Below are 72,089 nucleotides of genomic sequence, written 5' to 3' on the forward strand. Positions count from 1 at the left end.
ACTTACGAAGATCATTTTCCTCTGAATTCTTCAAGGTTTGTGATCCAGAAACCCTTGAGCAATTCCCTCCTTCCCATGTTGTTCCTGAACCCTTACCTCTAAGCCCAGGTTATGTTAAGAAGAAACTCTATAATGGAAGGCATCCAGTGGTATGCTAGTAACTGCTGACAGCTCTCTAAAGAAATGTGTGTATGTGTATGTGTGTGTGTGTGTGTGTGTTTATTAAGAGTTTATTGGATCAAAAGATGCGTAGTGTAGAATTTACAGGTGACAGAATATATAATACTCTGAGAGTCCGTTTTCACTCTCAGTACGTTTTCACTGATTTTTGCTGAGCTCTTGTATCCATGGCTGTTAGGAGAGGCAGTCCATTCTGGGCTCCAGACATTCCTAGGTGTCCGTGTTGAGTAAGCCAAATCATACGACCTAACCATCTTCTGACACGGAGCCATTCTTGTAGTCAGTTACAGGCAATTAAGTAGGTGAAGAGGGTCCATAGTATGAATTTGGGGAGGGAGGGACTGGCTTGCATAGCCTCCAGGTGGCCTTCCTGTTGCCTTATGGCTCCGAGTAGCCAGTTTCAAGCTACCGACACGATGTCACTGAATACAGTTAGGAAAAGGTGAGTGTTACGCCATTATATAGTATTTCTATAATGCAGACACAATAGACACACAGCTAATAGGCAAACACAGTAAAATCATTAAGTGACAAGGAATAGTACTTCCTGTTTTTGTTTTTAATATAATTCAATATGATTTAATTCATATAATCAGTTGCAAGTTTACATAATTGGTAAGAATGTCCACATCTGACAATCAACAAGCAAAATACTGAGGCGCTTGGGTGGCTCGGTAGGTTAAGCGTCCGACTTCAGCTCAGGTCATGATCTCGCAGTTCGCAAGTTCGAGCTCCGCGTCAGGCTCTGTGCTCACAGCTCAGAGCCTGGAACCGCTTCAGATTCTATGTCTCCCTGCTCTGTCTCTCTCTCTCTCTCTCTCAAAAATAAATAAACACTAAAAATTTTTTTAATTTGAAAACAAAACAAGCCAAACCCTTGAAAATGTTAACTGTCATCTCTTAGGAGCCAGCCCAGCACATCACTGAATACATCTCAGCTTTGTTGCCGAGTGCCCATCCACTTCTTAGTAACATTACACACCGGAAGGGCTCTGAAAATCAGATAGTGAGGGAGTGTCCCAGAAACTGAAGGGACTAGCCTGCCCCTTTCCCATACAGAACATTTACCCTCTGCCAATACTTGCTATCACTCAAATCGTTGTGTAGATCTTGTGCAGGTGTGGGCTCCCAACCTCAACGTTTCATACGCCGTTGAGTCACCAAATCAGACTCTAACTAAACAGAATCCAGATCAAAGCAGAGAAGTAATAAGCGAAGTTTCCAAACTTGGAATGGGGGAAGGAAGACGCCATCGGTCCCTTAGCCTAAACTGTTCTCTAGGTTTGAGCAAACTTAGGTCCTAACCCACGGTTTCCAGGGTTTCTAGGACAAGACCAAGGACTTCCTGGCTCACTTACCTAAGTTCCTCAGTTAACCTGCCCCTTATGAAACCTAATTCAAGTTCGTCTATTCACAGTCCCATGTCTATTTTGGGTTGTTTGGCTTTGAGAAACAACAAGTAAACTAGATATTCCGCAGGAAAGGGAAAGGGAACCTGGAATCCTAATTAGTGATGATCAGATAACATCCACCCATATCCCTTTTATCAAAGCTCCATAAATACTGTTTTTGTATCAGATCCCTCTGGTGTCAAATACCAGGACTGCACCGGGAAACCTTCTCCTGCTGTTGATGTCTTATGAAAAAAGAAAAGAAACAGAATACAAACAAAAACACTTAAATGTCTGGTTTCCAAAATAAAAATGTAGTCTCTTCATAGGAAGAGGACATAGGAATCCATAATCAAATGTCAAATAAATATATATATATATGTATGTGTATATGTGTGTAGCAATGTAACATAGGAAGTATATATGTGAAATTTTTATTCACTCACTTTTATAGATCATGTATGGTATATTTTTAAGCCAAGCTGTCTTTTCTCTTATGTGACTAAGCCAGGTCAAAGTGCATTTTTGATTATGGAAGTCTTTTTTTTAAAATTTTTTTAATGTTTATTTATTTTTGAAAGAGAGAGAGAGACAGAGCATGAGCGGGGGAGGGGCAGAGAGAGAGGGAGACACAGAATTGGAAGCAGGCTCCAGGCTCTGAGCTGTCAGCACAGAGCCTGATGCAGGTTTCGAACTCAGACTGCGAGATCATGACCTGAGCCGAAGTCCGACACTCAACCGACAGCCACCCAGGCGCCCCAATTATGGAAGTCTTGACTGAGTGCTGAATATATGTACTCATATGTGTAGAAACATATTTTTTTCAATATATGAAATTTATTGTCAAATTGGTTTCCCTACAACACCCAGTGCCCATCCCAAAAGATGCCCTCTTCAATACCCATCACCCCCCCTCCCCCCCCTTCCCACCCCCCATCAGCCCTCAGTTTGTTCTCATTTTTTAAGAGTCTCTTATGCTTTGGCTTTCTCCCACTCTAACCTCTCTCTCTTTTTTTTTTCCTTCCCCTCCCCCATGGGTTCCTGTTAAGTTTCTCAGGATCCACATAAGAGTGAAACCATATGGTATCTGTCTTTCTCTGTATGGCTTATTTCACTTAACATCACAGTCTCCAGTTCCATCCACGTTGCTACAAAAGGCCATATTTCATTCTTTCTCATTGCCACGTAGTAATCCATTGTGTATATAAACCACAATTTCTTTATCCATTCATCAGTTGATGGACATTTAGGCTTTTTCCACAATTTGGCTATTGTTGAGAGTGCTGCTATAAACATTGGGGTACAAGTGCCCCTATGCATCAGTACTCCTGTATCCCTTGGGTAAATTCCTAGCAGTGCTACTGCTGGGTCATAGGGTAGATCTATTTTTAATTTTTTGAGGAGCCTCCACACTGTTTTCCAGAGTGGCTGCACCAGTTTGCATTCCCACCAACAGTGCAAGAGGGTTCCTGTAGAAACATATTTTAAATCACTCCAGCCAAGCTGATCCTCTAGACCAATGGTTCTCAACATATTAGGTTCACATAAAGAAGTTTTAAAAATTTTGACGCCCACCTGAAACTAACATAACACTGTATGTTCATTATACTTGAATTCTAAAAAACAGTGAATTAAAAAAAATTCTGATGCCCATACCAGACCTTAGTCTAATTAAATCTCTGTAGTTTTTAAAGTTTCACTATGAAGTCACATTTAAAAATGACTGCACTGGATAATCAATGAATTTGTGTTAACAGTTTGGTGTTTGACCTCTCCCACCCTTTCTTCTATGCTCATACGATCATATACAAACACATTCTAATATATAGTTTGGGTCAATCAACAAATAGCATATTACTATGCACAGTATATCCAGTATTTGCCATTTGGATCTAACAATTTACCGTGGACATCCCTCTAGGTCAATGCACATAGTTCTAACTCACAGAAAAATTTTGTTAGAGGTGTGGCATACTAAAAATTGTATTTTGGGGCGCCTGGGTGGCTCAGTCAGTTAAGCGTCCGACTTCAGCTCAGGTCACGATCTCGCGGTCCGCGAGTTCGAGCCCCGCATCGGGCTCTGGGCTGATGGCTCAGAGCCTGGAGCTTGCTTCCGATTCTGTGTCTCCCTCTCTCTCTGCCCCTCCCCCGTTCATGCTGTGTCTCTCTCTGTCTCAAAAATAAATAAACGTTAAAAAAAATTTTTAAAAAAATTGTATTTTGAGACTAATAACATGGTGGTGTTATGTAGGAGAAATTGAAGAACAAAAAGGTCAAAGATCTCTTAATAGAAGTCTAACAAAATAATTCAGAAACGAGAATCAAGGTCTCCAACTAGAGAGGTGGCAATATGGATAAGAAGAAACGGACCAACGTAAGTAAGAATTATCAGGAAGAGGGGCACCTGAGTGGCTCAGATGGTTAAGCGTCTGACTTCAGCTCAGGTCATGGTCTCCTGGTCCATGAGTTCGAGCCCCAGGTCGAGCTCTGTGCTGATAGCTCAGAGCCTGGAGCCTGCTTCAGATTCTGTCTCCCTCTCCCTCTGCCCCTCCCTGCTCGCACTCTGTCTCTCTTTCTCTCTCTCTCAAAAATAAAATAAAACGTTAAAAAAAAAAAAAAAAAACAAGAAAGGGAGGTGTCCAGGTAGCTCAGTTGGGTTAAGTGTCCAAATTCAGCTCAGGTCATGATCTCACTGTCTGTGGGTTCAACCCCCACGTCAGGCTCTGTGCTGATAGGTCAGAGCCTGGAGCCTGCTTCGGATTCTGGGTCTCCCTCTCTCTCTACCCCTCCTCCACTCTCATTCTCTCTCTTTCTCTTAAAAATAAACATAAAAAAAATAAAAAAACAAAACAGAATTACCAGCAAGAAAGAATCGCTGTCTTTAATAAATGGTACAGGATATAGGGAAGTGGGGAAAAATCAAGAGCAGTTCCAGGGCTTAAGCTTGGAAGCCTAAAAGAATAATTCAGAAGAAAAATGATTAGGAGGGCAAAGTAAATGAGGAAAAGCTGACTAAATTCAATTGTATACGATCCTCACAGCCTGCCCTATGGATTTCAGACTTGCCTGGCTAGCCCCCACAATCAAGTACACCAATTCCTTGCAATAAACTTCTTTTTCTTGAAGTTTATTTATCTATTTTTTGGAGAGAGAGGTGGGGGGAGAGAGAACCAGTTGGGGAGGGGCAGAGAGGGAAAGAGAGAGAGGATCCCTAGCAGGCTCTGCGCTGTCAGCGCAGAGCCGAACGTGGGGCTCAAACTCACGAACTGTGAGATCATGACCTGAGCCAAAATCAAGAGTCGGACACTTAATCAACTGCGTCACCCAGGCACCCCTGCAATAAATGTCTTACCATATACCTCCTACCAATCTGTTTCTCTGCTCAGCCCTGACGAATGCAGTGGTCTTCATTTATGCCGTAAAACAGGCAGGAAAGGAGAGGGAGAAAGGAGAGAGGGAAAGAGAAAGAATGGGGAAGAGGTACTGAGAACCTGGGAAGGATGGGATTCTTTGGGGACAGCCGCTGAGAGAGTCCCCAATAAATAAAACATAAGCTGTGTGTTCATCCTGTCTCCCCGTTTATACAATTACATCACTAGGGGCCAAGCCTGAATATTCCGGATTTCTTTTGAAATCTTCCATGACACCTGGCGCATTGCCCCTAAATTGGAATATATTGGTTACTTCACTGATTCCTTCCTTGGAAACCTATCAATACATTTCCTTACTTCCGTTCTTTTGACCCATCTTTTAAGAAATGTAGTAGATGAGGGGCGCCTGGGTGGCGCAGTCAGTTAAGCGTCCGACTTCAGCCAGGTCACGATCTCGCGGTCCGTGAGTTCGAGCCCCGCGTCAGGCTCTGGGCTGATGGCTCGGAGCCTGGAGCCTGTTTCCGATTCTGTGTCTCCCTCTCTCTCTGACCCTCCCCCGTTCATGCTATGTCTCTCTCTGTCCCAAAAATAAATAAAAAACGTTGAAAAAAAAAATTTAAAAAGAAATGTAGTAGATGAAAGGCTTACTGAGACCAGTTACATGTCTTTATGGTCACAGATCAAGGGGATCCTATGACTTTCTCCAATTGTTTCAGAACTCGGACTTAAAAAAAATAAGAGGGGGCTGTTATTTATTGAGTGTCCCATTATCCAACAATATGGTTCCTAGCAACCCTGTAAGAATCCCATCTAGACTCTTGACTACCTAGTGTAAGTAGATATAACGATATAACCAAGGTGCTGCCCACATCTATCAGGGCACAATCTCCATCTGTCATTGTTTTATACAATTGTCTGTCATTGTATAAAACATCTTCTTCATCTGGATGATGATGTATAAAACATCATCTTCATCTGGATGATGAAGAACTTCTTGTCTATAATTAAATAAAAATTACCATGGACACCTGCTGATCTTGCTTTCCCAACACTCTCCTGCATTTCTTCCAGTCACACTAATTCACAGGGGTGGGCATAAGACTTCAGCTAAGCAACCAACTTAATACCTCCTCCCCTGGTCCAAGAGGAGGACCTAAGACCAAAGCCAGCCAATCAGAACTCCTGGAATTGTTCACCCTTGAGGCGGGAGAGTGAAAACTCTTTTCTTTCTATACAGTGATGAGTCTTGAGCCCAGAGCTAAGGCGACCATGTACCATCCATTGAGAAAGTCTGCCTCCAAGGGGAGAGAACCGGCCAACATGTCGAGAAAATCAGACCAGGGATGGAGGAGGCCCACCCGCAGTGCTGTGTCCTTGTCTGAATTGTCCCCAAGCGGCACCTAGTCCTTCCTGGTGATGTCATCCAATCTAGGCGCCAAACAAAAGTATTTAAGCTAGGTCAAGTTGCCCTTCCGCGTCTTGTACCCAAAAGACTCTTAACTAATACAAATCCTAATCAAGGAGAGAATCCCAATGATTGGAGCTGCATAAATGGGATGAAATATCAAGTTCTACATGGAGGCAAGCTTGTAAACAGGAAGCGAATCTGGGAGCCAGGAGCCAAGGAGATCAGGAAAAGGCCAGGGATCAGCGAACAAAGCAAGTTGCGCTGGGTTTTTTGGCTATTGTTTCTTAGCTCCGAACCCACCCCTCTGGACTCTGCTTCCTGACGCCGGGCAGAGACTCGGAAACCGTCGCTGCTCCTTTGCCAGCCAGATCCCTGTTGGGCTCGGTCAATACACTGCAAGGCTAGAGGAGGGACAGAGGGCTTTTTCTTCCCGTTTACTTGCCGTTTCTGTAAGCGGTGCCCAGTAAGCGTTTCATCTCAGCGGTGGCACTCAGTTCCAGGACCAACTGGTTCGGTGTCTGGGTTTTTCACCCTCCCTTATCACAGGATCCCCCCAGAGATACCAGCACCAGTGTGCGGTACGCCTTCTTCAGATGCCTGACTCCCAGCTCCCCAGGATCCCTAAACGGAGCTCCCGGGGCACCAGCAAGGTTAGAATGCCCTCCTCCTAGTCCAGTATCATGAGCGATGCCTCGAAGCCTGGGGACCTAACACCCCTCACTTGCTTCTTTGCAGCCCCAGGGGAACAGTGCCAGGAAGGGGGTTCTTCCCGCACGTCCTATCTCCGTGTCACCTCGGTGCTCCTTCTTTGCCTTTTCGTTCTTCCAAAAGCTGTTTAACAGATTCCTAACATTAACCCCTCTGCGTTTAATAACGTGGATGGTCTCTGTTTTCCAGATTAAACCCCGTTTAGGGTTGTGTCCGTGAACAAAAGTGGTTCTCAGAGCGACATTAGCACAGGCTCCGGGCTCCTGGCTGTCCAGGAATCTGGGAGGAGATCAAGTGGAATGAACATCTGACAGGAAAAGTTAGATTTCTGTGGCTAGACCCTTATTATTTGGGGGAAAATGTTCTTATTTTTCTCAACTCTTGCTATGTCTATGTTTGAGGTGTGTGACACATATTATCTTATTTAATCTCAGCGAGTACCCGTTTTCAGCACTTCGCAGACCAGGAGCCGAAAGAGGTCAAGTGGCATGCCCGCTGTGACCCAGCTAGGAAATCGCAGAGCTGAGCTGAGCATCCAACTCAAACTTTTACCAAGATTCACATTCTGCGCATCTGTGCAGGAGTTCCCTGCACTACAGTGATACGTCACACAGGTCGCTGGGGGGGCGGTAGACAGCTGCAACAGGTAGAGTTGGTCTAACTGAAGCACCCCAGGAACGTGGGGGGAGGAAGGAAACGGGAAGTAGGAACAATTAGAACCATACTGGTTGAATCAGCAAGTAGAAGACTACAGCGTAATCCGATGCTCAGAAAGGAAGAAACGTCCTTGCGCTAAATGTTAGCGTCCGTGTCCCCACTGGGCAGAGCGTGCCCCGAGCACGTGGCAAACCCATGTCTCAGGCTGAGCTTCCATTCAGACCCGATCCCAGTTCGGAACCTTTCATTTCGCACATGACAGTCTGCACAAAGATGGCCCTTTCTTGGACTTTTTGACTCTTTGGTCTCTGTGGTTCATCCATCTCTTTGGGAGTTAGACATGGTCAGCGCGGACAGAAAACAGGGGCTTTGGAGCCCTAGTTCCTGGGAGGGAGAGCCATTCAACTGCTAATTACAGGATATTTCACAAGTGACTTCGTGTCTCTGCCCCTCTCCCCCCAAAAAGTAAGATGGCGAATAATAACCACATCATGTGTTTATTCTCCGTTAGTATCTTCTAGGCACTTTGTTAATTCTTGATACGCACTGCCTCCATCTAACCCTCACAAATGTCCTATTATTATCCCTGTTCTACAAATAGGAATCAGATGCTTACAGATGGGAAGTACAGGGTCAGAACTAGAGAGTAAGTCTGCCCCAGTCAAATGCCCATGCTCTTGGCTTCTACCCCTGAAAAAGTAACTAGCACAAGACTTGCTCTCCCTCTGTAAACTAGAAGCTAAACGAATTACCCAGAGCAACTCTTTTCAGAGATTGGACTACAGGCAGCACGGGAGTTCAATCCATGAACGAAGGGCAATGGCCAAGCGAGTTCGATGATGCCCCATCTTTCTCTCTGGATGCAACGTGTAGGCTACTGTGCCGGGTGGCAACCCACGCGTAGCCCCAGGGTTTAACTGAGCTGAAGACTCGGAAATAACAGTTCAGGTACAATAAGGAAGATGGGACTTGTAGGGAAGAGTGCGGGAAAGGAAAAACCTACGCAAAGAAAGAGATCCAGAAATCTACGTAACAGTTCCTTCAAGTCTTTGGCCAAATGCTAATCTATGAAAGTCCAGGAAGGAACTCTATAAGGACAAAAACTGACTCACTTCCAGGGAGCTAGAAGATGAGTGACGCCCTGAGCTCACACATGCCCAGGTGTTTTCTAGTAACCATCAACCAGAATGAAGAGACCTTGTTGAATAGGCAGAGCATTAAGAAAAGACACCAGGGGACACCTGGGTCTCTCAGTTGGTTAAGCATCCAGCTTGACCTCAGGTCATGATCTCACAGCTCATGGGTTTGAGCCCCACGTGAGGCTCTGTGCTGACAACTCGGAGCCTGGATCCTGCTTCAGATTCCGGGCCTCCCTCTCTCTCTTCCCTTCCACAACTGCTGTCTCACTGTCTGTCTCTCTCCCTCCCTTCCTCAAAAATAAACAAACATAGGAAGGAAGGAAGGAAGGAAGGAAGGAAGGAAGGAAGGAAGGAAGGAAGGAAGGGAGGGAGGTAGGTTGGAAAGACACCAGTAAAGTCTCACCTTGGTAGTATGGCTACACTAGTCCCAAAATAAAGCCTCAAAGGTATCAAGTTGATCTACAAGGAATTTGACGGCCTGCCAAACTAACCTCAACATTTTTCTTTATTTATTTTTAACCACAACATTTTGAAAGACACCAAAATTCAAACAGTCAACACATAACTTTCACAATGCCCAACTTCCAATAAAAATTACTAGACTTGTCAAGAAGCCGCACCCGAGGAGAAACATATGAGTCAATAGAAACGGACCCAGAAATGACAGAGGTAACAAAATTAGCACATGGACTTTAATACAGCTGCTCTATGATTTAAATCAGGGACTTAAAGATGGAGCGGTAAGCTTTTTCTGTAAAGGGCCACATAACAAATACGTTAAGCTTTGTGGACCGCATATGCTCTCTACGGAAAATTTTTATTTTTTTAAATAATCCTTTATAATGTAAAACCCATTCTCAGCTCATAGGTCATCAGTTGGATTTGGCCCCCAGGCCACAGCTGACTAACCCTTAATTTAGAAGAAAATATCAACAAAATGTGGAAGGAAATGGAAGATATAATACACACATTAAAAATATGGATTTTCTAGAAATTAAAACTACAATATCCAAACTGGAAAGTTTACGGGAGTACGGCATATTAAAAGAAATATCAGTAAACTTGAAAGCATAGTAATAAAAACTATCTAGACTAGAGCGTAACAGGGAAAAAGGAACCGGGAATTAAATGGACAGTCCTGGTGACCTATAGAACAACCTCAAATATCTACTACATGTGTAGTTAGAGAGAGAAAAAGCAGAGAAGTCATGGCTAAATTTTCCAAATTTGATTTTTTAAATACAACAACTCACATCGCTATCAAATTGCCAAAAAAAAAAAAAAAAAAAAAAAAAAAAAAAAAAAAAAACAGTAATAAAGAAAAAAGCTCAGAAGCATACAGAGAAAAAAAATGCACATTACATTACCAGAGCCACATAATCCCATAGACTTCTTGCCAGGAATAATGCAAGCCAGAAGACAATGGAACTATACCTTCAAAGTGCTGGGAAAAAAAAGATTTTCTTCACCTCTTCACAAATCTGCCCCTCAACGAATATAGGAATAGCCCCTGTGATGCACAGTTTCTGTAAAAACTTAATGAAATAACAGCTCTTATTTAAAAAAAAAAAACCTCTCTGAATAGAAATTTACATGCTATAACTTTAATTTTAATAATATAATATTGTTGTCAGTGTTACTATTCCTATGAGAAGTATTGCTGTGTAAGCATGAGGCGATTGCATTTTTTTATCTGTACTACAAAAGCCCAAACTTCTAGCATGGGATTCATCCCTAAAGGATGTATTAGTTTCACCTTTCACCTCCTATCTTCCCTATAATATGTTTGCCTACTGGATGATCCCTGTTCTCTAAGCCACTGTTTTCTCACTTCCAAGGCTTTGCGCGTGCTTCCAGGTATCCATTTTTCAAGACCCATCTCAGTCTTCCACTATCATCCTTCCAGAAGTCATGTCTTCATCTTCTATGTTCTCACGATATAGATATTTTTTTAATGTTGATTTATTTCTGAGACAGAGAGAGACAGAGCATGAGTGGAGGAGGGGCGGAGAGAGAGGGAGACCCAGAATCTGAAACGGGCTTCAGGCTCCGAGCTGTCAACACAGAGCCCGACGCGGGGCTCGAACTCACGGACCGCGAGATCATGACCTGAGTCGAAGTCGGACGCTCAACCGACGGAGCCACCCAGGCGCCCCCGGCACGATATACTACTTACACCAGTGTTTCTCAGGTTGACTGTGTGCGTGAGCCCCCCGGAGTGGAATCTGATCTCTGCACTTCGACAAGCCCCCAGGGGCTGTCGGTGCTGCTGGTCTGAGAGGAATCCACTTTGGAGTAGCAAGGGCTTGTGTGTCTACCTTCTCAACAGCTAGAAAAATAACTGCGTAAAGAAGAAAAGTGAGGGACTTTCCCTTTTGTCAGTACACAGCACCGAAATACAACAGAGCTATGCAACAAGTCGATACCAGCTACAGAGAGAGGCTGAAACGAACATACACAGGTATTACCTTAGTCAATCTTCTGCTTCCTACGCAAGCCCTGACTTCTCCCTGCCGCTTATGGATACGTATTTAATCTTCAAGTGTTGGGGGGTAGGGGGGGCGGGGTAAAACCTAAAGTGTACTTTAAGTCCTCATCCCAGTGGGTCACCCACTATTCTGTAAGAGCTACAAGAGTTACGTAAGATCATGAAAATTTCAGCAAGAACGATACCGCTGAGCGGTGCCAGGGTGGCTCGACGGGTTAAGCATCTGACTTCATCTGAGGTCATGATCTCTCAGCTCACGAGTTCAAGCCCCATGTTGGGCTCTCTGCTGACAGCTCAGAGCCTGGAGTCTGCTTTGGATTCCGGCTCTCCCTCTGTCTCTGTCCCTCCCCTGCTCTCTCTCTCTCTCTCGCCCTCAAAATAAATAAATAAAATTTTTAAAAAGAATGATAATGCTGATAAAATGGTCACTTATTTTGCTGAATTTTAAAATACAGATTTAGCAGGCTGCGCTTGGGTGGCTCAGTCAGTTCAGCATCCCACTCTTGACCTCGGCTCAGGTCATGATCTCACAGCTCATGAGCCCCACGTCGGGTTCTGCACGGATGGCCTGGAGCCTGCTTGGGGTTCTGTCTCTCCCTCTCTCTGTACCTCCCCTGCTTGTGCGCTCTCGCTCTCTCTCTCTCAAAATAAATCAACTTAAGAAATGTTTTTGCAATAGAAATAAACAAAATGTGGATCTACTGACACTTTTTCTTTGTGCAAACACTGTAAGTACCTGTGTATCAGGAGGAAAAAAAAAGCAGCACACGTGTGAGATGCTCTGTGCCAAAGACAAAGATCATTCTAACTAAAAACAGAAAAGTATTCCTCTCTGACTCTCATAAACTTAATGGAGTCCCTGTACTTAAAAAGCCTCGGAGCCTTTTCTTTTGCCTTTCCCATCCCCCAGCCCCCTGCTCCAAAGGCTCCTGGGTAGCAGTACCCAACCCACCCTGTATCCTGTCATGTGACTGACAGAAGGGCTATCAGCACCTCAGTATTGTTTTGTACTGCAGGACCCGACATGTGTTTCCCCTTTGCAAAAATTACATCATGTCTCAGGAAGTCTCTTTCCTCCAACAGAACCAGCGGATATTCTCCGTCAAGGCTTTTGCAAATCAGAAAAGAAGATAAATTGATCCTGGGGCGGTTGTCTAAAGTGCACATGCCTGCTGCAGAGTGTCGTTCCACAGCCCAGCCCCAAGCCATCCATCTGGGCACTGTGTCCCCAGTGTCTTGCTCCCCAGGAAAACAAACAAGACCGGGACGAGGAGCAGAGTTTGTACTTGTCTGCTATGCAATTCTTTACATAAAGTGCAATTGCTTTCTAGACTGGCCTCTACCCAGAAGCGCGCCAGATGATAGTCTGACTTCCGCTCTGACAAATGCTTTACCCTGTTGCCAAAAGAATTGGGAATTGCAAGATGCTGAAAATGCCACTTCTTTCATGATGCCTTCTCCAGTTTCTCAGAGGAAGGCTAGCAAAATCTCTTGCGCGGCCTAGTGCGAAAGTAAAATTATCTGTGACTACTTTCCACCCGAAATATATTTGCCCTTGTTCCTCAGTGTGCAATGCGTTTCCATTATCTGCGTATTATGTAAAATCGTCTTACTCATCCCTTTTTAAAGGATTGGGGCTCCCTCCAACTCTCGCTGAGCCCCTTATATCCCAGTCCTTGTTGTTTGTCAGAGGTTGTGCGTCACCAGATGCCAGAGACAGAGAGAATGTGGCTCCCTTTTGTCAACACCCAGCAGAGCACCTCAGTTTCGAGCTTATTTGATAATGATGATAATCTTAATGGTCCCTTAAATTTACATATAACACTTATAAGTTATAAGATAGTTTCCTGCCTATGACATCATCATTCTTCATTTGTTTAGCAAATATTTATAGAGTGTCTGCTTCTGACAGGCAAAGGCATTCAGAGGGGTTACGATGGTAGATAAGACAAGTACAGTTGTTGCCCTCATTTCATTTGCATTCACTGCATGTTTCTTTAGTCCTTCTAAGATTCTGGATACTCTATGCTGGTGATATATGTAGAGAAGTTCACAGGAGGTTTTGGGGTTTTTTTTCATTCTATAGATCAGAAATGGGGGCTCCAAAAGGCTACACGACTTCCCCCAGCCCACACAGTTAGCTAAGGGTGATGTAGCAAGTACCAAGTATTGTGTCAGAGACCGACCAGAGCTCAGATAGTCAAAGACGACCCAAATCGATGATAATTAGCTTCTAAGCCAAGGTTATAAGTTATGCTGCCCTTGCATGTTAGAGAGAACATCAGACTAGCAATCAGGATTTGGATATGGGTTCCATTTTATTATTTCCTAATGCATTCAATAAATAAGGTCAGTCGTTTCCAAACAGTGCTACTCAGAGTCCTAGGGTTCTACAGACTAGGAGTCTTTGAGGAGACTCATAGGAGGAGGGGTTGGCTCCAAGCTTCTGTTCCAGATTTAATCGAAACACCAAAGCTTTGAGCCATTTCATACATTGAGATTCCGCATATAACTTTGATTTTCAAAAAGAAATTAAAAAAAGGAAACAATAAAAAAATTGGAAACCAATGAACTGGATCATCTTCAAGATTTTTTTTTTTAATTTTGATCACCTATAATTCAGTAATCTTTTCATCCTTATTTGCTTGGAGTCTACTTCTTCTCTATTTGAGGTGGTTAACGTGGGGCTCAGTATCCAACAGACTGATCAGGCTGGTAGATTCTAGAATCTTGCTACTCAAAATGTGGCTCACGTATCAGCGGCATTGGCACCACCTGGAACCTTGTTAGAAATACAGAATCTCAGACCCTACCGCAGAACTCCTGAATCTGAATTTGAATTTTATCGAGTCTTCCGAGTGAGCTGGTGAACAGGTCAGAAACACTAATCTAGAAGACACCAGAATCTCTCTTGGATGACTTACATCACTGATCCCCCTCATGTTCTCCTCTCTAGGGTTTATAGCAGAAAGGTTAGGATGGCTGGCCACTCCCTGTCCCCCCTCTTCATAGCTCCCTTGGCTGCAGGGAAAAAGTAGAGTCAGCATTTGCCATTTTGCCCATATCCTAACTTACAACATAACAGTCACCATCTGTTAACTTAGTCCTACAAATGGTCCCCCAATACCCATGGCCATTTAGAATGTCAGGGTTATTGAAAGCAGTTCTTCTCCAGTAGAGAGCTATGGGTCCTTTGATGAGATCATCTTTCCAATCGAGTCCAATCCTGAGACCCGCTAATTCTATAATATAGACTTTCATAACAAAAAACTCTCAGATCCTTTACAAATTGCCCCAGGCTTGTCCATGTGTTATTAAAGTTGGACTGAGTAATGAACGCTATAAATGTCCTAGGAGACAGCACTCATGCCCAGTGAGCATGACATCCCATAATAGACCTATTTGGCTTGTTACCCTGGCGCCTCTCTCCACCCTGAGCTCTGGAAACCAGAGAAAGGCAAACATCAGAATGTCAATCCAAAGGCACAGACATGAGTATAAGATGCTTTGCTTGGAGAATTTTCATAAGATCATATTTCTGGCCAGATTCCTATTACTTCTGCGTTGTAGTCGGGAGGCGATTTTTTCATTAGCATTTCTCTTCCCAGAAGGAAAACATTATCCCCCAAATAAAATTCAAGTGAACTAAATCGCTTCCAACCTCAGCATCATTTCAGGCTTGGTGTCATTTGTGAATTCGAGATTGAGTCCTATTTACTCTGCTCAAGTTCTACTCCTAATAGGAAAAATGCCAAGAAACAAAGAAAAGATGCATCCCATTTTCAGAGGCAATCACCTTCTACGTTTTAGACTGATCATAAAGCAGCTCAGTTTATCAACTTCTTACAAAGTCAGCTCTTTCTGGCAAAGTCAAATCTGACTGCACTCATTCTTTCAACAAACATTTATTGAACATCTACCATGTGCCAGGCACTGGGGCTCACCACTAGGGAGAAAACACAGGTGGTGTTGCTCTTGCAATAGAAAAAATCGTAGCTTACCTACGAAGACAGAAATGTAAATAGCCACTAAGTCATATAATCAATACCTTACTGGTGATTTGAATGAGATAATATGGGAATACAGACTAGTAAGCACAGAGGATCCAAATATGGGTTAAGACTCTACTCTTGCTTTCAAGGAGATTTTAATCCAGTGAGAAAACAAGAAACACACACCTTAGCACTGGTAGGCAGTTCCTGCTAAAATGCAAAACGTATAATTATCCAAAATACGCTGAGGGCTAAACGTTGATGGTGACCCTACATAGTAACTGAGCACGATCATGGCGGGCTTTGGGGATCAGCAACAAGAGAGTGGAATGGATTTGAACGGACTGTAAAAAAAAATGGGAAGTATTTCTGTTTAAATTTTATATTGAATTTTAATTGAAATATTTAAATTACATTTCTAAAGAAATTTCCATTGATTTCTAAACAGTAAGAATGGGGATGTCTGAGCAGGGAGACTGCCTTCCACAACAAAGGCATGCAGGTAGGAAGGCCTCCCATCTCCCCACCCTGAAACGACAATAAAGTTTTCAGTTCTGCTTGGAACAGAGGTTTAAAGCCTAGAGTATGTTCAGTGATAAATTTGGAAAGACAGACTGGGGCCATAGTATGGAGCCTTGAACTACATACTTAGGAATATGGCGGGTTTTTTTCCCATAAACAATCAAGAGCTCACATGCATTTTTGAGCAGGTAAATGAAAGGAAATTAGTAGGAAAATTAAGTTTGTAGCAGTTTGTAGGATAAACTGGAGTGGGAAGCTACCAGTGAAAGAGAGGCAAATTTGGAAGTAATTGTTATAAACAGAATCCCATGCCTACCTTTAATAATCACTGATAAACCATCCCAGTACGCAGGCAGGGGGTGTCCATGAAAGGGAATCCACGGTCAATGGCGTCATTCTTTCTTGAGGAGTGTATTCTGTGAAAAATGTAATTGAGGACCTTGGGTTTGAACACCAGCTTTACGTCATTTTCTTCACTTAAGTTGGTCAGACCCAGTGAGTAAGCATCAGGGAGGTGCCATGGGAAATCTCAGAACACAGAATGTTAGAGCAGCTGGGAGCTTAAAGGCCGTTTGGTCCAATGACGTCATTCTGTGTGTGGGAGCAGAGCTCCCAGATAACAGCCAGCCGGAGTTAAAACTGGGGTCCTAACTCCAGATCGAGTGCTCGTCCCACCACACCCAGCTCTTTCTTAAATAATGGCAATATGCCTCCCCTCAAAGAGCTTGCATGTGTTCAAAACGAAAACCCGAAACAAAAAAAACCAAACATTGTTTTCATGCAAGGAAAGTATAAAAGCGCATGTTCATCCATACTGTGAGAAGAATGGGTTCATCTTCCTCAAAGACTGATAGAAAAATAAACGTCCTGAACATTAGGAAAATAAAATTTACTGGCAGGCTTAGAGGCCAGATAATGAAAAGCGACATTTCTCCTGGAGTTTCAGCTTCCGAAGGCATAGGTGGCCCAGGAGATAAAAGAAAGCTCTTTCCTGGAAAAAGAAAATGTTTACTTTATTTGCCTAATGCTGTTTCCTTTCTAAATGTCGCCGTCCAGAAAAGCTAGACCAAATGACTTGCAATTCGAGGTCACAGTATTAAGGGTCCGATTATTCTAAATCAAATCGGTGCGAGAGTTCAGAGCCTTGAATGTATTCGTGGACTCTTGAGCAATTAGTCATTTTCTCTGTTGAATCCTTTATGAGTAACTAAATATATAGATATTTGGGGTACAGAAGGTAACATAACAAAATAAACATTGCTCATTAAAGCATATCAATTATAGGTCTTAGCCCCCTTTTTGGCCCGGCTATTATAATATGCATGAACATAAGAAAAGTGAGCTGGAGGAGTCTGACTCAAAAAAAAAATTCTATTTTTCCAAAGCTCATTAAAATATATATTATTTAGACCAGGTCTCCTACAGATCTACAGGTTTTCTACGGGTTTCTACAGATCTCTGCACTGGTTTCTTCTTTAAAGCATTTTCCCAAACCACGGATTACATTCCATAACACACTTCAGATAATTAAAATACATGTGTTTTATAGAAAAAATCAAACGTGAATCAAAATTATAAAATGTTACAGTGTACCGGCATGTTACCAACCTCCATTGGCTGCTTCAATCCCTACCATGATTCCTTATCGAGTGAGCCTTCCAGCCTCTACTCGAACACCACAAGAAGAAATATACTATTTTCCAAAGCCACCTACCAATTTTATGCTTTACCACCTCATAGAAGCCAAAATCTGCTATCATGTAGCTTTGCGGTTTTGAATTTTGAGATAACAGAGACCAAATAAATCTGTTCTCTCTTGCGCATGACAATTCAAGTCACCAGACATTTTTGAATGTGTGCCAGGCATTGTGATGGGTACTAGATAATGAATCAATGAATGAGTGAATGAATGAATGAATGAATGAGGCAGGGTCCTTGCTCTAGAGATAATTACACTGTAATGGGGAGGCAGATATGTACCAGTATACTCCGTGTTCGGATGCATAGAAAGGGGCGCTTGATCCCGATTTGGGAAGTTAAAGAAAGTCTTAAGGGAATTTGTAAAGACAAATAAGAGTTAGCCAAGGAAGTAATTTTCTAAAGGGAAAATTTTCAGGAAAAGTGAAACAGAAATGGGAAATAGTATGGTATATTCAAGGAACTACAAGTAGAATGCTATAAGGAAGGAGTGGCATACAATGGGGTTAGGCATAGGCAAGAACCTGATAGAGACTTACCTGTATGTCATACCTAGAGGCTGTGATATGGTTTAAAAAAGAGAATAATAACATCAGATTTACCTCTTTGTTAGATCATTCTCGTAGCGGTATAGGGTAGAAGAGGCAAAACCATTTAAGAAGTTATTTCAGTTATCCAGGTGAAAAATGATGAAAACCTGAATTGACTCTGTGCTAATGTGGATACAGTTCAGAAATATTTATGAAATCAAACTGACACGCCCAGAAAACTACTTTTTTTTTTCTTTTTTACAGAGAGAGCGTAAGTGGGGGAGGGGCAGAAAGACAGGGAGAATCTTCAGAAGGCTCTATGCCCAGCACGGAGCCCGATACCGGGCTTGATCTCACGACCATGAGATCATGCCTTGACCCAAAATCAAGAGTCAAACACTTAACTGACTGAGCTACCCAGATGCCCCTGGAAAATTAATTTGATGAAAACGGTAAAAGAGAGATGGCACTTCCACGATGATTCTTTGGCTTCTAACTTGAGTAACTGAATGACTGTTGGTCAGCCAATTGCTGGTCCACCAAGTTGGAGGTGTCAGGGTGAGGTGAAGATGCAGATTTGTTGATGTCACTTTAAAACGCCAGTTAAGACGAATGGTTAGTAATTGGATACAAGTCAACTCAGAGGAAAGATCGAGTTGGAGAAATAAGCCCAGCATCTCAACGAATAATATGAGCTTAAGACTATATCGATCATCCAGTTACAGAACAGAACCAGGTACAGAAAGGAGAAGCATAAACACAGAACGTAGGGGAACAGTAACATTTCAGAAAATTTCCAATAGCTGGAGATAGCCATGGAGTTCCTCCTGGGTCTTCTCTTTCCTACAAGAAACATTCACAGATCTTTGTGTCTTCTATTCAGTTGCCTCCAAATATTTCATTTTGCCAATTTCCTTCCTAAAACAGGACATTCTCAATGGACACTAATGCAAGAATTGGAAACTGGCCAAAGCTAAAAATATCTCCATTCTGGATGGCACGAGTGTCTTCCTACTTCCATACCATAGATTTGTCACTCGAAACAGCTGCCCATCCAGGAACTGTATTTGCTGGTCTCCCCTGCTAATGAAATATGAGGGGAAATGACCTATGATGCCTCTGGGCCAAGGTTTTTATGATTCAGAGGTCCCCTCTCTACTCTCTTTCCTCTTCTTCAAGCTAGATGCAAATGACATTGAGGCCAAAGCTTAGAGAGTTGCTGAGTTCACCAGATGGAAGGACCCCAGGATGTGGGTCTCCATATGGAGGGAAGTAACACAGGACACAGAATATCTGATTTGGACAGTTAGTTAACTGAGCAAGAATTGAATTTCAATTATATTATACCACTGAGATTTAGGGATCTATTTTTTTTACAGTAGCTCCTACCATAACACCATACACCTTTTGCAATAGCATAAGAAACCATTAATTTTGAAAGGAGGGACATCATATCAATGAGTCGTCATTTAAAATTCTACATCTTTATTGGGGAGCCTGGGTGGCTCAGTTGGTTGAGCAGCTGACTTCGGCTCAGGTCATGATCTCGCGGTTTGTGGGTTCGAGTCCCGCGTCGGGCTCTGTGCTGACAGCTCAGAGCCTGGAGCCTGCTTCAGATTCTGTATCTCCCTCTCTCTCTGCCCCTCTCCCCCAACTCACACTCTGTCTTTCTCTCCTCCAAAAATAAATAAACATTAAAAAATTTTTTTTTAATTCCACATCTTCATAAACGAAGATTTTCGGGGTGCCTGGGTGGCTCAGTCGGTTAAGCGCCCGACTTCAGCTCAGGTCATGATCTCACAGTTCGTGGGTTCGAGCCCCGCGTCAGCTTTGTGCTGACAGCTCAGAGACTGGAGCCTGCTTCAGATACTGTGTCTCCCCCGCTCTCTCTCTCTCTGCCCCTCCCCTGCTCATTCTCTGTCTCTGTCTCTCTCTCTCTCTCTCAAAAATAAACACTAAAAAAAATATTTTTAAATGAAGATTTTCTCCATTCTGTAATTATGCATTAATTTCTTTGATCCAACTTCAGCACCTCACATTTACCCCTATTACATTTCATCTTTTTAGATTTTAGCTGATCTCTGGATATTTTAGTTATCTGTTTGGAATTCAATTCTTTTCATTCAGTGTATTAACTATCAACTTTCAACTCTCTAGCATCTACAACCTTGACCAAGGTTTCTATCTTCAAGCCATTAATACAAAAATAATTGAAAAGCTGGGCCTGGACCAACATTTCCAGAAATATCCTCATAATAACATTCCTTGTGAGCTCTCTGTGGACCCTTCCCAAGTCTGGCAACACTTCCTCTAATTGGAGCATACTTAGCATCATCCACTTCAACTACTGCTTTGAGTTTTGCAGGACTTGAAGATAAGAAGAGTCAAAAAAAAAAAAAAAAGGATTACAATCAAAGAGAGTCTATTCTCCTCCTTACCAGGTCTTCTAGCCCAAGCTCTTCACCAGTTCCAAATCACCCCTTTGGATGCAGTGACATCCTAACTGGCCTCTCTGTTGATCTCTCCCCACTCCCGTTTATCCTAGACTTGTCTCTCACAGGTCTTTTCCTTTAAAACCAAGCTGCTGTCACTCTCCTGCTAAAGGTGTCCAATGACTTCCCATTAAATCCAAACCCCTTCGTTTCCTGAACAAAGATCTTTCTGACATGGACCCCCACTGTCTACTCAGCCTTCTTCTCCTCCCCGCCATTGTAAACTTCTTGTCATTCACTGAACATATTAGGTCCTTCCAAACGCCCACGCCTTGTAGATGTTCTTCTCTGACGTTTCTGCTCCTGTCCTACCCACCACCCCCACCCCCCACCACCAAGGGAAGAATGAACTGCCCTCTCCTCTTTGTTTTCAGATTTACTCTGCTCAGCTTCATTGTTTACAGGCCTTCTTCCTCTGATAGCCAGTGAGCATGTTGAGAACAGGGTTGTGGCTTTCACCCACGTTTCCCCAGCTCCTACCACAGCGTATGCTTCACAGTTGGTGCACACAAAATATTCATTGAAATAATGAGTGATGAGAAGGAAATACAAATGGCGGATGAATGGGAAAGGTGGTGAGAGGTAAAAGACACCGCTCTGATGTGGAAGCAAAAAGTTCAAATTGCCAATGTTTACACAGTGTTAGGCTGCACAACAACACGTGGATGTTTCCCCTATCACCATGTAACCGTAGAACCAGCAAATTTGGGGTGCCTCTGTGGCTCAGTTGCTTAAGCATCTGACACTTGGTTTCGGCTCAGATCATGATCTCACTGTCCCCGGGATCGAGCCCCCCACTGGGTTCCATGCTGATAGCTCAGAGCCTGCTTGGGATTTTCTCTCTCCGTCTCTCTCTGCCCCTCCCCTACTTGCGCATGCACTCTTTCGCTCTCTCTCGATATAACTAAACAAACTTTAAAACAAAACCACAAAAAAGAACCGACAATTTTTTCTGTCCAGAAAAGGGGAAGATCACCATATAGACACAGAGCTTTAGCATTACAAGCCCTATGCTGATACACACAGTCTCTTTCCAGTTAAATATAAAAATATTTAAGAAGCATGACGCTCCCTTAATATTTATATCCTTACTATCAGTTCTAAAATCGGCACCCACACCTGGTCAGGTCAAATCATTATGACGATTTATTGTTGTGTGTTTTGGTAAAGTAACAAAGAGCATCAATGAAAAATATCCAAATACCTAGAAATAAACTGAGTAAGAAGAATGAATCCAGTAATTAGCCTGGAAGTACAAAAAAGGGTTGATTTCATTACAGAATAGTTTCCAAAGGGAACTAGCAGTCTTCCTTTTGAATCTTGATTACAGGTGTGCCTAGGAAGGGTATGCCACTCAATGCCCCTTGGGGATTTCTTTCCATGATTTGGTTTCCCTTGAGTAGTTGGTATGATTAACGGGGCTGGTTTCTTTTATAATTGTCCTGAAGCCCTTTATATTTTCAAACTGATTTGTAATTGTTTTTTTTTTCTTTTCCATAGATATCCTTAAAAATGAACCCATCAGATGATGTGATATGGGCAAGCTCAGCTCACAGTGGTTGTGGTTGGCAAGGCCAGAACATAACCATAGAGAGTCTTTCTACTTTCTTAGGGTACTCGGGTGCTCTTTGCAGAATATTTTCGTTTCCAAAATTCAAAGCAAGCTTAGCTTTCCCTCTTTGGACTCAGGATAAGGTTGCCAGATAAAATACAGGACGTCCAGTTAAATCTGAATTTCAGATAAGTCATGAATAATTTTTAAGGACTAGTATACCCATCTCATCGACACTAGAAATCCTGTATTTTTAGTGCCTAAACCTGGGAACCCAAACTTAGGAAGATAACATTTTTCACCCCAGAGCTATATGAACTGGGGCAAGGCACTTGATCTTTCCAGGTTGAAATTCCATCATCTCTAAAAACAAAGGGTTGTGCCCCACGACCTGTAAGGGACATCTGTGGCCAACTAGGCTATGGTATAATATTTTCCCATCATCAAAGTGTACCCAGGAGTATAATAACAGTGTGGTAGAAAGAGTACTCCATTCGGCATAAAAAGATCTGAGTTTGAATCCCATAGCTATCACTATGTGATCTTAGGCAAATCAAAGCCTTCAGATCTCAGGTTGCAGATTCTTCATCCACAAAAATGGGGATATTATAAGGGTCAAATTAGTTAATATGTGTAGAAGTGCCTGGGTAAAGTTATAAACAAACGATGACTTATCAGGAAGATACTCAACTCCTAGCAGAAGTTACTCTCAACCAATGCGGAAGGGAGTTATTGTCAAAAGTTACTGCCAGAGACCCTGTTCCCCCGCATGACCCAAAGTTTTCAAGCTTGGATTAATCCTCACAAGGTGCCCACAAGTAATCGCTTTATCATCTCCGCCTTTTATAGACCAAGAAACATGGGTTTGGGGTGCTGGGTGGCTCAGTCGGTTAAGTGTCAGACTCTTGGTCTTGGCTCAGGTCATGATCTCATGGTTCATGAGTTCGAGCCCTGCTTCTGGCTCTGCACTGGCAGCATGGAGCCTGCTTGGGATTCTGTCTCTCCCTCTTTCTGCCCTGACCCCTCTCATGCATGTGCACGCATGCTTTCTCTCTCTCTCTCTCTCTCTCTCTCTCTCTCAAAATAAATAAATTTTTAAAAACTTAAAAAAAAAAAAAAAGAAATATGGGTTCACATGTTTGCCCTAAACCTCGATCCCGTCAAGTAATCAATGGGCAAAATAATACCCACGAAACACATTCATTATGAGAATTAAGTGAGAAAATATATACAAAGACCTGGCCCAGAGTTTCTCACCAGAAATACCCATTCTTTCCTTTCTCTGCTGTTCTCCTGGACACCACAACTGAGGTCCGTTGGTGGAGCGTGTCTAAGTAGTAGGCCTCAGTTTCCATTCCCCTCCTCTACCTGGCGGCTCTGGTGTTACAGCCCAGAAGGGTAAGGAAGGTCTCCTCCAATCCCCAGACTCCCCTAGGGTGGAGTCTGAGACCCCCCCCCAACTCATTTAGCGTCCCCTGGCCTCTACGGACCCGTAGAACAATAATAACCTTCCCTAACCTCAACCAGATTCAAACCAGAAAAGCAGCAGGAGAAAAGTCGCCTTGACCCAAAGGGGCATCCAGCCCCTCCCACACCAGACGGAGGATAATGCACTCCAGACCACGCGAAATTCCCCGTATCTGATTACTGCAGAAGCCCCCCCCCTGCACCAGCCTCTGTCCCTCTTGCCTCAGACACAGCTCTTCCCCGGCCCCATTTTTCAGGTCAGCAGGCCAGGCCTCGATCAGGACAGCAAGATGCCTTCACCAGGGAGTTTCCGACCTGCCCCGGGGATGTCGGATTCACCGTTTCCCAGACGCCAACTTGGAAAGGGCCTCGCCGCGCCTTGCGCACACATCTGTGGTACAACAGTGACCTCCAGCGGCTGGCTGGGCCGGAAGGACAATGCCCGCCTCCCTTCTGAGGGCAACCCTATCTTTCCGGGAGGCTGGCATGCAGGACAACAACTTCTTTTTGGAACCACCTTCCGGAAAAGCTACGCGCAGCATCTTAAAAAAGCAACCCAACAACCTCTGAGTTATGCACCAAATGAGTCTAATCCCATGTCGCTTTACCTTTTTCTCTCTCTCCCTCTTTCTCTGCCGCTCCCCAACTTGCGCTGTCCCTGTCTCTCTCAAAATAAATAAACTTAAAATACATATTTAAAAAAAAAAAAAGAAGAACAGAGGTCATTACTTCAGCCTGTGAAAAGGCAATTAATGACCGCACCCCCGTAGTGAGAGGCCTTGACTGAGTCTGAAGAGTTAGCCAGGCAGATGTGGGAATTTTCAGAAGGAAAACAATGAATGAAGCATATTTGGGGCATGAAGTAACTGACACAGAAGCTGGAATGGGCCGAGGCCAGGAAGGGGTCCGCATCGGCTGGAGTACTGTGCAGTAGAGGGATATGGGGCCAAAATACAGGCTGGCTTCAGAAGGCAGGATCAAGGATTTAAAATATTTGCTGCGGTATGGGCGCCAGGGTGGCTCGGTCGGTTAAGCGTCCAGCTTCGGCTCAGGTCGTGATCTCTCAGTTTGTGAGTTCGAGCCCCACGTCGGGCTCTGTGCTGATAGCTCGGAGCCTGGAGCCTGTTCCAGATTCTGTCTCCCTTTTTCTCTGCTCCTCCCCTGCTCACGCTCTGCCTCTGTCTCTCTCAAAAATAAACATTAAAAAAAATTTTTTTTTAATAAATAAATAAAATAAAATATTTGCTGTGGCAATGAGTAACCTTTGAAGGTTCTTGAATTAAGGTGATATTTGGGAAGAAGAATTTGGCAAAAGTAGCCAGAGCCTGTGGGGCGAGCAAAAAAGAGATCAAAATCAGGTTTTTGCTAATTATTGACAGTCACACTGCAGGTGTCAGTCAAATCCAGTCTGAGAGACTTAAGGCAAAGTCAGTGAGTGGGTAAAAGGACAGGTGGGGCACAGGACATCAAAGAAGAAGACTTTAACACACAAGGGAAATCAAGCAAAGTGTAGCTGTGAATAGGAACCAAGGCCAAGGTTTCAGAGAATGGGATATCCAGGTGGAAACAGAAGTCCCACTTTTTTCTCATGAACAGCATCTTGAAAGGGCTGGGGCCTTGAATGGCAAGGCAAGGGGTCTGATAAATCTACCCTAAAAGGTCCAGTTCAGAGACTCTGGAGGACCTGTTCCCAAGGGGCCAACGGAGATCAACTCCTGGCTCGAATCCGTGTCTGGGAGACGACAGGGTTGTGGGCCTGTCCCTTGGCCTCCAGGTAATAGATACTAACTGTTACAGGGTTTGGTATTGTCCCTCTGTTCCTTCTGTCCTGAATGGGGGAAGACAGCTGTCCTTTGACATGCAGGGTAGGAAACTAAGTGGTCGATGAGGTGGGAGACAGTGAAATCGGAGACTGTATCTGCCTTTCCATATGTGTGTCTCCCAAAGACCTCTCGCACACAGAGGAAGAACCACAATCAATCTAGAACAAGGCCTCCCCAGGGAAAGGCAAATACCACGATGAAGACGAAGAGGACATTATGGTTCTCCATCCACGTCCCCATAGGGAGCTGCCTCCTTCCGTTGTGACACTTACCACAGGAAAGAGTACGTATCTGTTACTTATCTATTTGTCCCATTAGAAAAGAAGCTCTTGGGGGCGCCTGGGTAGCTCAGTCAGTTGAATGTCCATCCAGCTCTTGACTTCCTGATCTCAGGGTTGTAAGACAGGGCCCTGTGTCAGGCTCTGGGCTGGGCGTAGAGCCTGCTTAAGAATCTCTCTCCCTCCCTCCCTCCCTCCCTCACTACCCCCCTCCTCACCTCATGTGTGCAGCTCTCTCTCTCTTCCTCCCCCCCAAAAAAGAAAACAAGCTCTTTGAGGGGCAACAAACACATCTTCCTCAACTAGCACAGGGCCTAGCACAGATGGCACTCCATAAATACTGTCTAGAATTTAAAAATAAATAAATAAGCAAACCTGGGATGGGGAACGTTGGTTATGAAGTTACAAAGACAGTCCTCATGAATACCCTTCTTGCTAAACCGTGGTCAGAATAAGAAACCGTCCATGTAAGATGCCCCCCAGCGCAGGATGAGGCAAAGTGTAGACTTCTGGCCAACGGTATCTGCTAGGATTACGATACGGCGTCTCCTCTTGCGACAGACCTTGAACGGACACAACCCCCGAAGCCTTAGTGAAGAGCCTCATCTGACCGACACTTTTGCTGCAGGACGTGGGAAGTGGAGACACTTCCATGGCACAACTGGAGGGCTCGTGCCCATGACGGCATGGTTGAGACATACAGGTGTCTGCTTGTACACGTAACAGCCTGACAATAATAGGGACTTTTCTATTCTTTTTTTTTTAAGATTTTTTTTAACGTTTATTTATTTTCAGAGAGAGACAGAGCATGAGCGAGGGAAGGGCCGAGAGAGAGGGAAACCCAGAATTCAAAGCAGGCTCCAGGCCCTGAGCCATCAGCACAGAGCCCGACGTGGGGCTCAAACTCACAAACCCTGAGATCGTGACCTGAGCGGAAGTCGGACACTCCACCGACGGAGTCACCCAGGCGCCCCATTTTTATTTTGAGCGGTGGGGAGGGGCAGAGGGAGAGGGAGACAGAAAATCTTAAGCAGGACCCACACCCAGCCTGGAGCCCCACGCGGGGCTTGATCCCAGGACCCCGAGATCATGACCTGAGCCACGATCAAGAGTCAGATGCTCAACCGACTGAACCACCCAGGCCCCTCAAGGGGCTTTTCTGTTCTGAGTCGTGAAATCATGTCAGTATGGAAGCGTCAGTGTCTCATATGTCAGTCTGTTGTTGCTAGACTTAGAGAAGGTATGCCAGGAAATCCTTGACAGTGAATCACTTGCGAGGGTTACACAAGTATTCTGACACCCAAGACAAAGCAACAGCACCACAGAACTAGCTCTCGGGACTACAGGTGATAAGAGAAGGCAGTAGGGAAAATAATGACACCACAGAGATGTTCAAATACCTTAAAAATCGGTCAGAGCAACCACCGGCTATCAGCCACCTTCAGTTAGGGGCACCACAATCCGGGGCCTGGCGCTGCTTTTCACATACGAACTAACTCCTCGGATGGCTTTCGTTCCTTCAGGGAGAGTAACACCCAACTTCAGACTCTTCCTGGGTCAAATGGCTACATTTATGACATTGGTTTCAATCAAAAATGGCTGACCAAGATATAGGTATGCCCCCTATGGACTTAGGCGATCCGGAATGGAAGGCCCTAGAAATCAATCTGAGGAATCAGAGGGCAGGAGAGGGATAAATGTCCCCCCGACTATCCACTGGGTATGAAGGGAAGCTATCTCATTCATTTTGCAATGTTAATTCTCAAATGTGAATCCACAGCCCAGACTTCTCTTCTAATGTCCAGACCCGATATCCAACCACCTAGTGAACATGTCCACTCAGAGATCACTCATATTGCTAAAACAGCTTTTCCCACGTTAAACCATGGCAACAGCATGGATTCCCAAGCACCTTTCTTGATCCTCCATTCTTCCCCAATGTCTAATCAGTCACCATGTCCGACTAATTGACTATTTTCCGTGCCTGCTATAGGCAGCACTGGGCTGAGCTCTCTGCATAGGCATTATTTTTCTATTGCTGCTGTGACAAATTACTGCAAATTTAAAGGTTTAATAAGACACACGCAACTTACCTTACGGTTCTACAGGTCAAAAATCCAACACCAATCTCACCAGAGTACCATCAAAGTACTGGCATTCCTTTCTGGAAGCTTTAGCAGAGAATCCATTTCTTTGCCTTTTCAGCTTCTAGAAACCACTCACATTCCTTGGCTCATGGCCCCTTCTTCGTCCATCTTCAAAGCCACCAACAAGACATCCCTCTGGCCTATCTCCATTTCACACCCTTTTCTGACCACAGCCAGGAAAGGCTCTCCACTCTTAAGGACGTATGTGATTAGACTGAGGTCACTTGGATACTCCAGGATAATCTCCCCACCCGAGGGCTCTTACTTTTTCATCACACCTACAAAGTCTCTTTTGCCAATCCTGGGGATTGGGACTGGAGGGCCAGTATTCTCGCTACCAAAACATGCATTATCTCATAATCTTCTCAAGAACCCTGAGATGGCTACTATTACTCCATTTTACAGACGAGAAAATAGATTTGGCAAAGGTGCCTAAAATGTGCCAGGTCACTTTAATACGTGGCAGAGAGATTCGCATCGAGGGCTGTTTGGCTTCCTATACTGCATTCCTACTTCCTTACTGTCTGTTCCCTCAATAATCCCACCACACCTGTTCAGGCCACCGTCATGATTTACAGTTGACTGTTGAACAACATGGGGATTCGGGGCACCAACCGCCTGACCAGTTGAAAATCTGTGTACAACTTTTGCCTCCCCCAAAACTCGACTAATAGCCTGCCGTTGACCAGAAGCCTCAGCGATAACATAAACAGTCAATCAACACACATTTTGTAGGTGATACGTATTATACATTGCGTTCTTGCAATAAAGGAAGCTAGAGGAAAGAAAACGTTATTGAGAAAAACACAAGGTAGAGAAAATACAGTACTGTACTGTATGTATTTATTTTTTTTAATCCACACATAAGTGGACCCATGCAGTTCAAACTTGTGTGTTGTGTAAGGGTCAACTGTACTTAGAACACTGGGTTATCATAACTGGTCTCTCTCCCTTCAGTCTTATGGTCCTTCAGTCCACTGTCTACTCTGGAGCCACAGCTAGCTTTGTAAAGCACGGATCTGGTAAGGTCGCCACCACTCATACTCCATTACTCTGGGAATCAAGCCCAGTCCCCTGGACATGGTGGTACAAGGACCATAAGATGTAGCCTCTGCTTCCCTAGAACTTCACCACCTTTCCCCACACCCCTCCTCCACCCTCACCATCTCTGTGCTAAAAGCAACACAGAACTGCTATCAGTTCCCCAAATTTATCGTGTTTTCTCTCGGCCTCCAGATGTTTCCACGTGCTAAGCCTCCCGAAGTTTGTTTGGGCCGATTCAATAAGATAATAGATGTAAGGTGCTTGTTTCTGCACTTTGAACAAAGAAAATGCTTAAATAAAGGGCTGACTGCGGAGACGGGCAATGCTTTGTATGAGAGGGAACAATGTGCGAGAGGCCTTGCCAACATAGATCCAAAGTAAATGAAAATAGGAAGTTGAGCAGAAATTTATCAAATCTGCTTTCTTTTTTTTTCAATTTGTTTTTCACGGGCCGCCTCCGAGGATTGGTTTGCATAGAGATAGGGAGAACAAAAGCGTGTTTCAAAAACAACATAGCTAAGAATTACTGAATAGCCCATCCTCTCCGTCCTGTTGTCTAAGACGATAAGCACATAAATGGAACAAAAATAACAGGAATTCAAAGATTGAACCACAGCGCCCTCTGTTATAAACTAGGGTAACTGCAGGGAATGGACCGGTCAATGTAAAGATATCTTTGTTCTTGAAGCACCATCATCGGGAGCAAAGGTCCAGGTGGTTTAAGGAAGAGGGCGAGGGATCTTTTTTTTTTTTTTTTTTTTTTTAACAATTTGCATCTCTATATGAAACAGAATTTTTCACAGTATGATTTAGGGGAGAGATTCAAGCCCATATGTTGTCCTGGACCTATACATGGAGTAAGCTCTATCTGACAAAGGTTAACTGCACATCTGCACATACTGGGCACTGATACAGACACAAACAAGCCACTACCTGCTTTTAAGGAGCCTGGAGGTAAGGCAAAGAGCCAACCATGAAAATGCTCTATGGATATATAGATAATCCCGTACAGAGGGAGCGAAGGGAGCTCAGAGGGGAAAAATCTCTTCCTGTTCAGGATGGTCAAGACATCTTTACTAAAAGGCGTAATGCTTTTGCTGAATCCTGCAGAATGCTCTAGAATAAACCAGGCACCGAAGCGTGGGAGAGGCAACATATGCAGTGACACAGAGGCACCAAACAGTGTGAGGGGAAAAGCCACAAAGATGATGCTGGAAAGGGAGATGAGACCAAGACCTTGCAGCATCTTGATCATTAACATGAAGGAGTATGAACTTTATCTGAAGTAGATGGGAGCCCATGATGACTCTTAAGCATAGCAGTGACATCGACAAATTTGAATTTTAGAACTATTACTGGGGCTACCGTCTTGGGGGGGGGGGCAGGGGGGGAGCAGAGGTTTGTTCAGAGGTATCATAGTAATCCAGGAAGTGGTCTGAATGATGTCTGAACATTGATCAGTAATGCAACTGGAGATGTAGGGACAAAAGTCAACAAAGAAAAAGGACTGCTGTCTAATTGCACCTGGGTGATGCCATTCCCCAACACAACTCTTTAAGGAATTTCAGACGAAGACCAGTCTGGGGAGAGAAGAGATTATGTGGAGTTTGGACATTTTCAGTTTAGGATGTCTGTGAAACATCTAGGAAGAGATACGCAATAAACATCGGACATCTGGACTTGGAATTCAGGAAAGAGGTCTACAATAGATATAAATTTGAGAATCGTCCCCACGAGGTGTTGGCTGAAGCCATCAAAGGGAGAGTAAAAGAGGAACAGGAAAGGCCTCCGGAAAAATCTGACATGTAGGATTTTAGACGGATGGAGAGAAGGTCATCGAGGGACTTGGGTTGTAATCACCAGAAAGGCTGGAAGAAAAACCATAGGAGACGAGTATCATTGGAGCCCAGAGAACACAGCGAGGCCAGGAGGAAAGAAATGGTACAGCACGGCCACGCAAAAAGCAGCAGTAAGTGGAAAACCACTGAGAGCCTCACCCACCCTGTCTGCCCCGACCTCTCCATCTATGCTGCCCGCCCTCCCCACATCTGCCTCCCTGATATGCCAGTCACTTTCTACTACCCCATTTTACTTGATGCGCCCCATAAAGTCTAGCTGAAAATACGGTGTCTCTGTCTGCCTTGTCCGCAACCCTTTACAGAACGTACGGGCCGCGAAGGCAGGAATCTGGTACAGCTCATTCGCCACTGTCTTCATTTGGGTTTCACAAAAGCAGACCCTGAGACTGGGACGGGAATGCAAGGAGATGAGATGGGAGGGAATCCAAAAAAAAAAAAAAATGCGGGGAAGGGAGTGGAGAAGGAAGACAGTAAAGAGTGAGGATTTAAGTCAGTTACTGCCGTGGGCAACTGATGTGTAATTGTACCAGGAACCTTTGTCGGTCTGCGGGAAATAGACGCACCAGAGATTTCCCACCCAGGGGCCAAGGGGACGGGGTGTCCATCCGCCTACTTGAGGAAATCTGGGGGCTGGGGGAAGAGAGCTTTAATTTCCCAGCATGCGTGGGCCACCCTAGATGTAAGAAGAATAACTCCAGCAGCCAGAGAGAGCCCCCGGCAAAGAAACCAAGTGGCAGTAAATGGAAGCAAAGGTGGGACAGAGCCCACAGAAATAGGAGGTTCAACGGAACAGGCCCCTCACAGCACCCACCGTAGATCTCAAATCGCTCGCACAGAAAATCGTGCCGGGTACATGGCTCTCCAAAGATATCTGAATGAAGAGTGTAACCGGTGAATGAATGAGAAGATGGCCCTCCGAGTTTTACCTCATGCCGTGTTCCGCTCGAGCTCAAGGTCCAAACCATACTGGACTTTGCCAATTTCTCACCTCAGAGCCTCCCAACACACGCTGCTCCCATTGGCTGAATGTTCCCTTTGCCACCAAGGGTCCCTGCTGGAGGAAAGCCGCCTCCGACCTCCCTCCCAACAGTCCACGTTTCCAGGTTCTGTATCTCCCCCCGCCCCGCCACGGCACCCTGCCTGCCACCTGCTTCCCCTTCCAAACGCTCGCTGCGTTTGAAATCACCGTCCACCCCATTCATCAGTGTGATTCCAATATAATAGCCTACTATGTAGCAAGCCCTCAACATGTATTTATTCAATAACGTACGGGTTAAGATTAGAGTCAGAGGATCCTGTGGAGGTCTTGGGTACGCAAGCGAGAGACCGAAATAGCAGCTGGAAGGAATAGAGAAACCTGGTGACTAGCAAACAAAGATCCCAGGCAATGCTGAAGACTGGAGTAGGAGAGTCTGGAGTGCATTAACGTACAGTGGCACTGATCTCCATGATTCTGTGTCTCCCACCCCACCCCCGAGTCACGCTCTGCGAAGCAGATGTGGATCCATAGATGGTGGGTGGTCAGGTTGACACCGCCCTGTGGTTTTGAGGGCAGGGCAGGGAGAGACGAACACGGCAAGGGGGTTGAGGCAACTGGAGGAGCGACTGGAACGATCTGCTCAGCACCTAGGTCGGTCTCGCGGGGAAATGTAGAGCCCGGATGGTCAACAGGTGTGTGATGAAGAGGTTAAAAAGGAGGTGAAAGATCAGACATCTTGGGGCGCCTGGGTAGCTCAGTTGGTTAAGCGTCCAACTTCCGCTCGGGTCACGGTCTCACGGTTCGTGAGTCTGAGCCCCGCATCGGGCTCTCAGCTGTCAGCACAGAGCCCACATGAGATCTTCTGTCTCCCTCGCTCTCGGCCCCTCCCCTGCTCACTTCTCTGTCTCTCTCTCAAAAATAAAAAGCATCTTAAAAAAAGGAAAACAAGATCAGACATCTTGATAGGGAGGAGGAAGGAGGTGCCAAGAAGAGGGAAGAGTGGTTAGCGAATAGCATGTGAAGTCTCTGATTCCAGAGATGGAGGGATACTGTGATTAAGGAACATGGAAGTTCTGGTTCAGAGGGTCAAGACTGAATTTAGCAGCTTCAGCTGGAGAGGGAAGGGTAAGCCAGATTCTGGAAATTGTGGCATTCTTTTGTGAGGTGTCAGTGAGGTCTCTTGCAATACCCCCTTGCCTGCCTTGTTCACTGCTGTATCCCTAACGTCAACAAGAGCACTCAGAACAAGGCAAGAACTCAATGAATACTTGTGTAAGGAACATCTGGCTTAAACAAGTGAGGAAATGTATTGGCTTATGCAAGCTAAAACCATAGGGAAAGGCCATCTTCAGTTACCACTGGGCTCAAGGATGAAATAATCAGGCTCAGGTTGTCTCTATAGCTAGCCTATCCTCTCCATTGTTTTGGCCTGGGTTCCACATGACAGGAAGACCTGGGAAGACTCATTTTCCCACAATTCCTAGCAGAACTCTCATTGTCCCTAACTGACTAATATGCCCATCCCCAAACCAGTCACTATGTACAAGAGAATGATTCATTATGATTGCTTTCGGCCCGGGTCACATGCTCTACCCTGAAGGCTAGGATAAAGTCAACCTCACTGCAGTTCTAGAATCTGAGATCGAGGGGAAATTACTGTAATTCTACCAAAAGTGCTGCTAATACATCATGGGTAGCAAAGACAATGGGAGCCCACGACAAAAAAGCATAACTCATATTCTGTCCAGTAGCAGTAAGGCGCTGCTGAAGGATTCTGGGAAAGCAGCACGGACAGATTTGCACTTCAGAAAGAGCATCCTGGAGCAGTGTGGAAAACACCCTAGAAAGGTTGAGGCCAAGAGGAGAACACACAGGACATCACTCAAATTCAAAATCTTCAACTAGCAATGGATCACCTTTCTTCTCTGTCTGCAGACAGAGAGCAAACCTATGCCCCGAGGCAAAACAATGAACAAGGCATAGTCCCAGTCTTCAAGAAGGTTCCAGTTTAATGAGAAAGACAGACAAAGCCAGCATTCACGTTACACGTAATCATGGGAAGGCTTCCTGGTGTACAGGAAGGACCATCTAAGCTAAGGTCTGAAAGATAAATAGGCATTGACAGTTCTTATAACCAGAGTCAAGTGGAAACACTGCACATTTGGAAAAGTACTAAGTGTAATATAGCCAGAGAGCATGAAGTTCCAATAGGGAAGCAGAAGGGCATGAGGCCAGATTCTATCAGAAGGCCAGATCGTGAAAGGCCTAGCAAAGACAAAGTAAGGCACTGGGCATCATCCTGAAGGCTGCAGAACCATGAGCATTTTAACGTTTCGGAGTGGTGTTACCCACTCAGCACGTAAAAATGATCGATCCTGGGGTGCCTGGGTGGCTCAGGCAGTTAAGCTTCCGAACCTCGGCTCAGGTCATGATCTTGCGGTTCCTGAGTTCAAGCCCCGCATCGGGCTCTGTGCTGCCAGCTCGGAGCCTGGAGCCTGCTTCGAATTGTGGCTCGCTCTCTCTCTCTCTGTTCCTTCCCCGCTTGCACTCTGTGTCTCTGTCTCTGTCTCTCTCTCTCTCTCTCAAAAATAGGTAAAGATTAAAAAAAAAAAGATCAATCTGGCTATGCAGGATGTGGAGTAGGGAATCAGAGAATAATATGCAAGATCATGATAAAAGGGGCTTTGCAGTAATTCAGAGAAGAGACGGTGGCACCGTTCCTGAAATGGCGGCAACGGGAATGATAAGAAGTGGACACGTTTGAGAGTCTTGACATTTGGAGCTTGGGGCACCTGATGGCTCAGTCGGTTAAGCCTCTGACTCTTGGTTCTGGCTCTGGTCAAATGGTTCGTTTTCATGGTGTTGTGAGTTTAAACTCTGCATCCGGCTCTGTGCTGACAGCGTGGAGACTGCTTGGGACTCTCTCTCTCTCCCTCTCTGCCCCTCCCCCACTTGGGCTCTCCCTGTCTCTTTCAAAAAATAAATAAAATAAAATAAAATAAAATAAAATAAATAAAATAAAATAAATAAAATAAAATAAAATAAATAAAATAAAATAAAATAAAAATAAAATAAAATTTGGATCCAACTATCCTTGAAAACAAGGCTAAGGGTGTAACGGAAGTGAGGGAGAGAGCTGGGAGTCCCTGATGGCATTTAGATTGCCAGTTTGTTTGACTGAATGGATAGGGACACTATTGAAAGGAGGGGAACAGGTTTAGGGGAGAAGATCATGAACTTGCTCGTGGACACACTGAGGGTGGAATCCCATGCGGTGGTGCCTGCCCTAGATGTGCGGACTTGGAGCTCAGGAGATGCTTTGTAGCCAGAAACATATTCAGGTGGCTTCAGCATGAAAATGAAACGAGTAAAAAGTCCCCCGCACGTAGGTCTGTGTTCAAAGAGAAGGATCCTGGCAGCAAACGCCTAGGAAAAACTAACATTTAAGGGATGGCTTGGGACTGGGAGCCCTTGAGGGTGTTCAGAAAAATAAGTCAGGGGGCAGAGAAGCAGGGGCTTGGGCCAAATGAGGGTTGGAAAGGAGTGCACAAAACAGAATCGAGAATTATACGTAAGGTGTAAAATGAACAGAGCTCCCCAATATCCTGGATGGGGGAACTAAGGGGGAAGAAGGAAGGAGTCAGGAATGACTCCCGGGTTTGTAGCTTGGGTGACCAGTTGGCTGCTCTGCAAAAGTAAGAGGAGGCTAGATTCGAGAACTAATTGTTTAAGGTGCTAGTGGGATATCCAGCAGAAGAAGTATGGCATCCAGGGGGCATGCCCAAGAAGGCATCGGGATAGCAGCTAGCCTTGGAAGTAGTCAGTGCAGATATGGTGGTTACCATCAGAGGAGAAGACGAGATGGCCGCATATTAGCTGAAATCAGAGCCCCAGGGTTACTCTCATTTAAGGAATAAGCAGTGGAAGAAGTTTCAGCAAAGGAGACTCTAAAGAAACTGAGAGCAGGAAGAACAGAGCTGGTCTTTCAGAAGAAAGCCTTCTTGCCTGTAGCACAGAGTGCTTTGGGATATCAATCCTCGTACATTTCTCTGCCATCAATTTCCTCATCTGCTTTGGGTCTTAGGAAGTCTAATTATGTAATGACTCCACATATCTTCTCAATTCATCCCAAAGCTCATCAAAGGTCCTAGGACCCATAGGAGTTCTTTAGTTTCCTAATTTGCCTTTGAATAAAGGACTTTCACGGGTTAAAAGAAGTGTACCACTTGATGGAGAAATGGCTGGATATTTCCATATTTGGAAATACTTCAATCATTAGGGTTGAGCAGAAACACACCGCATCCTTCAAACACTGTTCCTCTTTCTTCACATGGTATTGTGAATGGCTCAGCAAGTGGGCCCATCATTTTCTTGCTAATTAATTTAGGTCTAATTGGTTTCAGCCCACACAACCGTGCAGGTTGTAAGAGAGGGCAACAAAAGTCATATTCCACTAAAAGTACCTGCCAGCATCAAAGCCTCCACCATTAAGCAATTCACTATAGAGGGAAGAGCTCTTCAGAGCTAAACAAAGTGAATTAAATCCCCCACCTCCCAATTAGCTTCAGAAAAATCTCAAAGTGCTCAGAACTCTGTCAAAGCACCAGGAAGCATTTAATCTCCCGATCACCCTTCCAGCCTAACACAGCCTTGCAAGGAGTTACCAAACATTCACCAGCCTGCATGCTGGATATTGTTTAGGAGGACTTCAAGTTCCCCAAAGGACTGTTCCCTCCGGAGGGGCCATGGCCAAGACTGGTTTTGCTTATGATTTTATCCCCAGAGACTAACACTGTGCGTGGAGACGATGCAATTACTATTTGTTACACAACTCATGACCAAACGAAGGGAAAGAGGGAAGACAATAGAAAGGAAAGGAGCGAGGGGGAGGGATTGATTCATGGAGTTACTCCAATTCAAGAAGTCCTAGTACAAGAGGCAGCCCCATCACCTACATGCTGTGTGACCACAAACAAGTCACCTAACCTCTCTGAGTCATAGTTTCCTCTTCTGCTGAATGGAAATCACGCCTGCACTGTTTATCCTAAAGAGTTATAACAAAGTGGAGCTCGTGAACTTGAAAGCATCTTGTCCACGGTAAAAGACAGCCGTTGCTATTAACATTAGGGACCCCGCTTTAAATTGTTCTCTATTGTGCCCACAGTTAACATCAAGCTCCTGTGTCACGTAATGGTCTTTCAGTCTCACTAACCTTCCAAGTTCATAGCCCGAGTGTACAAAGAAGAAAGCAACTGAGTCGCCGTCCTTCGGGGGCTCACAGTGAATGCAGGAGACCCATGTGCAAAGGGAAACTATAATTCAGGGAGTCTGAACACGCAGTGGAGACCTGGATGAACGACTGGCGGGAAGTCACGGAGGAGGAACAACGATTCTACACAGCAAGCAAGTCAGGGACTTGAGAAGCAGGGTGATCTGTCAACTGTGTCATAAAGGACAGTAGACGCTTGCCAGGTGAAGACAGCACAGGCTTCGAGTGCTCGAAAAGCTTTCGTAAATAATATTTTCCTGTTATGTATTTTTCAACTTTCTACACTCAACATGTTTAAGGAATAAGCTCAAACATGTTTTTACATGTACCCACATATGAGAGACACACAAGTTCGACGGGTTTTCCGGCTTTTTCCTACGCTTGGAACATTCCGGGATTAAAATTAATTTTTCAGGGAACGAAGAAAGGTACACGGCTGGGGCAAAGGATAGGAAATGGGTAAGAAGTAGATTTGGGTTGGTCTGGGCCAGACTGAGGAAGACACTGCATGATGGAATGAGGATTCTGCGTTTTGTTGTCCTAGCAAAAATGGGAATCCACAGTAGATCACACAACCGGATTGAAACGACTGTTGTCATCGCTGCTATCAGGCAGCTAAGTCGAGGCATGGCGGAGAATGCACGAGCTGAGGGCAACCGGTTGAGACCCGGCCCCCACTTTCACCTTTCGCTTCCTGTTTCCAGAAACAGTGCCCTCCAGATGCTGGGAGTGAACCCGACAAGAAAGGATCGTTCGGATCTGGGGGGACTAAGGATGCACGAGACGTGACTGAGCTGGCTGTGGTGTTCCCAGGGCCGGTACCCAGGGACAAGCCTCCGCTTCGTCTCCAGGTAGGAAGAACGGGGGGCCGGGCCAGGCACACACAAACACTTCCCGGTTCACTCCGACTCTCCCGCTTTACCAAGAAGTCATCCTCACGTCACCTTGTACCGCACGAGGTCCCACCCAGCCCCAGGATGGAAGGCCAACTGTGTGTTGCTGTGACAGCAAGTATTTAAAAGGAAAATAAAGCAGTGACAAGCTGTGACATCCTATCATTAAGTAATCATAATTTCCTCCCTATATTACGACAATAGATGTCACTCTCTCATCTGGAAGGCAGGCCACGTATAGAAACACCATGTCAAAAACCTTTTCAGACAAAGACGGGGCGGGGGGAGGGGGGGGTGAGTGAGCTGGGTGCCGAATAGAATATTTTGATGGTTGCATCCAGCGCACTTCCCACCCCCCGACTCCTACGTGCTCTGATAAAAGTCAGATCTGTAAAGAACTTCAAAGGCTCCCCGGTCTGACAAACAGTAATAAAACAAGTAACTGGAAAGAAAAAAAAAAAATCCGCCAAAGTGCGTGGAGGAAGCCGAGCTGACAAGTGTTATGATGGTTCTGTTTTAGCAATCAGCCGACTGACTGCAGGGCACTTCCTCCTAGTGGGAATCCCAGTCTGGGCTGTCAACTGTGAAGGAATACAGAAAGGTCAGGCGGCAAAGGGGTTCTACAGGCCTGGGATAAGCGATTGCACATTCTTCCTGGCTATTTTTCTTCCCCGTCCACATCCCACCCCAAGCCCACAGCCTGCTCCAGCCCAACTGTGACCTCAGCTCTCCCTCACCTCCTCCTTCCAAAGAGAAATATGTGAAAAGCAAAAAAAAAAAAAAAAAATCCGTCAGTCTGGGCCCACCTTCCCTTCCTCCATTTAATGGGGGTTTGGGGGATAGGGGAAGCGTACAACAAGGAAATAGCTCTGGAATCCAGGACATCTGGCTTCTATTCAGACCCAATCACCGGCCTTGGGAGCATATTGAAAGCATTTGGCTGTCTCAACAGTCTAAAAGAAGCTATTTATTTCAGACTCAACAACCAACCCAAACATATGCTTCCATTTGGAAACAATTGGAGGTAAGACAGAGTTCCTCTTTTTTTTTTTAAAGAGGAAGGTGGAAAGAACACAGGACTTTGAGTCAGAAGACTGACCTCCATCCCAACCGCTGATCTGCCACTTGCTTGGGACAGCTGTGTGACTTTATCTGGCTTCCTTAATCTCTCTGCAATTTTACTTTCTCGACCGTCAGGCCATGATTAAATTCCTCTCTCGTGGTGTTGGTGAGAGGGTTAAGTCGCACAGTGTATCCCCAGGCCTGGTGCAGTGCCTGGCATACGGTCACTTCTTTCTCAGACAAATGCGCAGCCACAGTGTGGTCATTGAATATGGAAGTGACCTCACCCAGTGCCACCATAATCACGTGGGTAATGTATGTCTAAGGGTTTGGTAACCTTAAAATGGTTGGAAGGTAGCAGGGATTATTGGTGGGATCATTATTACACCGATAATGTGTAATCAGGGTCAAAGCCAGATGCATCGATTCCTAAAACCAACCCAGGGGAAACTGAAAATGAGAAGTTCCTAGACAATCACCGGATATTTATTTGGCCAGGCTGATGGCCAACACTGCCATGGCATCAGCCCGCCCACCCCCTCATCGTTATCTGGTTCCCTGTCATCTCCTGGAAACTACCTTCGCTGTGGGTTCTGCTTTCCCGAAGGACACCGAGAACTTAGAGGAATGTCACCACAAATGCCTGCTAAAATACACGTAGCGTGCTGTGTCCAAGGCCGGGTGACAACTGCCTGCGCCTCCACGCGTCTGTGTTTGAGTTCGTTCCCTACGTGTTCTGCAGCCTAGGTAAAGGTAAAACCCAAGCTCCTGCCATTTGGTCAACTGGTGGAGCCCAATGTGTCTCTCTGGGCTTGATGCCCCTTTCAGAACTTTGCCGAACCCTCACTTCCCTAAGCTCTACGACTAAGAAACTCTAAGCTCTAAGAAGAAGGGCTCTTCGCGCAGTATTTTAGAACGTGTGCTCTGACCTAATCCTAAAATCATCCTCTAACTGTGTGTAATACTGCAGGTGAGGCAACGGTCTCACCCAAGGGCACTGAAGGGTTCCTTACTCAAAATCTCTGCTTCACGTGATAGCTTCCAACCAAGTCGGCGAGCACTGCCTCTGTGTGTGGAGTCATGGGTGTGAAGGAATCCCAGGACAGGAAAGTAACCAGGAAAAGCCAACATTTGGTCCGCAGGAATCCTGGAGAAACCCCTGGAGACACAGAGAGGTATTCAATAAGGACCCTACATGGCCTCAATCAGACAGTCCCAAGAAACCCGCTCTCCCCAGGAGGAGTCTGGCCCAGTGAAATTATACCCCACTCCCATCCCATGTTCGCCTAAAACAAAGTATCAGCCCTATGGCCTTACAACTGTAGAGGAATAAGGAGGCCTGAGATGGAAATATCTTGCTTCCAGACCTGGGAGCAGCCCTTCACGTCCTTTGCCCCCAGACTACTCCATGTTTCTGCCTCTGCCCTGGCTTTGTCCCCGGGGTTCTCAGCACACCCATAACATTGAGCGACCTGCTGTCTGACCTGCCTCCGAACCCAGCTCATGCCCTAGTAGACATTTCCTAGGCCTCCTACAAGCTAAACAACCAAGCCTTCTGGAAGGACTTTTAGTATCACTCAAAGGTCATGAGAGTCCACCGTGACCTTGAGCTCAGTGGAGGAAGTGAATTAAGAAAGCATTTCTTCACCGTGATTGAACTTAGATGCTGGTCCCTCTGGGAAGCCTTCTTTGAATGCTCCTTCCTTCTCCAACTCCTTCCCTGGTCTGGAATTATGTACAATCACATGTACCTCCATGATGCCCTCCACCTTCCAGTGAGGTACCCCCTGTCCCACCGTGTCATAGCGTGAGCCTGTCTGCCACCACCACAGCTCTCCTTAACCACCAAGTTCATGGTCCCTGGTGCAATGTCTTTAACATTCAGTAAATAAATAAATGAGTAAATAAATGAGTGAACTATGTTTTTTTAAAAGGCTCTGTAAATATCAGGACCATAACAGAGCATAAGAGATAAAAAGTGTTTTGTACAATGATGATAGAAGTGATTCAGGTGCTTCGTTTTGTGATCTAAAAATATTATTCCCTCTGGCCCCACCCAAAAAGAAAGAAGACATGCTTCCAACATTTTTATAAAGTAAGAATAACACCAACACCTGGAGACAGACACAAAATGAAGCTAAGGCTTAAATTTCAGAATCCCTCACTAACAAAGGCTCCTTCCAAAACCCTGCTGCAAAATTTATGTTCATAGTTTTCTATTCTTTTTCTTAGAGTGCCTTCCAAATTGTACAAGCTTCACGCCTCTTAAAACCTAGGTCTGCCCCTGCTGAAATCAACACCCAATCAAAATAGCACAGAAATAAGAAAACCACAGTACAGTTTCGCTTATGAATATCAATACAAATAATACTAAATAAAATTGTATTTTAGAACTAATTGTACTAGAACTCAGCTACACAGACTTCAAATATGGACTTTGTATTACCAAGCTGTAATCATCAAGACAGTATGGTACTGGCACAAAAACAGACACTCAGATCCATGGAACTGAATCGAGAACCCAGAAAGGGACCCACAAGTGTATGGCCAACTAATCTTTGACAAAGCAGGAAAGAATATCCAATGGAATAAAGACAGTCTCTTCAGCAAGTGGTGCTGGGAAAACTGGACAGCGACATGAAGAAAACTGAACCTGGACCACTTTCTTACACAACATACAAAAAGAAACTAAAAATAGATGATAGACCTAAATGTAAGACAGGAAGCCATCAAAATCCTCGAGGAGAAAGCAGGCAAACACGTCTTTGATCTCGGCCACAGTAACTTCTTACTCAACACGTCTCCAGAGGCAAGGGAAACAAACACAAAAATGAACTATCGGGACCTCATCAAAATAAAAAGTTTCTGCACAGCAAAGGAAACAATCAGCAAAACTAAAAGGCAACCGACAGAGTGGGAGAAGAGATTTGCAAATGACCTATCAGATAAAGGGTTAGTGTCCAAAATCTATAAAGAACTTATCAAACTCAACACCCAAAAAGCAAATCATCCAGTGAAGAAACGGGCTAAAGACATGAATAGACACTTCTGGAAAGACATCCAGATGGCTGACCGACACATGAAAAAATGCTCCACATCACTCATCATCAGGGAAATACAAACCAAAACCACAATGAGATACCACCTCACACCTGTCAGAATGGCTAACATTAACAACTCAGGCAACAACAGATGTTGGCGAGGATGCGGAGAAAGAGGATCCCTTTTGCACTGCTGGTGGGAATGCAAACTGGGGCAGCTACTCTGGAAAACAGTATGGAGGTTCCTCAAAAATTTAAAAATCGAACTACCCTACGACCCAGCAATTGCACTACTAGGTATTTATCCAAGGGATACAGCATCCATCGAAGGGGCACATGCACCCCAATGTTTATAGCAGCACTATCCACAATAGCCAAAGTATGGAAAGAGCCCAAATGTCCATCGATAGATGAATGGGTAAAAAATATGTGGTATATATACACAATGGAGTATTACTCAGCAATCAAAAAGAATGAAATCTTGCCATTTGCGACGTGGATGGAACTGGAGGGTATTATGCTAAGAGAAATTAGTCAGGGAAAGACAAGTATCATATGACTTCACTCATATGAGGACTTTAAGACAGAGAACAGATGAACATAAAGGAAGGGAAGCAAAAATAATATAAAAACAGGGAGGGGGACAAACAGAAGAGACTCATAAATATGGAGAACAAACTGAGGGTTATTGGAGGGGTTGTGGGAGGGAGGGATGGGCTAGATGGGGAAGGGGCACTAAGGAATCTACTCCTGAAATCATTGTTGCACTATATGCTAACTGACCTGGATGTAAATTTAAAAAACTAAAATTTAAAATACATAAATAACTTGAAACACAAACACACACACAAAAGAACTCAGCTACATATAAAATTATGACTGAGTTTTATTTCATAAATGCAAGGATCGTCTCATATCAGGAATCCACTAATATCATTTATCATGATAGTATCTCTATGGAGAAAAATCGTGTATCTTCATAGCTGCTGAAAAGCTATGAGTTAAAATATACTATTCATTTTTTTTTAACATTTATTTATTTTTTGAGAGACAGAGACAGAGTGTAAGCAGGGAAGGGGCAGACAGAGAGGGGGACACAGAATCCGAAGCAGGCTCGAGGCTCTGAGCTGTCAGCACAGAGCCTGATGCTGGGCTCAAATCCACAAACCGTGAGATGATGGCAAGCCAAAGTCGGACGTTTAACCACCTAGGTTGACTGAGCCACCTAGGTGCCCCAAAATTCAGTTTTTTATTTAAAAAACTAATTAAGAATAGGTGGATTCTTCCTTAATGTGAAAAAGCTACATCTAATTTTACTAAAAAGCCAGCGTTCTGGTCATCTATTGCTGTGGAACAAGCCAATCAAAAACAGTAGCCTTAACACCATAATAATTACTTATTTTGCTCACAAAGCCAAGGGTTCCCCGGGCTAAACTAGGCAGCTCTTGCCAAAGTCTGTCCGGGATGTGGTCAGACACATCTGGGGCTAGGCCTTCTCCAAGACTTCTTCATGTCAATGCCTAGTGCACAGACCGTGAAGACAGAAATAGCTGGCATGTTCCTCAGGCATCTCTCTATGTGAGACCTCCAAGTAGAGACGTCAGGGGAGCTAGATTTTTTTAAATGGCTGCTGAAGGTCCCCAAAGTGAGCGTTCCAGGAGAGAAAAACAGACCTAGTCCTCTCTAGCCTTGCTGGGAAAACCAATAGGCAATGTTGCTGTGCTTTGTGGCTACTGAGACAGCCATCAAGCCCTATCCTAGTTCAAGAAGACATGACATAGACTCCACCACTAGGAGAGAGTCCCCAAAATTTATAGATACGTTTTTAAGAAAATCACAGTTTTTCTTATCGGGGCGCCTGGGTGGCTGAGTCGGTTAAACATCTGACTTCAGCTCAGGTCATGATCTCGCGGTTCATGAGTTCGAGCCCCGCGTCGGACTCTGTGCTGACAGTTCAGAGCTTGGAGGCTGCTTCGGATTCTCTGTCTCCGTCTCTCTCTGCTCTTACCCCGCTCATGCTCTGTCTCTCTCCCCTTCAAATATAAATAAACTTAAAAAAAAAAAATCATAGTATCATACTTAAATGGGAGACACCAGAAGCATTCCGTGGAAGTCCAAAACAAAACAAGAATGCCCAGGGGCGCCTGGGTGGCTTGGTCGGTTAAGCGTCCAACTTCAGCTCAGGGCATGATCTCACGGTCTGTGAGTTCGAGCCCCGCGTCGGGCTCTGTGCTGACAGCTCAGAGCCTGGAGCCTGTTTCCGATTCTGTGTCTCCCTCTCTCTCTGCCCCTCCCCTGTTCATGCTCTGCCTCTCTCTGTCTCAAAAATAAATAAACATTAAAAAAAAAAAAATTAAAAAAAAAAAAAAAGAATGCCCACTGTTGGGTGATGGGCATTGAGGGGGGCACCTGTTGGGATGAGCACTGGGTGTTGTATGGAAACCAATTTGACAATAAATTTCATATTAAAAAAAAAAAGAATGCCCACTGTTAATTATGATTTAGTATTTGACATCGTTCTAGCATAGAGATGAGCAGATTTTTTCAATAAAAGTTTGGACAGTATTTAAGGCTTCTCAGGCCAGATTGTTTCTGTCAAAACTACTCAGCTCTAGAGAAAAGGCCACAGATAATATGTAAATGAATGGGTGTGGGTGGGATTCTATAGAACTTGACTTACAAACACAGGTGGCAGGCTGGATTTAGCCAACAGGCTATCATTTGCTGACCTCTGTTTTAGAGTTTCCAGCCAACACTTATTTAGAAAAATAAAGTAAAAAGTATAAATATTAGAAAGGAAGAGATAAATTATTGTTTGCAAATTGTACCCTATAAATCTGAAAAGCCCAAAAGAATCAACTACAAAACTAATAAATAAAACTAATAAACAAAAAGGAAATTCAGAAAAACAGATGGGTACCTAATTGGGAGTACAGAAATCCATAGCTGTAATACTGTGATATAATTAAGAAATAGATATTTGAGGGGCACCTGGGTGGCTCAGTCGGTTAAGCGTCCGACTTCGGCTCAAGTCATGATCTTGCGGTCCGTGAGTTCGTGCCCCACATCAGGCTCTGTGCTGACAGCTTAGAGCCTGGAGCCCGCTTCAGATTCTGTGTCTCCCTCTCTCTGCCCCTCCCCTACTTGTGCTCTGTCTCTCTTTCTGTCTCAAAAATAAACAAAAACTAAAAACATTAAAAAAAAAAAAAAAAGAAATAGATATTTGATCTTCATCTGGGTTCCTGACACAAGAACTTCTAAAACTCTGAGTGATAAGGGTGAGGGGAGCATCTTTTGTTATTCAAAATAAGCCCCTCTCAACCAAACCTGAGTTTATGCTAATGAGGTGACTCTTGGTGGGCCCCTAGATAGCTTGAGGGTGGGGGCTGGTTGCCAGAGGAACCAACCATGTGATTATTTGGTTGGAATTGTCAGCCCTAAATTCAAGACAGAGGACCCAGACGGAGATTGAGCTAATCACCAATGGCTGATGACTTAATCAATCTTGTTTGTGTAATGGAACCTCCATAAAAATCCCTAAATGATGAGATTCAAAGGGCTTCCAGATTGGTGAATGCATCAAAATGGTGGCAAGATGTTCCCGCAGAGGGTTTGGGAGCTCCACACCTCCCACACCATGCGCCTTGTCCTATGCACCTCTTCATCTTGGTCTTGCCCCATGTACCTGTCCTTTGTAATATCCTTCATAATAAGACAGTAATGGTGAGGGAGCTCTTTTCACCGAGTTCTGTGAGCCATTGCAGCAAATTACTGAACTGGAGGAGGAAGTCATGGGGAAACCCCAATTTATAGCCAGTCAGCCAGAAGTATGAGGGACCCCCCCGAGATGTAACTGACATCTGAAGCGAGGACAGACGGGTAGTTAACTCTGAGTAGTTAGCATCAGAATTGACTTGAGGGGCATGTGGGTGGCTCAGCTGGTTGAGCATCCAACTCTTGATTTCAGCTCAGGTCATGATCCCAGGGTCATGGGATCAAGCCCCACGTTGGGCTCCACACTGAGTATGGAGCCTGCTTGAGATTCCCTCCCTCTCTCTCCTTCTCCCTCTGCCCCTCTCCCCTGCTTGCACATGCTCTAACATAACATAAAAATAGAGAAAAAAATCTTTAAAAATTGACTTGAATCATTCACTCAGTTGGGTCTGGAGAGTTAGAGAATTGGTTTTTGGTGTGGAAAAAACCCACATATTTGGTTTTAGATGTAAAAATAGGTCAGATTCACACTCAGAAATACAAACATTAGAAGTTTTGCTGAAGGAGTAGCAATAGAGACCTAAAATACTTGGGAAGCAGAACTCAAATACCCAAGAAACAAGAATTGCATATAACTGAGGATGCAAATTTTAAAATACACCTGAAGAGCACATCATTCTACGTACTTACTTCTGAACGCGCAAAATATGCACATATATAGTACAGTAGCTTTGAAACAGCAAAATATTGCAAACAACCAGTCCAGCAAGAGAGGTGATTAAATTATCGTACGCACATCCAACATATTAAGCATCCATCAGCGTGAGGAAGCCCTCTGTGCACGGATGTCGGCTGTGCTTTCAAGATATATCGTTAATTAAACGCACATCGTGCAAAACATACTTGTAGCCTTCTACTATTTGTCTCAAAAAGTAGGAAGAGGAAATAGATATAAACATACACATACAGGCATTTGCTAAAATGTTTGAGGAACAATACCCAAGAGATGGATAACATTGTTTGCTTCCAGAAAGGGGACCTGGATGGCTGGGGGACAGAGGTGGAAAAAGACGTTGCACCAGATACCTGCTTTCTGTGTTTTGATTCTTGAACCATATGAGCGCATTAACCACTCAAGAAGTACATATTGCTTTTAAAATACGGTTTATTCGCTATATAAAAGTCAAATGCTTTTCGGGGCACCTGGGTGGTTGAGTCGGTTGAGTGTCGGACTTTAGCTCAGGTCATGATCTTGCAGTCCGTGAGCTCGAGCCCCGCATCGGGCTCTGTGCTGACAGCTCAGGGCCTGGAGCCTGCTTCGGATTCTGTGACTCCCTCTCTCTGCCCCTCCCCTGCTCACACTCTGTTTCTCTCTCTCCAAAATAAATAAACATTAAAAAATATTTTTTAAAAAAATCAAATGCTTTTCAAGCTTTTAAGAACTTTTGTTACGATTTACTTTTCTTTACCAGTTATCACACGCCAGTTATAATCTGTGTGATCTTGAACCCATTAATCAATATCTCTGTGCTTCCATTTACATACCTGTAGAAGAGTAGTATTTATAAGTCCTTTGTGCAATAAACGGCATGGTCTCTGTTCACTGCGACATCCAGTGCCTTGATGGAGTAACTGTGCAATAAAATTATGCTGCAGTGTCTATCTATCAAAACAAAGAGAAGATGGAATTGGAAAGGTAGACTTGCTCCTGGGGATATTCATCTTACAGGTTAGGGAACCATAGAAAGTATGAGACCTTAAAGCGACCTTGAGAAACACTACTCCCTACTATAACCTTCTATCAGAGCTTTATAACGCAGGATAGGATGCCTGTTTGACTTTAGTCAAATCCACCTGTTAAATGCAGGTGTTCCCAAGCTTGACAAAGGTACCCTCGTCCTACAGAAAACTAATATTAGGGGCGCCTGGGTGGCTCAGTCGGTTGAGCACCCGACTTCAGCTCAGGTCACGATCTCACTGTCCGTGAGTTCGAGCCCCGCGTCGGGCTCTGGGCTGATGGCTCGGAGCCTGGAGCCTGCTTCCGATTCTGTGTCTCCCTCTCTCTCTGCCCCCCCCACCCAATTCATGCTCTGTCTCTGTCTCAAAAATAAATAAACGTTAAAAAAAATTGAAAAAAAGAAAACTAGTATTACCTCTCAGGAAACTACTATTCAGAACAGAGATTCCCCACTCCACCCCCCCCCCAAAAAAGAAGAGGGATTTCCAAACTTTAATACACACGTGAGTCACCTGAATTTATTCTTAACACGTAGATTCTGATTCAGTAGGTGTGGGATAGGGCCTAAGAGCCGTCCTTTCTATTTCCCAGGTGATTCCAATGTAGCTGGTCCACAGACCAGTTTCATTAGCAAGATTTTATATAGAAGCAGCTCGCAAAATGCGTACCGTATTTCTATAGATTTATTCGTACACAAGGTCCCATTCATCTTTCCATTATCTAAGTGCATTGACATGTCAACTTGTGTTTAATTGTATCTACACCTTTCACAGGATAGGTTTTGTTAATTAAATGTGCCAGTCAGCTTATTATGTGCAGTCAAGCAAAAAAAAAAAAAAAAACAACCCAACAACAACAAACAAAAAAACTCAACCAACCCCAGTAATAGTGACAGACTCCAAAACTTACAACAGTGCATACATTTTGTTTCAAATGAAGATAGCAGCAACAACAGATATGTTATTTCTAAACAACATTAGCATGACCTTTATTAATTAGGTATTTTTTGTATTTTATAAATCTTAGGATAGTGGACACAGCCCTAAGTTACATACTTTCTGAACTTTAATTTCAGAAAATGGACATCTATAAAATCTATACATCTATACATTTCTATCTATACATCTATATTTCTAAAATCTATACATCTATAATTTCATAAAATAAACATCTCTAAAATGACGGTAGTAACCCACATGTCAGAAAACTAAATAGAAAGCATCAAACAGAAAGTCCTGGCCATTTAGTAGTTAGTAAATACATTAATTTTTACTTGAAATCCTTAAAGATTACATTTGCTTAGGAGCCCGCATCATGTAATTTCAGATTTCTCTAGAATAATTATTCTCAAATTTTAGCAAGCAGCCGAATTACCTAAAGAGCTTGTTAAAACATAGAAACTCCCAAAACGTCTAAAATGGTTAGCCTGGATCCAAGAACTTGCATTTCTAACAAATTCCCAGGTGATGCTGTTACCGCAGGAACCACACTTTAAGAACCCCACTGCTAAGGGGCGTCTGGGTGGCTCAGTTGGTTAAGCGTCCGACTTCAGCTCAGGTCATGATCTCAAGGTTCATGAGTTTGAGCCCCACATCTGGCTCTGTGCTGACAGCTCGGAGTCCAGAGCCTGCTTTTGGATTCTGTGTCTCCCGCTCTCTGTCCCTCCCCTGCTTGTGCTCTCTCTCAAAATAAATAAGCATTAAAAGAATTTTTAAAGAACCCCACTGCTTTAGAAGAAAAGAGAGGGGCCCCTGGGTGGCTCAGTCGGTTGAGCATCCAACTTCGGCTCGGGTCATGATCTTGTGGTTTATGAGTTCAAACCCCGCATCGGGCTCTGTGCTGACAGCTCGGAGCCTGGAGCCTGCTTCGGGTTCTGTGTCTCCCTCTCTCTCTCTGTCCCTCCCCTGCTCGTGCTCAGTCTCTCTCTCTCTCTCTCAAAAATAAATAGAAACATTAAAAAAAAATTTAAAAAAAAAAAGGAGAAAAGAGAAAAAACATGTGAGAAACTATATACATTTCTTGAAAAGGCTACTGTGACACACAATGCTTTGCCACAGTCCTACTGATGGGACTTTGTGACACAGCGGAATTCTTTGGAACAGACTTAATTTCCTAATTATATACCTTCAACCTTTTGGCTTTAAGTTTCCTGGGCAACTAAAACACGAGACCCAGGAGAGTGCTGGCTGATAACTTTTTCAAACATAAATATAAATATTTCAAATATTTCAAATATAAAAAGAAAGCTTCATTTTATTCATTGGTGTCCTGATGCTTATAAATGCTTGAAAATACATTATTCCAGGTGGTACTCATAATCGCCCACTTGGAAGGCAGACCGGGGGAAAATCTGTCTCTGAATTTTATCGGTGAAGACCCACGGCACACAGAGATTAAATAATCTGTGCAAGAACACACAGCCAGTAAATTAACAGAGCCAGAATTTAAGCCTGAGACTTCTGATCCACTAGCCTGTGCTGTGGGCCCGAAGCCGAAGCCGCACTGACTGATGAGACAGTATCCAATTATGTATCTATTCACTCCTACAGAAGTTACCCCATTTCCCCATCTTGACGTTTTAGTTCTTATTTCTCCAGAACTCAGAGGCATACATGGTGCACAACTGAGCCTGAATTTCTATTAGCAGCGGGCTGTGCAAGCTTTTCAAGCCAAAAACCAAAGGTTACATAAGTTGTTTGGGAAGAATTATGATTGGTGCTGGCAGTTACACTGACTAACTAATACAAGGCTGGCTATTTAGCTAACAGGTGTCACATTATTTCAGTCCAGAGCTGTATTCTCCCAGCAGGTGGTAGAACGGCAGTGACAAACTGTAACTGACCAAAGTTCTAAGAATTAAAAAAGGAGAGGTACGTGGGCCCTGCTTCCTCCATATCCTTCCGACCCCATTTTGAATGACTGTCTTTGCTTCACTTTGGAACCTGCTTTCACATTCCTCCCCTTTCGATCAAGATATTTCTGGCAGGAGAGCGGCGCTGATCAATTTCATGACTGTGTATCCATCCCATTGCTGGAATGGTTGGCAACCTGCTCCCGGTCCATCATGCCCCTCAGAGGGGGCAGTTTCACAGCTGGTTGGGATTTGAGATGTTCAACAAGCATGCTAGGTGACGGTCTTACGGCCACTTTTGGGTAACAAGGCGGTTTGGGGAAATGAGGTCTAGACGTCAGCTAGGTTCTCGTTTCTTTTAGTCAAAGCGAACATCTGATGAATGGCCTTAAGTCTTGGAGCAATCATGGCTTTGACATTTTAAGTAGTGGTATGGCAACGAACAATACACAAAATGAGCAGGTGGGAAATAGCAGAGAGGGCACAAATTAAAATAATATTCAATAATAATTTGTAAGCCTGAACATAACCTAAGAGAGCTCTTACGTTCCTGAAGGAAGCCGGCTAAAAATATCAGAAAACTTAAAATTAAACCAACCCTGGATAAAACTCAAATGTCCTTCTAAGGATGTGGCTAGTCTGAGTAACTCAGTGGTTTCTACTTCACTTATTGTGAGGTGTTTACATAAATACAACAAGATATATTGGCTGTGGCACAAATCCCTCCTTCAGCTGTGAGCAAGTAATCTACAGCAATCCTGTTGTCAAGGACTACAGGGAATCTAAAGATCCTTGTTGGGTTCTGATGGTTCTCATGGCGGAGCGAGCGGTTTTCTGTTACCATGTCTTTTTTTTTTTTTAAGTTCATAGATTTTGAGACAGAAAGTACAGGTGGGGGAGGGCCAGAGAGAGAGAGGGAGGGAGAGAGAGAATCCCAAGCAGGCTCCACACTGTCAGCACAGAGCCCGATGCAGGGCTCAGTCTTATGAACTGTAAGATCATGACCGGAGCCAAAACCAAGAGTTGGAAGCTTAACCGACTGAGCCACCCAGGCGCCACTCTGTTACCAGTTCTGGTAAGATTTCTCATGCTAACTTCTAAGCCTGCTGTGCTCACTCCAAGCCACGAACCTAGACTTCTAACGTATTGGTAAAACTGATCCCTAGAAGGTCTGGCAAGAAGGTCACACCCTTCACTGTGGCCACAGCAGTTGTCTTCATATTCAGAAGGGCCCTTATCAGGGTAATCATCTACAATTGATAAGGCCCTTTTTCTTCTCTGGTGAAATTAGGAGGTAGTGGCTGTAGCCATTTTGAGAATAAACAAAAGGGGGATATTCAAAGACCCCCGAAAATATGGGCCCCCAAAGCCTCTCCAATTATCAAGATCTTCATATGCCCAAGATTGATGATCATATCCACAAATAATAATATATCCTTTAGGCAGGAAGAGCAAACCAGACAGGTTGACAGTATAGATTATTTAGCAGGCAATGAAGAAAAAGCAAGCTCAAGCCAGGGGTCAGTTTTGGGGAGGTGCGCAAAAGTTTCATTAAGTTGGCAAGCTTGGGGAAGGATGGTCAAGGGGAAAGGATTGCATGAGAAAGTCTTACAGGGATGCCTGGGTGGCTCAGTCAGTTAAGCCTCCGACTTCAGCTCAGGTCATGATCTTGCAGTTCATGGGTTCAAGCCCCACATCAGGCTCTGTGCTGACAGCTCAGAGCCTGGAGCCCGCTTCAGATTCTGTGTCTCTCTGTCTCTCTTTGCCCCTCCCCCGATCAGACTCTGTCTCTTTCTCAAAAATAAATAAAACGTTTTTTTTAAAATTTATAAGTAATAAAAATAAAAATAAAAGGAAGTCTCACAGATTGGTGAATTCTTCTTAGGAAAGGTGGGTCCCTGAACTTGCACTACAAGTACAAGTAAGAGCCTGGAAACCCCCCTTCCAGGAGTTTGTTATAGGGGGGAAGGTGGACATGGTGAATGGTATCCAGATAAAGCATGGGATGAGAGTTTGGGGGCTGAAAACTTGGACTTGGTGGGTATAGCGGAAGGCCTCTTATCAAAAGTTACAGTGAGCAATCCCTATCAAAATAACACCAGCATTCTTCACAGAGCGAGAACAAACAATCCTAAAATTTGTGTGGAATCAGAAAAGACCCCGAATAGCCAAAGCAATCTTGAAAAAGAAAACCAAAGCTGGAGGCATCACAACCCGGGACTTTAACATGTATTACAAAGCTGTAATCATCAAGACAGTATGGTATGGCACAAAAACAGACACTCAGATCCAGGGAACAGAATAGAGAACCGAGAAATGAACCCACAAATGTATGGCCAACTAATCTCTGACAAAGCAGGAATGAATATCCAATGAAATAAAGACAGTCTCTTCAGCAAGCGGTCCTGGGAAAACTGGACAGCGACACGCAGAAGAATGAACCTGGACCACTTTCTTACACCAGACACAAAAAAGAAACTCACAATGGATGAAAGATCTAAACGTAAGACAGGAAGCCATCAAAATCCTAGCAGAGAAAGCAGGCAAACACCTCTTTGACTTAGGCTGCAACTTCCTACTCGACATGTCTCCAGAGGCAAGGGAAACAAACACAAAAATGAACTATCGGGACCTCATCAAAATAAAAAGCTTCTGCACAGCAAAGGAAACAATCAGCAAAACTAAAAGGCAACCGACAGAATGGGAAAAGATATTTGCAAATGACATATCAGATAAAGGGTTAGTATCCAGAATCTGTAAAGAACTTATCAAACTCAACACCCACAAAACAAATCATCCAGTGAAGAAATGGGCAAAAGACATGAATAGACACTTCTCCAAAGAAGACATCCAGATGGCCAACCGACAGAGGAAAAAATGCTCAACATCACTCATCACCAGGGAAATACAAACCAAAACCACAATGAGATACCACCTCACACCTTTCAGGATGGCTAACATGAACAACTCAGGCAACAACAGATGTTGGCGAGGATGCGGAGAAAGAGGATCCCTTTTGCACTGCTGGTGGGAATGCAAACTGGTGCAGTCACTTTGGGAAACAGTATGGAGGTTCCTCAAAAAATTAAAAATAGAAGGGTACCTGGGTGGCTCAGTCAGTTGAGCATCCGACTTTGGCCCAGGTCATGATCTCATGTTTGTGGGTTCGAGCCCCACATCAGTCCCTGTGCTGACAGTTCAGAGCCTGGAACCTGCTTCTGATTCTCTGTCTTCTTCTCTCTCTGCCCCGCACCCCCTACTAATGCTCTGCCTCTCTCTGTCTCTCAAAAAATAAAATAAAATGTTAAAAAAATGTTTTTAATTAAAGTCAAACTACCTTACAACCCAGCAATTGCACTAAGTATTTATCCAAGGGATACAGGTATGCTGTTTCAAAGGGGCACATGCACCCCAATGTTTATAGCAGCAATATCAACAATAGCCAAAGTATGGAAAGAGCCCAAATGCTCATCGACGGAAGAATGGATAAAGAAGATGTGGTACACATATACAATGGAGTATTACTCGGCAATCAAAAAGAATGAAATCTTGCCATTTGCAACTACATGGATGGAACCGCAGGATGGAACTTATGCTAAGTTAAATCAGTCAGTCAGAGAAAGACAAATATAGGACTTCACTCATATGAGAATTTTAAGAGACAAAACAGATGAACATAAGGGAAGGGAAACAAAAATAATATAAAAACAAGGAGGGGGACAAAACATAAGAGACTCTTAAATATGGAAAACAAACAGAGGGCTGCTGGAGGGGTGGTGGGAGGAGGGATGGGCTAAATGGGTAAGGGGCACTAAGGAATCTACTCCTGAAATCATCGTTGCACTATATGCTAACTAACTTGGATGTAAATTAAATAATTAATTAATTTTAAAAAGTTACAGTGAAGTTGGGAATACTTTTAAAAATTAGAGATAGGCACAAGTATTGGGCTATTGTTTTTTTGCAAAACTTTCAGTGGGGAAATGATGGCAAACCCATCTATTGAATAGGCAGCCAGATGAGGCTGAGAATGGGGACATTTGAACAAAACATTATCCTTCCAGGTTTGGGAGGAGAAAAGAGGAGGGAGAAAAACTGATAGGATTTTAAAAAAATTTTAAGATTTATTTATTTTTAAGAGAGAGACAGACAGAGTGGGAGCAGGGGAGGGGCATTGAGAGAGAGAGAGAGGGAGACACAGAATCCAAAGCAGGCTCCAGGCTCGGAGCAGGGACAGAGCCCATCGCAGGGCTCGAACCCACAAACTGCGAGATCATGACCTAAGTCGAAGATGGATGTTTAACCAACTGAGCCACCCAGACGCCCCAAGATGAATAGCCTTCATAATGCTGGAGATCTAGGTAAAGAAGGGAAAAACAAAAGAAGGGAACAATAGGTATACAGAAAGCTTTGGGATTTGGTGATCACCAGTGAAGAAGTCCTACTGAATATAAAACAGAAACACGTCAGAAGTCCCCCACAGAGAAACTGTAGACCAAAGATCTCAGTAGTTTTTGAGCTTCCACTAAGTGTCCGACAGATATGAAAGAGTTATTGTACTGGCCTGGTCGTGACTCGGGAAGGCATTCTACTCAAATGTCTGCTTCTTTTTCCAGGATATGGTCAGTTTAAGGTCTACATTGGCTTAGTAATCCAGTTGGATTTTGGAACCTTTTTTATTCTTATTATTTTTTTTTAGTAATCTCTACACCCAACTTGGGGCTCGAACTCATGACACTGAGATCAAGAGTTGTTGTGACTAAGCCAGCCAGGTGCCCCTGGAGAAATGAGGGGCTTTTTTTTTTTTTTTTTATGAGAAGCATGGATCCATGAGTCAATGCCTTCTAGTTTAGCAATGCAAGGACTGGTTAGCAATACCTGATATGGTCCCTTCTGGCAAGGCTAGAGGAAGTCTTTGTGGAGGGGTCTTTTCTAATAAACCAGGTCTCTGGGTTGAAGGCTGTGACGTTCGATGTCTTCATTTCCTAGGAACATACCATGGGAAGACTGTTCTACCAAAGTATGGTTATTCTCTATGGATTTCATTCAGCTTTTGCAAAACTGAAGTATGTCCCCTTTTGTCACCTGTAGATCCAAGGAAGCAGGGGTCAGGTGCATCAGGCATCCGCTACAAGGAGAACAGATTCTTATTGAATGTCTATCAGAATTTTAGGAATTTCATATAAATTTTGGAACACTTACATTAACAGACACCTATGTAAATACAATATTAAAAAGGTTTAGTATTACTTATTTGACAATGCTCCCTATATGATTTCACATAGTAAATAAGCCTAAGTAGTTCAATAGATCCTTTGGAATGTTCCAAGGGCCCTCTGGAAAAAAATCCCAAAGTTTCTTCCAGATTGAAATGACTTCACTCCCCAAGACTTCGACTTGGGAAGTTTGTCAAAAACATCAAAAGGCTTGGACGGTTGGCTAAATAAGATCACGGAAAATTTTATAACAATACTTATTTACTTAACCAAAGTAACAAAAAGATTTCAAGGGCAGGGGCACCTGGATGGCTCAGTTTGTTAAGCGTCTGACTCTAGGTTTGGGCTCAGGTCATGATCTCACAGGTCCATGAGTTCGAGCCCCACATCAGGCTCTGCGCGGATAGTGCGGAACCTGCTTGAGATTTTCTGTCTCCCTCTCTCTCTGCCCCTCCCCTGCTAATGCTGTCTCGGTTCCTCTCAAAATAAAATACACTTTAAAAAAAAAAAAGATTTCCAGGACATATATATAAAATTATGTAGCTCCAGAAGTCTCAGCTCTTTTTGAATAGAGAAGTCTCAGTTTTTCTAAGTAATTAAATACGTGATGAAAAAACAAAAACACAGAAGACAAAACACAGGATCTTTGTTTCCCAGGCAGATTACATTCATGCTAAAGAAATTTTGTTTACAATTTCTTATTGAGAACAGACCAACAATCTAAGAAAATGTTGTTGTTTTAACAGAAAGAAACCAAACACTAATTTGGTATCAGTGCACTATTGAGCTAATTTTTTTTTTAACCCTATAAATAAGTCAATTCAATCTTAGACAGCTTTGACCATACAACATAAACCTCCTTTTCCCCCAACTTTCTACAACTTCCTATGCCCATTTTAGTTTGTCCCTCGTTCTTCTCATTTCCAAAATGGGACTTTAGGACAAAATCGCTTTCATTTTTCCCCCAACAAAATGCATTTCAATTCCTCGTATCTTCTTTTATCAAAAACACACATCCTGTTTCCTTGCATGTTTTCATATATAGTCCGTTTCCTTTCATGCTTATTGTTTTTAGTAGTTTTATTTTTTTACACGTTAATTAGAATTCTTTACCTTTGGAATCCTTAATTCCCAGCAAAAACTAAGAAGCAAGCAATTGTGGGGCACCTGGGTGGCTGAGTCCGACTTTGGCTCAGGTCATGATCTCGCATTTCATGAGTTCGAACCCCGTGCTGGTCTCTGTGCTGACAGCTCAGAGCCTGGAGCCTGCTTGGGATTCTGTGTCTCCCTCTCTCTCTGCCCCTCCGCTACTCATGCTCGCTCTCTCTCTCTCTCTCTCAAAAATAAATAAGCGTTAAAAAAAAATTAAAGAAAAAGGAAGTAAGCAAGTGTGGACTGGCAAATGTATAAATACATGCTTTCTCAACGTGGCATAAAATGTTCATTATGTTTACTAAAAGACCCAAATATTTTTAATTTCTCTAAACTAAGAAACCCAAAGCAGTAGCACAGGTAAGCCTGTGCTCAGTAATTAATTTTGAGGTCCTGTAGCTTTTTAAGAAAATACAGTATTAATTGCCCTAAGAGCCTGTACAAATCACATTCCTCCGTCCATGTGGCTCAGGGACTGGGAGGATGTGAGTGTTATAGGAGCCACTCACAGAATAACGTGTGAATAACCATCAAGGATAGGCTTGATTCCTTGGATTACCTCAGCATTTAAAGGGTATTGTTTGATACTGGCCAGAGGCTTTCTTTTACCCATTTGGATTTTAGTGGGCAGTACAGAATAAATACACCCAATATAGGTGGCATTTCTTGGACCAAAGAGTCTCATGAATAAAAGCCAAGAGGGGTTCAGTGTTACAGTATTTTACAGAAAAAACAGGGATCGATATTAAGGCGCCAAGATTTTCTTGAAGCTTTGGATTTGGGGAGTTGGTATTCAAAAACATTTACCCCTTTTGGGAAAAGAAGAACATCCTGATGGGTTTTAAGAAAAATTGGACCCAATATATTCATAGGAGCCAAAGGGACCAGCAGGAACAGATAATGTCCCTGACTAGGTCCCAGTCGGAACCGGATGGGGAAGTCATACGGCCATAAGAACCCAAACCATTTCCAGAGTTTGAGTACTCTTGAGAAAGGGGATGGGAGAGGCTGGTTAGGTTTTAAACGATAATGTTGCTCTTGTCTCCATCAGGGCCTACGTATCCCTCCTCCTAACGTTAGGTCAATTCGTCCCAAAGAATGGGTCTGGAAGAAAGGGGAAATCCCCTGTAAATCTCCGTAGCAGCCCTATTGGGGAGAATGGCTGAAAGGGACCCTTTCCTTAAGAGATTGAGGAGATTGGGGTGCCTGGGTTAAGCACCCGACTTCAGATCACGTCATGATATCACGGGTTCCAGGCCCAGGTCGGCTGTGTGCTGACAGCTCAGAGCCTGGAGCCTGCTTCCACTTGTGTGTCTCCCCCTCTCTCTCTCTGCCCCCACCCCCTCGCGAGCGCATTCTCTCTCTCTCTCTCAAAAATAAACATTTAAAAAAGAGAGAGAGATTGAGGAGATTGACTATCCTTGCCTTGGGCCGATCTTTTTAGTTTCAGACAGTCCTTTTAAATTTTTTAAAAATGCCCAGACTTTGCGGTCATAACAGGTACCCTTTGGAGTAGCAGCAGAGCCCTGAAATAGGGGTTTGCTTTGATTTACAGTTAGCTGTTGCAAGTTGAAGGCTAATGATGTGCGTGGCTTTCTTTTCACTGTTTTGGTTATTTCAAGTCAGTGCGACAGGAACCGTGGGACTGCGCCAGTGAAACACATTATGCACCCAGTGTGCCTCGAGTTGGCTGCTCTCGCGTAACCCCTTCAATTACGAGGCGGAACCAAGTTGGGCCCTTCTACAAGCTGGACTTAAAAAGAGGACCCTGGCTCCAAAAAGCACCAATGAGCTGCCAGAGTTGCCTGCCGATATTGACCAATCAGGACGAAGCTCTTTTCAACCAATCAGGATGGGGCACTTTTTTTTTCTTTTCCCTCATTAGCATAGTGAAACCCAGTGGAAATCGCCATGCGCACCTGAGCAGGAACTTGAACTAAGCGGCGCCTCGCCTGTGTTTGTGGAGGTTAGTTTACTCCGTGTTGGTGTTGTGTCTCCTTTCAGCTCTAGCTGTAGCCCCAATAAAGCCTTGACTGTGCTGTTGACTTCTGGGTCCAGCCCCATTTCAGGTGCAAGAACCCAACTCCAGCAATACTCCTGGATTAGCTAGGTTAATGAGATCAGGAGTTTGCATAGTCTGCTTAACAAGTAACAATAGTTCTTCGTCTAAGCCATCAGCAAAGGTATAATTAAAAATAGTATAGGGGTGCCTGGGTGGTTCCGTTGGTTAAGTGCCAACTATTGTTTGCAGCTCAAGGCATGATCGTAGGGTCGTGGCATGGAGCCTGCCAGAGATTCTCTCGCCCTCTGCCCTCTCCTGCTCACACTCTCAAAAGTAAAACGGTATAGCTGGCTGTATGGATGGCAGAAGGCCAGAGTTTTAGCAAGGACGGTCTCTAGTCAGTTACAATCAGATTCATCAGGCCTTTGAATACCTTACTGAATCTTCCCAATCAAAAGATTTGGGGAAAGGGGCGCCTGGGTGGCTCAGTCGGTTAAGCGTCCAACTTCAGCTCAGGTCACGATCTCACAGTTCATGAGTTGAAGCCCCGCGTCGGGCTCTGTACTGACAGCTCAGAGCCTGGAGCCTGCTTCCCATTCTGTGTCTCCCTCTCTCTCTCTGCCCCTTCCCTGCTCATGCTGTGTCTCTGTCTCAAAAATAAACAAAAAAAAAAAAAAAAAGATTTGGGGAAAGTCTTAGGAATAGTTTTACAGTCTTTTTCCCACTTTAGGGGCGTCTGTTCCATCAGTGGCTCTCCGCTTGGAGAGGTCTTGTTAGTGGGTTATAGCAGTTTGTTGCATCCAGTTTCTAGCCTGGCCTTCACCAGCTAGCTTTATAATTGGTTAACATAAATCACAGAAACTGGGCTTATGTGTTTGCATCACAATGTTAAATTCCTCAACACATTTACGAGGGTCTTTGGGAAATTGTTTAGCTATGGCACATAGTTGAGCTTTTGACCAGGAAGTCAAGGAATTTGGGCAGCCCCGGCTTTTAACCAGGGAGTGAAGGAAGTTTGGGCACCCCTACCTCCTCATGTTTAACCTTAAATGGGGTGTCAAGCAGAGCTTCGGGTCCTGTAGGATCGGAAGGCTATCAGGGTCTCAGGAGGAGGAGGGGTGTTCCGGTAAGGAAGACTACCGAGAAGAAGGTGGTAGAGACAGGGTAGGAACAATGGTGAGAGGTGGGGAGAAGGAGGAGGAAGGGGTTGAGAGGCTTCAGCCAACGTTCTAAATTTGAGAGGCTCCCGGGAAGGTCTGAATCAGCTTCCTCGAGTTTGGAATTAACCACCCAAAGGAAAGTAAAACTTCCCACGCAGTGTTTCTTTTGGAGGCCTCCAGATACCAATTAAAATAAGCTTCCCCCTCATTTTGTTTGGTCTTCTAACGCTTTTCCAGTTATGCACACAAATTAACTAATTTGGGGATATCAAAACTGTCCCGTTTTGGCGAATGGAGTTCTAACTCATCTCAGATAATGTGTCCGACGGGACCAAAATTTTACAGCACGAAGGGCCATATTCCTCAAACCTACATCCGGCAGGAGTTCCAGCAGGAAGCTATCAGAAGTCCCCTTAGAAGAATTATTTCCCGTAACAGTACTCACCAGAACCTGAAACCCTGCTCTCCAACTCAGAATGGGTGAAGACAGAGGCTCCCCTCAGCTATGAGTGAAGACAGAACCTGAACCGGAATCTGTGTTCCAGGAGGTGGTGGGCGTGCAATTGACAAGATGTAATTGATTAAAGTCAAAAGTTCACCTCGTGCTGAGAATTGCAACAGGACAGGTGCATAGGCGCGGCTTCAGTATCCTCCAGACCCTGTTTTGAATGACTCTCTTTGCAATGCTCACTTCATTTTGGAATCTTCTTCCACAACATCATCACCTAGAGACTGTAATTATTACAAGCACACAGTATACCACAGTTCCAATATTTGGCTGGAATGAAACTCAGATGAGGTCTTCCAGGTGGACTAAGAATTAAATCTACACGGGACACATGAATAGGAGGAAAAAAAACTAGGTTTTATTCAGTGCATGTGGAGGCCTAATAATGCAATTGAGACCCAAAGAAACACCGAAGCAGTTTTTATGCTTTTCGGACAAAGAGATAACAAATTGGTGAGTAATTGACAGGATAGAGAAAATAGATGTTTGGGAGCTTTAATTAGCAAGGAATTATGAAGTGGAATTTGGGCCGAGTTAGTAAATTACAAAAGAAAAAAAAAAGTAACAACGTTTGTTTCCACACCTTTCTCAGCTTTAAAGTCTCTGTCTCTGGTGATAAGGATGTCTTTTTAACTTCTTAGTAAGGGGAGGGTATCTTTCAAATGGAAGATGTATTTCCTCTTTGGAGGGGGGGAGACAGAGGAGGGTATGAGTGTTCTGCACCAGCTGTTTACTAAGTAACTTTTATTTAAAATACTCACTATGCCAGGGGCACCTGGGTGGCTCAGTCAGTTGGACATCTGACTTCAGCTAGGGTCCTGGTCTCCTGGTTCGTGAGTACGAGTCCCGCATTGGGTTCTGTGCTGACAGCTCAGAGCCTGGAGCCTGCTCCAGATTCTGTGTCTCCCTCTCTCTCTGCCCCCTCCACCACTCGCATTCTGTCTCTTTCTCTCTCTCTCAAAAATAAACGTTAAAAAAATTTTTTTTTTAAATAATCACTCTGCCAAAGTGGTACATTTTGAGGCGGTCTACCCTTAGCCCCTCCATTACCGATTCCTTACTTAAAAATTTCTTACTTACAAAATAAATAATGTGTATCTTTCTTCTTGAAATTGAGTGTCTGAGAATTACATGAATTTGCCTCATAGTATGGAATCATGAACTCTTCAAAGTTTTAAGGCTCCAAAGAATCAGTTTAATGAAGATTCGTCCATCAGGAGGTTCCTGTTGGTGGATCCTGAGCCAACAGATGAAGATTAGCCCTATTGTCATGGGAACTCAAGATAGTTGCCTTCAATGTTAGGTGGAACCATGTAAGAACATATTTTTATACATCAAAGATGTCCAAATATTCAGCCTAATAGGTGGGCAGTTGTCCCATAATAACATCCCCTCTTCTAAATTTCTTTGATGATTAATGCTCATTGCTCACTGATACAGCTACAGATTCTCCCTCCAGGGTGCAAATTAGCCCCAAATTTCTGGATCTACATTCCATCGTGACCCAATATATGCCCAACATTTCCACCAAACTGGGTTGCACACTATCCTCCAAACATCCCCCCAAATTTCCTTGTCTCTGCTTTTCTGCTACAGCCTCTAAAATTCCCTCTCTCTATCCCATAACCCTCCTCTTGTATGGCATACGAGGTTGGAGATCTACTCACGATACAGTCACCTGTGAGAGAAGATGAAGCTTATTTATTTCGTGTCTTACCAGAGCCAGTGTTCCTCATCAGCCCCAACGCAATGGTTTAGAAGGAAGGTGAGTCTACCTAGATTTAGTGGAACTCAGTACGGCAATCGAAATCGTCCCTCTGGAGAATACTTCATCTCTATATGAAAAACTGAATGCCTGTGCCCTCAGGTTCCTCTGTCTCCTGCCTGCCTCCCAGCTCTGCTCTGCAGCAGCATCCAAAGGAGTGTGGGGAGGCAGGGGGTGGCTTGCTGGACCCCATGGGGCACGCAAAGACTCGAAGTCTTGGATGTCTCAGCCTCAGAAGGGAGGGAGAAAATGAAAAGGGGGAGTCAGCCCTTTCTCTTCTTCCTCCCTCATTCCCTTTTTCTTCTTCGCGTTCCTTGTAGAAGACTCCCGATCTACTTCTAGGCAGATGGATACCTAAGACCAATAAGAAGAAGGTCATATACTCAGAGAGCCTTAAAAACAAGGACCTATATTTACGCTCCTTCCTCAGCGCTTCCTAACACCTCTTACCATTGCAAATTGTACAGTTTTGCCTTGCTTGGGTAGTTATGGTATCTGCAGGAAAGAGAGCAAGCTGATGAACAAGGCCATTCTAGAGGGACCAGAACAGGTGGGGCAGGATGAGGAGGACAAAAGTGAAAACGTTATCTAACCAGAAGGTTCACCAGAAGGAGAAGAACAAATGATTCAGAATGCTTTGGCAGAAAGAAGCCTTCTTTCTTTCCTCCAAGAAGCTGTCTGTGATGTCCGACTCTGTATTGGATGCTTCTCTTAATGTGCCTCCTCTGCAGAATACCTAACGCAGTTGGGCTTCAGACAGGGAGGTCGAAAGTCTTGTAAGCTCTCCCTGTGTTGCGCCTGCAGTATGGCGACAGCAGGGACGAACACGGGTCAGCAAGGGACACACTCACAGAGACGCCAGCCATCAACCAGAAAGGCCTCCCCAGTGTTGAGCACTGGGTGACCTTTGGACCTTCGCGTGTTCCTGGAGCGAGGGACTCCAGTAACGACTGAGGTGTAATTTCCTGCCAGCGAGCTGATTGGAGATTCTCGAGTCAGAGGCAATCTGATTTAAAGGAAATTAAGAAACCTGATACGCTTGGCGCACCTGGGTTTGTATCCTGAGACCCGTTCCACTGTAACAGGTGAGTTTATCCTGAGGGAGTTTGAAAGTGGAGATGAACCCGTGCCTTCCTTGAGTCCAAATGGCAGGCTCTCTGTATCCATTCCCTGAGTCAGGTTCCTGAATACATGTGCTCACTGGCGCCCGGGCGGCTCAATCTGTTGAGTGTCCAACTCTTGCTTTTGGCTCAGGTCCTGATCCCAGGGTCGTGGGTTTGAGCCCCACATCGGGCTCTGTGCTGAGCATAGAGCCTGCTTGGGATTCCTCTCTCCCTCTCTGCCCCTCTCCCCTGCGCGCACGCTCTCTCTCTCTCTCTCTAAAGAAAACAAAATGTATTCAAACTCAAAACCCCCAGAAGTTTCTAAGACCTGTAGAATCCTAAGGCCTTTCCCGTGCTTACCTCAAACTACCTTTCCGGCTTCATGTTCCACCAGCCAGCCGCATACACACCCACCCCCATACCACACCACATTACAATGTAGCCATGCCAGTTGCTTCCTATCCTGAGCGTGCCAGGGTCACGTATACTTTTGTGCTTCTCTGCACCTTCTTCCTCTCCCGGGAGTGCCTTCCTGCTGACCTCTCCCTTCACTTGGTAACACCAACTCAAACTTCAAGACCCATCTCAGATGTCACCACCTCCCCCACCTCGGGACAAGTTACAAGTCCCTCCTCTGTGGGCTGGGAGCACTTAGTGACCACTCTGGCCGGGAGCACATGTATTTTACAGCAACTGGTTTCCGTGCCCTGGGCACTAACCCACCAGCTCCCACAGGAGGAAGGACAGTGGCCTGCCCATCTCTGTGTGCCCAGTGTACTGCAGGGTCGAGCGCACAGTAAGCACTTGGTAAATCTTTCTGGGAGACGGGACATAGAGCACTGGCCAGGGAGCCTCTCAGTGGCCCTGGTGATGCTGCACGTTGGAGCCCTGTGTCAATCAAGGCTTTTTCCAGTCGGCGTCTTTGAAAGTCCCTTCTCCCCACACAGCCTTCTGCAGATTCTTCTCTTATTCGTTAACTCGGTCTCAATAACAGAAGCCACACCCCCAGGCGTATGGCAGGGCGAAATGTACTTCATCGCGTGGTCTTACGTGATTCTCTCGATGTTCCTGAAACACAATCCCGGTAGGAGTGCTCAGCAGAGCCAGGCAGACCTTGTCAACTAGGTCAGTCGCTGTTCCCCTCCCTCCTCTTGCTTCCAGGATCGGGCACTGTCCACACACCCAGATGCTGCAGGAATCCCTGAGCATCCCAGACCCCAGCCCTGCTCCAGCTCTCCCTTGGATTCTACCCAGCTGAGTATTTCTCTGGCGACTCAAATCACGGCTACCACTGAGCTCTTCATCTGTTTCCGATAGTAGCGCCTCCTTTTTCTCCTGTTTCTGTTCAGGGGGCCCCCTCCTCCAGCTACGCAAGTCAGCACCCATTCAACTCTGATACCGACTACCCTGAGTTGTCGAAGACCCCACGGGCCCAGCCCCCAGAAAGACGGCCCTCACTTGAAACGCCAGCCCCAAGTTGGGGGCCCCAGGTCACCTGCACTTGTGGCCAACTGGATACAAATTCAGGGAGTCTCCTGATCTCCTTAGGTCTCATAATCCATTGGACAGACTCACAGAACTCAGGAACACATTGTATCTATGATCGCAGTTTCATTATGAAGGATCAGGACCAATCAAACAGAGACCAGAGGGCGAGGTTTGGGGAGCCTGGCCCAACGGTGTGTCCACCAGCCACGAAGCTCCACTGAGCTTTTCACTGGGGTTTCACTACGTAGGCATGATTTACCGAATCATTGGTGATAAGACTGAGCTAATTCTTCAGTCCCCTTTCCTCCCCAGAAGAAGTCACATGGTACTCATCACACGGGTGGTGTTTCCGGCAGGACCAGCCCCCTTCCCCCGAGCCATCTCATTAGCATAAATTCAGGTGTGGTCCAAGGGACCACCAGGAATAACAAAGCTTAGAAAATTCCAAGGATTGGGTCACGTGGGTGGCTCAGTCAGTTGAGCATCTGACTCTTGATTTCAGCTCAGGTCGTGGTCTCATGGGGCCCATCAGGCTCCATGCTGGGCTGGGTGTGGAGCCTGCTTGGGTTCTCTCTCTCCCTTTCTCTCTGCCACCTCCACCCCACTTGTGCACGCACTTTCTCTCTCTCTCTAAATAAACTTAAAAAAGAGAAAGAATTCCAAGCATTTCGAGTCTTCTCAGGAACCAAGAACAAAAGTAAGTCAAATTCTTTTTTTGTTGTTGTTTATTTTTGAGACACAGAGAGAGACAGAGAGCAAGGGAGCATGGGCAGGGGAGGGGCAGAGAGAGGGGGAGTCACAGAATCCGAAGCAGGTTCCAGGCTCTGAGCTGTCAGCACAGAGCCCGACGCTGGGCTCGAACTCATGAACCACGAGATCATGACCCGAGCCGAAGTCAGACACTCAACTGACTGAGCCACCCAGGCGCCCCTAGTCAAAATCTTTATTGTACAACAGGTACATGAAGGCTAATTACTTGCCCAAGGTCACATGGTTGGGTCTCAAACCCAAGAAATCCGGTACAGAATCCACATCTTAAGTATTCTCTTTCAGTAAAAATGTTACTGTTGTTTTCAAATGGGTCTTGCGCACTGCTTATCAATTTTATTCCGAGATACTTCAGTTTGGGCATTGTAGTGTGATCGAGATTATCTTATAGTTTTAAATAATTATCACAGGTGTATATGAAGATCACTGGATTATATATATATTCGGTATACAGTCCCTTTACTAACTATTATCTCTAACAATTTTTCCATGGATTTTCTTGCAACTTCAAAGCGAACAAACGTTTTCTACCCCAATGAAGATTATCTTATTGCCTCTTTTCCCGCTGTTATGCTTCATTTTTCTTCTCTACTTGTGCCTGCTTTTCCTTAAGCAACAGTGTTGACCAAAAACTCCATCCAAATTCAAAGGAGAGATCCCAAGAGGTGTTTTGGGGCTCCAGAAGTCCCTTCCCAGCAGAGGGGGCAGTTGAAACGAATCTTGAAGGAAGACGTGCCCAACGGGAGGGGAGAGGGTTGGTGGGTCAGGACTGGACCTGAGGGGGCTAGACAAATGCTTATTTAGTTCACTGATTTCAGTAGAAGGTTGTAGAAGGTTTGAAATGCCATGTTGCAGAATCAGATCTCCACACAGGTAAGGTATGGACGCGTTTTGAGCAGAGGAGTGACGAGAGAACAGTACACACGGAGCGGATGGAGATTGGGGAGCATGGGAGGGTTTGGAGATAGAATGGGAACTTCTGCTTGAATTTTTTATTTCGTGGTTTTTTTTTAACATTTTGTGTTCTGTGGATGCTTTATAACATGCTTTGTGCCTAACAGCACATTATGAGCTTCATAAAATAAATACACACATAACAATCGGTAGGTATTGAAAGATTATTTTCACAATCAAAATTTAGACACAAGTGCGTCAGAGAAGCACCATGTTACCACCAGTAAGCAACCGCGATACTCTTAGATTCAGGCAATTTATTCCTAAACCATGAAAAGATAGAACCAATGGAAGAAACCCAAAGGAATCTCAGAGACTCAGAAACTGAAATGAGGACAATTTTGTTTTGTTTGTTTTGTTAAAGATAGCCACTAAAATACTTACCTGGCAGGGGAGACACCCTAATCACGAAGGCGATTTTCCCAGGGCCAGGCTTATCCATTGCACTGCGGATGTGCTGACCCCTGCGATTCCCCCAAATGTGGGAAACTCGACCGTGTAATTTGTGGTAGTGGGGACTGCATTTGCGCTTTCCCCTGAGAAGAAAAAAAAATAACCACTAAAGACAATTATGAATATGGTGGTTAACTCCAAGTGTCTATGTGAAAAGATTTCAGTGATAATCATATTTATTTATTATAAATGATTTAAAGTAATTATATGAGGGGCTCCTGGGTGGCTCAGTCGGTTAAGCATCTGACGTCAGCTCAGGTCATGATCTCACAGTTCATGGGTTCGAGCCCCACGTCGGGCTCTGTGCTGACAGCTCAGAGCCTGGAGCCTGCCTCGGATTCTATGTCTCCCCCTCTCTCTCTGCCTTCCCCCACTCGTGCTCTGTCTCTGTCTCTTAAAAATGAATAAATGTTAAAAAAAATTTTAAGTAATTGTATGAAGTGTTTTGGACTGATGATTCCCAAACATCAATCCTTAGACAGTGCTGAAGCTTGATAAAATTTTCACCCCTTTGTAACTGAATTATAAAACAAAACCAGAAAATGTAATGATCTTTCCATTAATCTAAATATTTAATTAAAGGGCTGTCTTTTGTTTTTGAGAAGGTGAAAACACCTTTTTTAGGGGAGGGTGGGGGTTATTTCCCTTTAAAAATAAGATGATAGTGGGCACCTGGGTGGCTCAGTCAGTTGAGCATTCAGCTCTTGATTTTTGGTTCAGGTCATGATGTCGCATTTCATGGGTTCGAGCCCTACGTCAGTCTCTGTGCTGATAGCCTGGAGCCTGCTTGGGATGCTCTCTCTCCATCTCTCTCTGCCTGTCCCCTGCTCGCACCCTCCGCCATCTCTCTCTCTCAAAATAAATAAACTTTAAAAAAAAATTTTTTTAACTAAGATGATAGTAACCACAGATGCTAGATTTTTTTTAAAATATTACTTGGAAAAATAAAAAGTTGGCAACCATGTCTTGGCTTTATTTATTCAGCATTTTTGTGGGTAGGGATTTTTTTTTTTTTTTTTTTTTGCTTGATTTTTTTGTTTCCTGTTTTATAACTCATAAGAATCTCAAAGTCTGGGAACCCGAGACTACAGATTACAAACTGCAGGTGCATCTCTGTCCACCAGATGGCAGAGCAGCTCTACACATAACTTCCTGAGGCTCCACCTGTGCTACCTCTGCCTGCTGGCCCTTGGCAAGCATCATGAGCTTATCTTCCGAATAATATCTTAGTTTCTCTTTTAAATATTTGCCCCCAACAAATATTGTGACCAGAAGCATTTTACATCTCAGCCTAGAAATGAATTTCCCCTACGGTATTATGTTTAGACTTGCCCTGTCTCTCTCTCTCTCTCTCTCTCTCTCTCTCTCTCTCTCTGATTATTATAAACCTCTGTTAATAAAACAAAGACCTAATGGAGCATTTGCAGAGATCTAGAAAGACAATGTGAATCAGGGAGGGACGGGACGGGATGGATCCTAACGTTCATCATTCTGATGCACTATCACACACACACACACACACACACACACACACACACAGCTGAGGCTCATTATGTGTAGAGACACGGACATAAGGCAAGAGGGGGACGAAGGCAGGAAAGGGCAGTTGGGTTGATCAGAGGGAATAGAATTCCTTAGGTCCCGGAAAATACAGCTACTTAGGAGAAACAAAGAAGAACGCTATACTGCCACCCAGTGGTGTGAACTGTTTCTTTCCAGACTGATGTAAAGAAGATCTTCCCATTCGGCTGGGGATGGGTGTCCAAGGCCACGGTCCCCACCACTCTTCTGTCACCAGCCAGCACCTGATGCAGGTGTGAGGCGTGAACCCAGTGGTCAGTCTATTCGTAGACCTTGACCATCCAGTCGCAGGCTTGTCTGAATGAGGGGCTGGTGAGGACTTACTCGGTCTCTGGACTTAGCGTTTTGCAATTTCAGGTAATATCACAGCTGACTGTCCATGCACCCTAAGACCCAAAGCATCACCCTAGGGCAAGAGATGCCTAACCATCATATGTGGTCAGCGTTCCCTAAAACCCCCCATTTCAGAAAACCTGAGTACATCTGCTATTCTCCCTCAAATGCTTTGTCTTAGCAGAAAATGACTGCCTGCAGAAAAAGTCCCAAGTCGTCCTGAGAGCATCTTGGGAAATCACCTCCTTGTCCCAAGCCAGGAGAGCAGAGCCCAGGAAAGGACCCAGGGCCCTCTCCGGGTGCACAGGTGCACACGAAGGAAAAAACAAGGCACTGGGCTTCCTCCTACTTCAATTTGGACAAGAGACATTTTCATCCTCTTTCCCTCCTTCCGCCTTCTACTTTCACTCCGCAAAGCCCTTCTCTACTACACTTTGGAATTTGGCAAACTGGTGTTAAAATTCAGACTACCTCTCCTGCTAGCTGGATGACATTACCCACGTTACTTGACCTTCTCTTGCAGCAGATGAAGCTAACAGAACCTCACCAGCGCCCTCTTGTGGGGCTTCATCCTCAGTCTAACCTCTCCTATTACCTACACCCCCCCCCCCCGCCATGTTTCCAAATCACACACTCTATTCCTGCTTTCTAATCAAAACTCCTCTCTCTTCAGTGTCGGGATATGCCAGTTTCTGAGAAAGCTCATTGAATTAATTTACAATAATGTGAAAATGACCTTTCCCTCCTAGAGTTATATAATGCTCTGTTGGAATTCTAGAACTGCAGGAAGTTTTGGAAGAGGGATGGCACCTGTCATCTGGTCCAAATCCCATATTCTCCAAATGATGCTACTGAATCTTGACGATGTCAAGTGGATGGACAGACCAAGCCCCAGAGTATTTCACAGAAGAGCCCAGACGGGAACAAAATAGATTCGGTGTACTGATCTCTGCCCAGATTATTGCCAGGATTCTACACCGATTCTGAGGTTCTAATCCTGAATATTTTCCTTGGCTTCTCCCCATTGTCCACTTCCCAAGTACCATTGCCTTCTCCTCTCCCCTTTTCTATTTATTTTATTTTAATGTTTATTTGATTTTGAGAGAGAGAAAGAGCACAAGCGGGGAAGGGGCAGAGACAGACAGAGACACAGAATCCAAAGCAGGCTCCAGGCTCTGAGCTGTCGGCACAGAACCCAACACGGGGCTCGAACTCATGAACTGTGAGATCGTGACCTAAGCCGAAGTCAGACGCTTCACCGACTGAGCCACCCAGGCACCCCACCTCTCCTCCTTTCTAATGATCACCATCTCACATAGGTGGCTCAAAGACCTCATTCACATTTTCCAGACTTCAGTGCTTAAAATTCTTTAGAGAATGGCTCCAGTATCCCCATTCAAGATATAATTTAAAAGAGGAGTCATTCTGTAAGAACAGGTGGAAGAAATTTCTGGAAGAGAGAAAACTATATGAACAAACCACACAGGTGCAGCATTTACCCTGATGGCTATAAGGCAGTGCAAACTACGTAAACACTTCAGAAGGCACTAGAAAACCCAGAGTTCCATATCCAGCAAAAATGTCTTTTAGGGATGAAACTGACTCTAGGGGGTTTCCAGGGGAATTCTGTCAAAATTAAGAGAAGTAAATAATAAATGGATACGATATAAAAGAAATAGCTGTATAGGCATATTACTTAGAAATAGGGATGGAAATAACCTAAGAATCAGCTGACCGATTACAATGAGCTGCTTGTGTGGAGCGGACGGTCTTTCTTTCTTTCTTTCTTTCTTTCTTTCTTTCTTTCTTTCTTTCGAGTCAGAGCTGGTCTTTTGACATAAGCTTTTTCGAATCATCTGATTTTTAACTACAGACCTGTAGCACTTTGCTAAATATAGAAACTAATGAAATGTTTCAAGCATTCATTTGAAACAGGACAGGTGGCCCAGGTTATCTGTTATTCTGGCAGTCAAAGGAGATGTCCTGCTTCGTGCCTGGGGAGGTCAGGTCCCCGGAGCCTTGGACTGAGCCGGCTCTCTCCGCTTAGAATATCAATGTGTGCGAGGCTTTCAAGCCTCTCTGACGGCCTCCACACAGCCTCCATTTTTCTACAGGCTCCCCGCTTCAGCCAGGTGAATAGGCTCTTTTCTGCACACAGATTACTTCCTACCCCGGGGTGTTGGCAAAATGTCTCTCGCTGAGATACTTTCCTTGCCCGTAACATTTTCCCCACGCCCTTCTGTTACAAAGGTCTTCACAGGCCACTTTAGCAAGGTGACGTCTGTGCGTGGCCTCACCCGCCTTATTGGGCTTCTCAGCATACTGAGACTCGCTTATGGATGAATGAATGTGTCCCCGATAAGTCTGGCACCTGGCAAAATGCTAGGCAGCTAGCTGGCACTTGGTGAATATTTGTTGAGTTGGGTTTGTTTGTTTTTTTCCCAATCAATACTCTTCTTGTGTGTCGTTTGCCATTGGTCCCTCCAACAAAGCTGTCATCGTTTTTGTCCACTGCCCACCATTTCCGGGCACCCTGGCTAGCTGATTTGGGTAGGGCAATGAGGAAACCAAAAAGCTAATGCTATGGTCCTTCTGGGGCTGCCTAGGGTGTCCCTGCTCCATGGTTTCTCAAATTATGAGTGACAGAACAGTATTGTCTCCTGAAGGGTTAGTAGATGTTCTGTAATGAAAGAAAGGTGTTTTGTGGTAGACAGTCTCTGGAATGACCCCAATGATTGCTACGTTGGGTATTCACATCCTATGCAATCCCCTCCCCCCTGAGGGCAGGCTTGACTTATTGACTGGCCTCTATTAAGTAGAATATGGTGGGGTGCCTGGGCGACTCAGTCGGTTAAGCGTCCAACTTCGGCTCAGGTCATGATCTCACAGTTCAAGCCCCATGTGGGGCTCTGTGCTGACAGCTAGGAGCCTAGAGGCTGCTTCTTGTTCTGTGTCTCCCTCTCTCTGCCCCTCCCCTGCTCATGCTTTGCCTCTCTCTCTCTCTCTCTCTCTCTCTCTCAAAAATAAACATTAAAAAAAATTTGTAAGCCACTGAACTGTACGTTTAAAATGGTTAAAACAGTACATTTATGTTATATATTTTTCCCCATAATAAAAAGTAACTTAAAAAGAAAAACACACACTGTGTCTTCTTCTATCTTGGCCTCTCTCTTCTTCTCATCGCTCACCCTGGGGGAAGCCAGCTGCCCTGTGCAAAGGCCCACATGGCAAAAAATCATCGCCTGCCAGCAATCACGTGACCGGGCTGAGATGTGGGAGTCCACAGGCCTGTCGACGGCCACACGAGCAAGCC

At 44.5% G+C, this 72,089-nt stretch overlaps 1 long non-coding RNA gene and 1 other non-coding gene across 2 annotated transcripts; one reads left to right on the forward strand and one right to left on the reverse strand.

Moving 5' to 3' along the window:
* Window positions 1–15,926: 15,926 nt before the first annotated feature.
* On the reverse strand, window positions 15,927–60,343 carry LOC122200874. The gene is made up of 5 exons (XR_006193960.1): window positions 60,269–60,343; window positions 55,172–55,421; window positions 47,250–47,367; window positions 39,963–40,108; window positions 15,927–16,272 (listed from the first exon to the last, which is right to left on the reverse strand). It is a non-coding gene; the product is annotated as an uncharacterized LOC122200874 (long non-coding RNA).
* Window positions 60,344–66,785: 6,442 nt separating this feature from the next.
* On the forward strand, window positions 66,786–66,947 carry LOC122201563. The gene has a single exon (XR_006194259.1). It is a non-coding gene; the product is annotated as a U1 spliceosomal RNA (small nuclear RNA).
* The last annotated feature ends 5,142 nt before the right edge of the window (window positions 66,948–72,089 follow it).

The sequence above is a fragment of the Panthera leo genome, chromosome D1, assembly GCF_018350215.1.
Source record: "Panthera leo isolate Ple1 chromosome D1, P.leo_Ple1_pat1.1, whole genome shotgun sequence".
Taxonomy (NCBI): Eukaryota; Metazoa; Chordata; class Mammalia; order Carnivora; family Felidae; genus Panthera; species Panthera leo.